The 71927-nt window shown below is 37.8% G+C and overlaps 5 protein-coding genes and 2 pseudogenes across 5 annotated transcripts; 2 read left to right on the forward strand and 5 right to left on the reverse strand.

Moving 5' to 3' along the window:
* Positions 1-5654: 5654 nt before the first annotated feature.
* On the forward strand, positions 5655-7844 carry LOC116144313 (F-box/kelch-repeat protein At5g15710). The gene has a single exon (XM_031429780.1). The coding sequence runs from the start codon at positions 6171-6173 to the stop codon at positions 7455-7457; it is 1287 nt and encodes a 428-aa protein (XP_031285640.1). The 5' UTR covers positions 5655-6170; the 3' UTR covers positions 7458-7844.
* A 704-nt stretch (positions 7845-8548) lies between these two features.
* LOC116144346 (GDSL esterase/lipase 7-like) lies at positions 8549-11328 on the reverse strand. The gene is made up of 5 exons (XM_031429801.1): positions 11073-11328; positions 10786-10913; positions 10324-10572; positions 9134-9386; positions 8549-8769 (listed from the first exon to the last, which is right to left on the reverse strand). Exons 1-5 carry the CDS (start codon positions 11326-11328, stop codon positions 8549-8551), a joined length of 1107 nt encoding a protein of 368 aa, XP_031285661.1.
* Positions 11329-20452: 9124 nt separating this feature from the next.
* LOC116144347 lies at positions 20453-34802 on the reverse strand (annotated as a pseudogene).
* Positions 34803-40684: 5882 nt separating this feature from the next.
* On the reverse strand, positions 40685-47688 carry LOC116144348 (annotated as a pseudogene).
* A 6312-nt stretch (positions 47689-54000) lies between these two features.
* On the reverse strand, positions 54001-56160 carry LOC116144350 (GDSL esterase/lipase 7-like). Its single transcript, XM_031429803.1, has 5 exons — positions 55910-56160; positions 55657-55778; positions 55011-55262; positions 54353-54605; positions 54001-54215 (listed from the first exon to the last, which is right to left on the reverse strand). Exons 1-5 carry the CDS (start codon positions 56148-56150, stop codon positions 54001-54003), a joined length of 1083 nt encoding a protein of 360 aa, XP_031285663.1. The 5' UTR covers positions 56151-56160.
* Positions 56161-57174: 1014 nt separating this feature from the next.
* Positions 57175-59602, reverse strand: LOC116144351 (GDSL esterase/lipase 7-like). The gene is made up of 5 exons (XM_031429804.1): positions 59350-59602; positions 59123-59244; positions 57829-58077; positions 57481-57733; positions 57175-57389 (listed from the first exon to the last, which is right to left on the reverse strand). Exons 1-5 carry the CDS (start codon positions 59600-59602, stop codon positions 57175-57177), a joined length of 1092 nt encoding a protein of 363 aa, XP_031285664.1.
* A 4970-nt stretch (positions 59603-64572) lies between these two features.
* LOC116144352 lies at positions 64573-65553 on the forward strand. Its single transcript, XM_031429805.1, has 3 exons — positions 64573-64812; positions 64866-65084; positions 65149-65553. Exons 1-3 carry the CDS (start codon positions 64573-64575, stop codon positions 65551-65553), a joined length of 864 nt encoding a protein of 287 aa, XP_031285665.1.
* The last annotated feature ends 6374 nt before the right edge of the window (positions 65554-71927 follow it).

The raw sequence follows: 71927 nt of genomic DNA on the forward strand, positions 1-71927 counted from the left end.
TTCTAGATTATAAAAAGATAATAATAATAATGAAATTATTCCCAAGTCAGTCTTGTGGGTAAGATTTTCAATGGCTTGTCGAAGATATTACACATTGATGGGAATTGAATTCTGTTTCTTTTACGCGGTCAATTAAGACTCTTGGGTATATTTATTACTCAAGAGGTTTTGAGTTTGATTCACCTTGATTGCTAGTAAGATAACCATTGGAGGCTTACTCGGTAGTTAACTTAGGACACCTCAACCAGAAAAAAAAAAAACGAATGAGCTAAGCCAGCCTGGCACCTTAACCATATAAAGACAAATTACAATAATAAGCTATTGTTTAGGGAGTAATACTACAGTTACCGAAAATAGTGCATCCAATTCATGCACTTAATGACGTAATACAATCCTGACCGTCGATTAATTATAAGTTAATATTAATCGACGGTCAAGATTTTGCCACGTTATTCTGTGCATGAATTCGGTACACTACTTTCAGTAACTGTATCATTTTCCATTGTTTAGGTAATTGGTAGTTAAATGTTCGTTCATTATTTAGACTTGAAGTCGTGGGTTGGTTTTTGTAACATTCATTCTTTGGCCGTCGCTGACAGCCAGATCTAGCTTTTTCCGACAAGATCCACTGTGGATCTTGCCGGAAAAAGCCAGATCGGTGACTTGTCGGCCTTTTTCGGTATGGGTGTGGGTTGTTGTAACAGATTTTGGCTATCACTGACGATGGTTGCCGGAATCTAGCAAGTATTGGTTTAGGGGGTGTTTTTGTTACTTTTTAAACTTTTTTCTGGGGGTATTTATGAAATTAATAAATTTAAGGGGTCTAAAAGTAATTAAAAAATACAATAATATTTCTCAAATAATGTTCCAAACAATATTTGGGGAATAGGATTGGGAATATGGATAATAATATGGAACCAAGCGCACCCCTGCATTTTTTGAAGAAACCGGAACCGACGGTTCCTTGAAACTTGGAACCAAAATCGGAATCGACTGTTCCGGTTCCTAGGTACTCAGAACTGGAACCTGTAACAACGATTCCGGTTCCAGCTCTGGGTACCCTATAAAATTACAATAACCCCCCAAAAGTTTTTAAAATGGCAAAAAAATCCTTAAAAACTTACAAATACCCCCCCACCTAGCATTTGTTAACAAAAATAAAATTACAAATTATAAATTCAAAATTATAAACTCCATTACTTTGTAAAGGTAGATTATCAAAAGTCAAACCAATTTACTTGAAATGTTATGAAATATAAATATAAATGTATTCATATTACTTTTTCTACAAAAGTTTTTATTAACACCCTTACTCTTTAATTTTATTTTGTATTAGTCTCGGTTCCCGGTTTCGGTTCTTAACTATAGGAATCGGAATCGGAATCGGAACCGCACAGTAATGGTTCAAAAAAATTTAGAACTGGAACCTAACCGTTGAAAGCCGATTCTGGGTAGGAACCGGAACCAAACCCCGAGTACCCTTCGATTCTGGTTTCAATCGGTTCTTTTGAACACCCCTAAATTATTTATGAAATCAAACTGTCTTGAATAGCATATAATTCCAAATCCACAGTCTTCTATTTCAATTATTTGGAATAGGTGTTGTAGTGGCCTCAATAAGCTCAATAGGCAGGTAGCCCTGTTTTGGTGAAATTCTTACGGGCCTTGGGTTGGGTAATCTCCATTAAGACTTTGATATGTGTTCTTGCTGAATGACCCTTTTTGAAACGTGGAAGCAAATTTGTGCGAACCTAAATCCCAAGTAGACAATATTTATTTAGTTGACGTAAGATTCTTCATGTGAGTTTAAACCCAAAATAGATAATATCCATTTGACATGATGAGGCATTCCACATCGCTTGGAAATGTTTAGTGAAGATTAGTTAAATATCATGTGAGCTTCTAAGTTGTCAAGACATTTTTGGTGAAAAACGTTTGCATGAAGCCTAAAAAACAAACTTGTGCGGGCTCACAAAAACCCAAAACGGACAATATTTTAATAGTAGATCAGGATGTTACTGATGGTATTAGTGCAAGGCCCAATTGGAAGCGTGTGGTTGGTCAAAAGTAGCTCAGGATGCTAGCAAGGATGTTGAAACCTAAGGGGGTAAATTGTGACATTTTACATCGTTTGTGAAGGTTAGGTAAAGATTAACTTAAAGTGAAGATTAGTTAAATATCGAGCGAGCTTCAAAGACGTTGCAATCCACAAGCGAGTTAAATCGTGAGATTCATTAAATATCTTTGTGACATTCCATGTCACTTGAGCTCCTAAACTATCAAGACGCTTGCTATGACTCAAAGCGAACAATATTTTGTTAATGGGTCGGGATGTTACATGTGAGGTCCATAAATCCCACCTCACGTTTTGTGTATATGACATGATATTACGTTACCATATGATATGCTATATAATAAACAAATTAAACCAGATACGATATAAATCAATTTTTTGGGTCCTTTTGTTAAAGTCAAAATTTAAAATTGATTTGTCACTACTGACCTGTTCGGGAATCTGCAGGGCCCCTGCCCCGACCCGCCCCGACCTGTTCAATTTTCAACAACCGCTACGCTTTCTGAATTAGTAGACCCCAATTATCATATACCAACGCCATTTAGTGGACCCCAATTATCTCTTTTTTTATTTTTGTTTCCTTCGTGGACACCCATACTCTGACTTCCCCTTCAATCCTCACCGTCTATTTCATCCAACGTTTAACGCTCCAAATTTTTTCGAATTAACTGAACAATAATGCATATATAATATACTATTAATTCATTTAAAATAAACTATTTAAGTAAAAAATAAAAAAATCATCAATTATTTTAAGATTAGATAAATCAAATAACTAATCAAAATGAAACATTGATTGACGCATTAACTAATTAGTTTTCAAAGTTTGGTAAGGTGTCGTGCATTGATTGGACAAGCAGCAACAATATGAGCAACTTTTGGTACATTTTTAGGGGCCAATAATGCAGGACACCCAAAATTTTACACTGAAAATGTATATCGGCCTACGTGTAACACGCATCTGTTTTATTTAATAATTTTTTTCTAGTGAACGGCCGTCCATCAAATTTGGACGATCGTTCACTCACATGGACGCCCGTCCATATACAAGGGACGGGCGTCCTCATTTAAAGGACGCCCGTCCATAAATAAAATATAAAAATAAAAAAAAAAACTTTGGAGACGACCGTCCATAAATTTTGGACGGCCGTTCTTTATGTTTGGACGGGCGTCCATTAGGAATGGACGCCCGTCCATACTTTAAAAAAAAAAAAAAATTCGTCTTCTTCGTTTTCATTCCCCAGCTCCTAGGTTCTTATGTAGTTCTTCGTTGAGCTTTTGTTGTACGAGAAATTTTGTTGTAAAACTAAGGTGAAAAGAAACATCCACTGTGGTTTTCCTTTCTTGTCTTTTGAAATCATATCAACACTTTGCAAATAGGACTGCTCCTAATATGTTGGGATTTCAGTCCTTGAAGGAAGATCATATAAGCTACAGTATCCTGGATTGGCGTAGTTAATCGCTGTCAAGCTGATACAACAAAAGTGTTGATATGATTGCTGCTCGACGTGGAGAGGGAGTACTTTGCAAACAGCCCATAATACAAGATCTTAGTAACAGGATGGGTTCTGAGTATCTTGGAAAGGTGCTTTCTAAGTATGAAATTTTGATGCAATTTATGTGGGTATGACTATTTTGTGGTTTCCTACGTTATAATGCTTGTGTTCTATGTGGTTAGTTTATATGATGGAAGTGTCTGAAATTGAATGCAATATTTTGATTAGTACTTTTGCCAACAGCAAGTGGGAAAAACCAGTGGAAGATACTTATATTCCGGAACATTTCCTTTTGTTCTATTTTTCGCTTGTCAATTTCAAAAGACAAGAAATGAAAACCACAGTGGGTGTGTTCTTTTCACCTTAGTTTTAAACAAAATTCTTGTACAACAAAATGCTCACGAAGAAGAACTAACATGAGAACCTAGGGCTGGGGAATGAAGATGAAGAAGACGATTTTTTTTTTTCAAAAGTATGGACGGGCGTCCATTCCTAATGGACACCGTCCAAATGTTTTTTTTTTTTTTTTTAGTATGGACGGCGTCCAAAATTTATGGACGGCCGCCCCAAAGTTTTTTTTTTTTAATTTTCATATTTTATTTATGGACGGGCGTCCTTTAAATGGGGACGCCCGTCCATATGAGTGAAGGCTGTCCAAATTTGATGGACGGCCGTTCACTAGAAAAAAAATTTTAACAAAACAGTGCGTGTTACACGTAGGCCGGTACACACTTTCGATGTCCCTAGACATTAGTTCTAGGGGCTATTAAGAGTTACAAGGCGCCTGACGCCCTGAGGTTTAGTGAACTAACCAAGAAAACCTATAAGTTCCGAAATGAAATATTTACACCCTTTAAATTGACAACCATTTTGTGAAAAAGTTAATCGAACACAAAACTCTTGATGCAATAAATAATATAGTTTTATTTTATCTTTTCTCCCAATGTTTTAATAACTGAACTGGGGTGAAACCCAGCAAAGTGGCTGGGTCCTAGGTTGATCGATTGAGCTGATTTGACTGATGGGTCAAACTGATGACGTCAACATGTTTAGAGCTTTGAAATCTAGCAAACAAGCCCTTGAAAAATTACGCATTAATCTTTATAGTTTTGAAATTCAGTAAACACACCTCAAATACAAATTGGTGGTCGATTGGTTGACGACGGCGACACACCAGATGCAAATCCCACTCATCCTTTGAGCTAGTCCCTAGCAAATCTGCCTAAGATCTGACCGAAATAGAACCATTTTGTGCAAAAAAAGCCATTGTCAGTGTCGACAACCTAGGCCAAATAGGGTCTGCTTCCGTCGTTGACAACACTCCCCATAACCCAAAACACTCCCTTCAGTCTCTTAACCAAAACTCATCTCACTCTCCTATTCGCCTTGCCAATTGTCGGCAACAATCTGCTATTGTGGCCTCGTGACTTTTTCCTTTTTCGGTCATTTCACTAACTGAAAATCACCTTCGTCACCACCTTTCAACTTTCCACCACTTCCTCCCCAAAACCGCCAATAGCCTCGCCATTCTACTAGCTGATTGCCGCCCTCCTCTTTACGGTTTGTTTATTTGGGTTGTGAACAGTTGAAATTGGTGACCCGCCCCAGGTCTCGGTTAGACCAGTTAAAGCAGCCAGGTTTTAAAACAGAGTTTCTCTCACAACAAAAAAAAACTAATATATGATATTTGTCACCTGACAAAAATATTAAATATATTAAATGATTTAAAAATATTAAACTTTGACAATTCAATAAGAGATTTGGGAAATAAAAAGCTTGTTTTTCTTTATTGTATAGTATATTTTACCCTTATGATAGTAACTTTTTACAAACACCGTTCAATTTCAAAGGTGTAAGTGTTCATTTCTGAAAATATAAGGGCGTAAGTGTTATATTCGAAAACATGTGGGTCTCCAGTTGCTTCGCTAAACCTCAGGGGCGTCTAGAGGTCCTCACATTTTAAAATACCTCGAATTTAATTTCTTTTATAATTATTTTACCAAATAAAGACAAAAAGAAAAAAAAAATTGTTAAGAGAAACAGTGTTGAGGTTAGGTTCTTCGCTAATTTCAAAGTTTCGTTTCTATATATATATATTTTTTTCTTTTTTTAACTTCTCTTGAGCCATGTAAAGCATTTGATCACTAAGGCCGAATTGAGGAAGAATATTGTGGAATGCGAAGGTAACCCACAATCTAAAATCATTAAAGCTTCAACCTTTTATTTTGTTGTCACATTGATTTCTGATTTTCTTTTTATCTGTTGACGGAATCGTTTTATATTTACAAGAGTATCATTTGGGGATCTGATGGGTATTTGGGGTGAAATTTAGTGCAATTTATGTTTGAGTTTTAGTATTTTGGTTTGTGGTTTTTGTTGTTTGGTGCATGGGATCACCATTTGAGGATGAAAGTTTGGATCTTTAGGTGAATATGACATGGTGATTGTAGGAGAGTTCTAATTGGATTATTTATTGAAATCAGCATTTGAGTTTGAAGGTTTAGACTTTTTGGTTTGTAACTTATGAGTTAAGATTGTAGAATTGGTGTTTAGTTAAGAACTAGTATTGGGTTAATTGAGGTTTTTGAGGACACTTTCGTATGGATGGTGTTGGGCAAGTTTCTGAATCTGGGTGTGGAGTACCTAGTTCACAAGAGAGGTGTCCTAAGCAAGGGTCACCTATTAGGGGTGGTGGGTCGAGGAATACGAGTCCTTTGGGTCGTGTAGGGTCCAGGAATACTAGCCCGTCGAGGCAGAAGGTGATTAAGACTAAACCTCGTGGTTTAGATGAGGAGACAGCTAATACATTTGGTAAAGTTGTTCAGCCAGATGTTCAAATGGAAGATAACATCTGGGCAATGCTACCAGAAGACTTGTTAAATGAGATTTTGGCTAGGGTTCCTCCGTTTATGATCTTTCGGCTTCGTTCTGTTTGTAAACGTTGGAATTCAATTCTTCAGGATTGTAGTTTTCTTAAATTCCATTCACAGGTGCCATCCCATGGGCCTTGTCTTCTTACATTTTGGAAGAACTCACAGACACCACAATGCTCTGTTTTTAGCTTGCCATTGAAAACGTGGTATAGGATTCCATTTACTTTTTTGCCTCAGTGGGCGTTCTGGTTGGTTGGTTCATCAGGTGGCCTTGTTTGTTTTTCTGGGCTTGATGGATTAACTTTCAGAACATTAATTTGTAATCCGCTCACCCAAACTTGGAGGACATTGCCAAATATGCATCATAATCAGCAAAGACAGTTAATTATGGTTGTTGATCGCGTGGACCGGTCGTTCAAAGTGATTGCCACTAGTGATATATATGGTGATAAGTCATTGCCTACAGAAGTGTATGATTCAAAACTTGACAGATGGTCAGTCCACCAGATAATGCCTGCAGTTAATCTTTGCTCCTCAAAGATGGCGTATTGTGACTCCCGGTTATACTTGGAAACTCTTTCACCACTGGGGTTGATGATGTATCGGCTAGACACAGGTTACTGGGAACACATTCCGGCTAAGTTCCCACGGTCTTTGCTGGATGGCTATTTGGTTGCTGGCACACAGAAACGTTTGTTTTTAGTTGGAAGGATTGGTCTTTATAGTACTCTCCAGAGTATGAGAATCTGGGAATTGGATCATGTGAAAATTATGTGGGTGGAAATAAGCAGGATGCCACCAAAGTACTTTCGAGCTTTACTGAGGCTATCAGCTGAGAGATTTGAGTGCTTTGGACAGGATAATTTGATCTGCTTTACATCTTGGAACCAGGGGAAGGGCCTTCTTTATGATGTGGAAAAGAAGGGTTGGTCTTGGATTGCTGGGTGTGCTCTGCAGTCATACAACAGCCAGGTCTGTTTTTATGAGCCAAGATTTGATGCTTCCACAGGCTGACAAGGAAATTTTAGCTTGACGGCTTCCATTTTGCATTCTACAGAGAGATTTATGGGGCGCATTATCTTCATTTCTTATCTCTTATTTCACTAAAGCCACCTTTGATCTGTGTACAAATTTTTATAAGGTGCTCTATGCTTATTAGCTGATTTATGATTCAAATTCAGCGGGTTTTGCACGCTGCAGCCCTTGGGAGCAGTTTTTGTTTATAGAAAAGATCGATATCATGTGTACTGTGGCTCTGTATATTGGGCACTGTTGTACTTGATAACTTGAATAGTGATGGGATTGAAAAAGGATGTACACCATGGCTGGTGATGTTTGGGGAACAATTGTGGAAAAAATAACATTTCTTAATTTTTGTACACTTTTTGCGAGTTGCATATATTGAACTATTATAACTTCCTTACCCATTAGTTATTCATCTTGGCACATTATATGATTGTGTGGCATTGATCCTTGTTTGTTTAGCTTGTCCAACTTTGTCGTTTGAGTTGTTGTAGTGCGTTTTCTCTTTCAAAAAAATCCATTATCGCGTGTATGAGTTTAGAACTTTTGCTCCTTTTCTAAAATTGTTAACCTGCACGGCAGTTTGTCTTGCACAAATTGCAATTCGCACTGTCAGCATTCCTATTGTTAGTAGTTAGAAGAAATAGTCTGTTGTGGACATGTTTGAATCACAGGCAGAGTATTTTGACTTAGCTTCTATTATAGTTTGTCTTGGAAATGGTACTTCAGATTGAATCAACCTTACTCTTTTTGATTGCAGTAGTTTCTCAACTAGCTTGGTAGCGTGTGCTCCACAACTAGGATGTCTTGTTGTGTCTCTTTTTGCTAATAAATGATGATATTGTCTTTTGATCATGCCATCTATTTCATAGTTAGACCAACCCCAAATATCTTACTTGGGCAAGATTCAAGAATTTGAGACGATATGCAGATTAGGTTTTGAGAAGCTTTTGACAAGACAAAATGGTTATGCCATATGAAATACCAGTTCTCAGTGGCATCATCCACATGAAAATTAGATTACCAATTGAATTGGAGGTTTCTACCACAATGGATTTTCTTCTTTTTTCTTTTTCCCCTCTCTATAGTTGTGCCAGGTGGTCTATGCTTATAGGATAACATTTGGTTGCAGACTTGCCGTAGCAGCTCTTAGCTACAATTGCATTGACAGCTTGGGTTGGATGGAAAGGATCCCAGAAGATGTATTGATTTCTGTTAGCACATGGTTGCTGCAGGGGAAGGCAGGTAAGATTCCCTCCATATCTCCCATTACCACAACAAGCTCTGTTTGGCACCACAAACCCTGAAAATCAGTTTTCACCAGAGTTTAGATAAAAAGTCTTGCATTTGGAGATCTAAAAGAGCTTGATTGGGTGCCTGGACAATCTAGGTGATAGCTGCTACCATAGTGTATAGTGTTTCTATGCGGCTGTTATAGTAAATACATCCGAATTAGTAATCAAGCCCCAAAAGATAACTAGAAGTTACAATGGCAATTCTATTTTTAATTTTGGAAGAGTTATGTTTTGATTGGATGGTTAATGCATTACTTCAAGATATGATGTTGTGATCGGTCTTATAACTATTCTAGTAATATATAGCCTGCTACTCTTATGACAAAAGATTCTTTCATTAAGGACTATTCTATAGAGGATTGTGGTGGTTACCGTATCTAGAAGGATTAGTGACCATGTCATAGATGAGATCATAGGTGTTTTGATAAATGAAGAAAGAGCCTGGGAGAGTGGCATTGAGAGTGTCGACAAGCTGAATGAGACGGCTGTTGAACATGGCAGCCAAGTTGTTGACCTGCTTGACGCAGCTGTTGTTGCCATTTGCTGTAGATAACTGATCGGGTATGCACCCGAGTGGTCCAACTCCAACTACAACCATTTTTCTCGCACCTAACCTGTACAATGTCTACAATAAAGAGGCACAACTTTTTTAGTGCTAAGATTTGAGCAGTGCTTTCTTTCTTTTTTAATTTTTTAATTTTTTTTTTATCAGGGCTCATGTTTATTTTCCGTTTGAACAGTTGAAAACCTTAATTGGAAATATAGTATTTTTCTTTAGTAACTTGTTAATTCTTCTTTGCTTTCTAGAGTTTTGTCATGGTCTATATGTTTGGCCACTGCGTTTCATTGTAATTTTGGACTAGGTTTTCTTACATTCCTAATCCTAGTTTTAGTGGTTGAGTCTTACACAGTATGAAGTGCTATGTTTTGGGTGGGTTTGCATTGGGCCTGAGCACAATTAACCTGATAAATAAATAAAATAAAAAAAAATAATAAAAAAACAGATGGAAGAGATGCTTGAGGATAATAAATTCATAGTTAACAAATGTGGATTTGTATGATTCGCTTCCCATCTCTTTCTTTCACTTGCAGGTTTTTGCCAAGATGTGTAATTGGTGATATGGGACGAGTAAATGCAGTTTAACTAGATGACAGTCACTTAATTAGTCAATTCAGGCCATTCCTTTCAATGAACTCTATCTAGATTACGTCTGAAGATTTATATATGCTTACTTCTGATGATTTCAGGTATGTTTTGGTTTGCTTTCCATCCATATTTTTCCTTCAGGGCTCTGTGATGTTTATTTACACAATAGTCTTGAGAAAGTGCATGTATTGGGATTTGGTGGATTTGAAGTCACATGCTGTTTTTTCAATAAGAGCATTGTTGTTCTCAAAATCAATGTAGATCCTAATTCTTTCATAAATTTGTGATTTGTTAAGTTATACTTTTTCCACTACCTTCTTAATTTAACTGACTTATATATAGAAATATGATATAAGAGAAAAAGCACATGCACATATGAACATACACACTATATGTTTATGGTACGATGACCTACCGATAATTGGATCGAGAGGGTATTGATTAGCAGATCTGCAAAACCTTCTTCACTATAGGTTTGGCTGCTGGGATACCTGTTTGGCTTGAGATAATTGTTGATATAGTCGTTGCTGCCTATACCAATGAAGAATACTGATTTGCAAATGTACTGGGTCAGCTCATTAGGATTTTGGAAAAATGATTGTAGGTCCAGGCTGATAGTGGCCCCAAATTGCAAAATCTGTCCATTAAGGGATGTCCTTGCTCCCTGAAAGAAGTTATATCCAAATTCGCAAAAGTATAAGAACTTAAGTGTTTTTTTTTACCCTTTTTTAAAAAAAAATTTCTCCTTATAAAATAAAAAATATTTGCTTTAAAAATCTGCTGGTTGTTTGATCTGAAAGTAGTAGAATATGGATATATTGTGCTATTCTCATAACTCAACTAGTCCTTTTCTATGAAGTGAATGTAAGAAACTTACATAAGTTTGCCCGGTCTCGTCTAGAATGCCAGCTGCAGCAGATGCATAGTTGAGTCCCCTCAAGATGTTTCTTCCTTTTGACAGTGGAGATAGATACGGTGGAATCAATGGCAAACCAAGGTATCGAGCTCCAAGTTTTGTAAAAAAAAGGAGAAGAATGTTATGAACAGTTGGTTAAAGAGCCAAAATCCTTTATGCTAACAGATCACTACTCAAATAACATAATATATGTAGATAACCCTAGTTCTCTTTCAAGATTAACAATGTAAATATACTTTTAGGAGTACCTATATAATCAGCAGCTGTAAGACCGTTGCAGAATCGGCCGGTTGGACGGCCAAAATCTATCCCATAAGGGAAATAGTTTGCTCGTGCAATTGTTGGCATGTAATTGTTGTTTCCAGAGTCTATCAAAGAGTCACCAAAGATGAACATAGCTGGTGTTAGAGGAGTAGTTCTTGATTGGCCATGAGCATGCCCAACAAGCTCTATAATCCCAATGCAAAGAATGAATATAGCAACACTCTCATTATGTTTCTCCATAACTTTGTTTTCTCTCCTTACCGAAGATAAGTTGGCCATGAACATATATTATAAATGTACAGCAAACTAGAATAGTTCATGGCCATACTGGGTTGTTACCTGTTACTCTCAGTTTTTAATCTGTATTTACTTTAGACTGTTAAAAAACTTGTGCTCTTGCCAGTTCAGTGTAGTTTTTTTTTTTTTTTTTCAAAAAAAAAAAAAAAAAACTTTTCCTATGCTTTCCTTTCAATCTCAATTGTAGTTTTCACAAGGTGTTACGTATGGGATTGTGTTCCAGAGTCTAGACAATAGTAAAGTTTAGGCTTCTGGTAAGGAGTTGGCATATTAATGGTGATGGCAAGTGACAATTGGGCTTGACTTCAAGGACTTGTACAGGTAACAGGATGGGTGAATGAGCAATGCGACATGGGCTAAAGCAAAGTTGGGCAAGTTAGGCTCCTTCAACTTACATTTTAACAGTCAAACAGTTGGCCAAATCTTCACAGTTTTCGTGACCGTTGGTCATTCTTCATTAAAGAGGAAGACTTTAATATAACAATGGCCGGATAATGCCTACAAGGCTATTTTTTTTTTTTTTTTTTTTTTTTTTTTTTAAGGTTCGTGAAATACCAATAATCTTAATCGTTAGTGAACTGTTTAATGAGCCATTATAACATATCAACAAAGCTACAGACATCGAAAATTTTGTACCGAAAATGTGTATCAGCCTACGTGTATCCCTGATTCACACCACGCTTGATTTTTCTATAATTATTTTTCTATTGAACGGCCGTCTATCAAATATGAACGGCCGTTCATTCACATGGACCCCCGTCCATATTATATGGATGGATATGGATGGGGGTCCATTTACTACGGACGGACGTCTCCATTTAAAGAACGCCAATCCATAAATAAAATATGAAAAAAAAAACTTTGGGGACGGCCGTCCATAAATTTTGGACGGGCGTCCATTAGGAATGGACACCCGTCCATACTTTAAAAAAAAAAAAAAGAACGTTTGGACGGGCGTCCATTCCATTATTTTGGTTTCTACAAATTAAAGAAAAACTTTGGATGGGACGGGCGTCCGTAAGGAATGGACGCTCGTCCATTACTAACGTTTTTAAAAATAAAAGAAAAAATTACAGTTTCACGCGAGACTGATGGGTTTGAGATCGCCAATGCAGTTAGGAAGTGTTCGTATCTCACTTTCAATCCAGTGTCTTTCATTCTTTTCTTGAGTATATGGATTCGCTTACTTGCATTATCAATTCGACGAGTATCAGTAAATGCAATATCAGCTACTGGATTGCAACAACGAGCAAGGAAGCCACGCTTTTGTGAACTCTTTCCAGTGATAGCAATCTCATGCAGTATCTCTTGCACATCATCAACCAACTTTTTGACGTCCTCCAGCCAGTCTAGTACGTTTGCATCCTGGTTGAAGTTCTGTAGCTTATCCTTATTGTCTTCATCGCTACTGACTTCCCCGAAAATCTTAAACTCTTGCCTCCATGGAATTACCTTTTTACAAAGGTCATTAGGATTTTTGAGGGATCTCAATCTGGAGAACAGCGTCTCCATTGCTCCAACTTGCTACGCAATTCTTGAACCATGATTAACTGCATGTCACACAAAGAGAAGGATGAAACTGAGACTGAACCAGAGCTTGATCGTATTCATGGTCATGGATGCTTTAAAATATTCAAAACTTCTCATTCTCTTACCTTAAATTAAAAATATAATTATAAACTTTTGTTTTTTATTGTGAGAGCCCCCTCATCTTGGACCATGGGCTATCCTAGTCTTGGCCTACTGCGGCCTCATGGGCTTTTCACATGCACCCCATCATCTTGAGCCCCACTCATAGGAATATCCCCACTCCTGCAAGTGGGTTTCTTTCGCCTTCCCCACCTCTCGAACACAAGACCTGCAGGCTAAGTACTTGTGACAGCTAGCCTCATGGTACTCACATCTCTTGTCACAAGTACTTAGCCTGCAGGTCTTGTGTTCGAGAGGTAGGGAAGGCGAAAGAAACTCACTTGTAGGGGTGGGGATATTCCTATGAGTGGGGCCCAAGATGATGGGGCGCATGTGGAAAGCCCATGAGACCGCAGTAGGCCAAGACTGGGGATAGCCCATGGTCCAAGATGAGGGGGCTCTCACAATAAAAAGGTGCTAAAAGCATGGAAGATGTAGGACTCTTATCTGCTTCATCTCATTGTCTTTTATAAATCATTTTATGTCTTTTTTCTTTGGGATAGTGACATTCTTATTTGATGGCATGTTTTAGGTTGATCTTGAAAGACTTTCAAGAGATACCCATGGTTATGTGGGAGCAGATCTTGCTGCTCTCTGTACTGAAGCGGCCCTTCAATGTATCCGGGAGAAAATGGATGTCATTGCTTAGAGGATGAGACAAGTGATGTGAGGTGTTGAATTCAATGGCTGTAACTAACGAACACTTCCTGACTGCATTGGCGATCACAAACCCATCAGCCTTGCGTGAAACTGTAAGTTTTTCTTTTATTTTTAAAAACGTAAGTAATGGACGTGCGTCCATTCCTTACAGACGCCAGTCCCATCCAAAGTTTTTCTTTAATTTGTAGAAACCAAAATAATGGACGGGTGTCCATTAGGAATGGACGCCCATCCAAACGTTCTTTTTTTTTTTTTCCAAATTTTTTTTATTTTATTTTCATATTTTATTTATGGACGGGCGTCCTTTAAATGGGGACGCTCGTCCATAGTAAATGGACCCCCGTCCATATAATATGGACAGGGGTTCATGTGAGTGAACGACCATCCATATTTGATGGACGGCCGTTCATTAGAAAAATAATTATAGAAAAATCAGGCATGGTCTGAATCAGGGGTACACGTAGGTCGGTACACATTTTCGGTGTAAAATTTTCGGTGTCCATAGCTTTGTTGTATAACATATACTATTAAGAGTTAACAAATATTTATCGAAGTACCCTCTCATCATTTAATTTAAGGTAGGCCGATTTTTGTTATTTCTAAATCTTAGAAAATTTTTATTATTTAATTAAACGTTATATATGGCATTAACTTTTATTATTATTATTATTATTAATGTGAGAGTTTGATATCAACACAGCCCTTCAGACGAGGGGTTTGGGAAGTTTGGCGTGGGTATAAATCGACACAGTTACCCTAGGTAAACTCGGGCCCTCCTTCTAGCGCCAGTTGTTGTTATGTCATCTCCAATAGGCATGACAATGTTCCCCGAGATTTCGGGGACCCGTCCCGCCCCGCCCTATATGGGGCAGGGAAGCCCCGATTTTTTTGGGGATAGGGGCGGGGGTGAGGGGTGTTTTAATCCCCGTCCTCGGGGATGGGGTGGGGGTGGGTGATGCCTTTCCTCTGACCCGCCCTGCCCCGTATATAATATATAAAATTAAAAAAATGTATATATATATTTACTTTTCACTAATATCCCTATATTTCACCTAATTACACAATTATCTTACCTATATAAACCCATATTTTCCTAATTTCCCTCACCCTAAACAATTGAACAAGAACAAACCCTGACCCATATTTATGTATAATTAATTATGTTTAAACGATTAATTTAAGTGTTTGTAATATAGAAAAGAATTAACTATTGTGTTTGGTAATGCTCAAATTAATTTATGTTTATATAAAATTAATGGGGCGGGGATGGGCCTCCAACATTCCCCTTTGGGGCGGGAAAGGGAAATTCCTGTCATCCCCATAACGAGGATGGGGTGGGGTTGGGGAATGATTTTGAGGGTGGGGATGGGTACGGTGAATGAGATCCCCACCCTATTGCCATGCCTAATCTCCAACCACATGATAGGCGGGTTTTTAGAGGTATTGTTTGTTTTGGGCCCATAAGCTGGGTTGTTGATAAGCCTGCACGGTTTTGTCTTAAAAAGACGCCTCTAGGTTTTTTAGGATATCCTTGTGTTATATAAACGATCAATACCCTCGTCTCATAGCCGATGTGGGAGTTTGACATTAACAATTATTATTGTTGTTGTTTCATTTAACAGCTAGATTGTGTTATAACAAATGAAGAATAATATTAAAAGGAAGAACAAATTTACTAAAACAGTCATTTAAATTTCATGGTGAATGGATATGATAATTTTGAAGAACTACATATTTATATAATTTACCAATTAAATTAAGATATAAACACAATTAAATCCTAAAGACCAAAGTTGATCATGTAAAAGGAATCTTTCTTGGGTTCTCCAATATTTGTTCTTGACAATAACACGTACACCCAATTGAGCATGATTAGTAAATTATAGTATATACTATATAGTATACATGTGACAATGTCCTTAAAGAGAGAACATATTTTCACTTCTTTTGCACATCAAACTCCACCAAGTCCCTTTTTAAGAGCACAAAAAGATTATTATAGAAATTAATCATCTTTTGTAATTAGTAGTGGATTAAGATTACTACTAGTAATTAATTAATACCATTGGAAAATCATTAATATTGAAGACATGACATTGGTAAATGGAGCCATACTACTGATGTCCATGTGTCGATATCTCGTTTGTGATGCTCTTCTTCCTGAAGAGCTTTATCTTGTAACAAAATGGCTCTCTAATTCCATGTATCTTTTTTATGCATTGAAGTGAGGAATGAATACTTTGAGATTTTATACTTCAATCAAGAAGATATTACTTTGTTTCATTCATTTTTGTCCATACAACTGGATTGATTCATATATATCTGCGAAACCTGAGTACCACAAAAGATATTAATTATTTACATAAAATAAAAGCAACAGTTGATACGTGCAAGATTTACATTTGAGAGTTGATACAAATATCCATTAAAAGTATTGAGTAAACGACTTTCTCACTCAAGGTTTGCCTTAATGACACTTTCCCACCAGAAAGTTTTAAGATACTACTTTTTTAGCCAAAATTTATATTTGGTGAATATCTTAAATACACTTTATTTTCTCAGCCATAGTTCGGTGAGTTACTAAAAGTTAGGATAAAAAGAGTTTTGTAGAGTGGAGGCCGATATATATAATAGTGGTGACCGATTGAATATTGGTCGCTAAAATCAATTAGAAATTAGCTAAGAATAGAAAACCCTAGATTTTTGGTGGTTAGTAATTAGCGAGAAATCAGGTGTCGGAGTGAGAGAAGTTTTGTAAAAAAAGACTGGAGGTTAAAAATACATTTCATTTTCTCAATCGTAGTTCGGTGAGTTACTATGAGCTAGGGTAAGAGCAGTTTAGTAGAGTGGAGGCCGGTAGATTGAATGATGGTGACCGATTGAATATTCGTCACCGGAATCAACTGGAAATTAGTTAAGAACATAAAACCCTAGTTTTACAGTGGTTGGCAATTGGCAAGAAATCAAATGTCGGAGTGAGAAAGGTTTTATAGAGAAGATACTGAAGGTTCAAATGGTGGTGACGAAGAGAATTTTCGTAGCTGAAATCGGCTTTAGGTATTAACGAAATATAAACTTTGAGTGAGAAAATTGTATTTTTTTTTTTTTTTTGGGTAGTTATTTAACTGAAGTTTGTATAAATGCAGGAATAGAGTTGACAAAGTTGTTATAAAAATATTTAATTATCATAAATGTTTGTTACTTTTTACGTTCATATTTGGTCAAAAATTACAACTCGATGTTAAAATAGTTATTACTGTAAATAAAAATGTTAAATTAATATAAAAATATTAATTAACCGACTAATTAATAAAGAGACGAAAAGAGAGCAGTAAGTTGGAGGACACGCCCTCGTGTTCTAAAATGCAAACACAAAAGTTTAGGTTATTAAATAGTTAATAAAGATGGTTTGATTTAGTAATTCTATGCGTAATCACTTGCTTCCCATGTTACATTTCTCTTAATTTCATGCTCATGCTCTTCTTTGGGAACTATGTTTTCCCATTTACCACCGCCGCCTCAATTTTTTTTTTTTTTTAATGAGAAGATATCCGAACTAGTTTACGTATACTTTAATATCATTGAGACCCTTAAACTACCAACCAAGTAATTAACTTTATTTTTTTTTTTATGATCAGAGGTGTCTGGAACAGTTTATGTATATCTAAACTAATTCTCTGGACCTTGGAACTACTAGCCGGGTAATTAACTTCATTTCATTAAACCAAACCACTCTCAGTGACAAACACAATACTATATATTCTCTTCGTGTCACAAGCATATCTGTTTCCTTTATCTTTTGTATTTTTTTTTTTAATTTGGGAAGAGTAAGTTTTCCCTTCTTAGCAACTTCAATTCTAAGATTAGAACACCCAATTTGGTGATCAGCAGAAAGATTCCACTGTGTAGCTAGTTCTTAATTTGTTCAGAAGAATTTTGCCTGAACACTAAAGGGAACCAGGAAATTACTGAATCCATATAGTTATATTAACATTCTTTTACTTATTATTTGTAAAATTTGAACTGAAAACCGAATCTCTGACTGAGACCTTTGCCAGGATTGACCAATTATATATCTAAATATCCCCACCTGCTGCTAAGCCACTGTTCAATTATATTATAACGAAATTAAGCCAGATTTTGTTCAATTAATAACAATAAGACTGAAAAGCATGAGTTTCATGAAAATTAGTTAGACTTGACTACATATAGGAACTAGCTATGAATTAATTAAGTTTAACTGAATATTAATTATTTTTTCAAATGCAAAAGAGCCAGCGATAGACATGCCAAGGCTACGCCAGTTGGTATAGAGCTTAAAAATTCATTAGAAAATTGAGAAATTCTCGAAAAGCGCTCCATTTGCAGAAGGGTTTTTGCTTTGTGGTCCTGCAATTGAAATTTCTTCATTTTATGATATATATGGATGCAGAAAACCCTAGATTAATGTTCAGTAATTAAATTAATGGGCTTGTTGTGTTAGTTGCATCATGCAGCATGGCAACTTATATATATAATTTTCATTCAATTCAAACACACCTCGAGAACTGTATATTTCTGGTCATTCAACTCATGAAACACATTCAAGTGGAGGAAGAACATATTTTTCATTGATTTTTTTATTAGATAATACATTTATTAAGTAATAAATATTGATATAGTTTCTGCTGCAGTCAGGAGCAGTAATATTTTATGTAGGTATCTAGGTGTCGGAACCCTAGCTTTGACTTGCTTTGAACTCTCCTATAAAACCCACTCTAGCGTTTTCAAGGTTCCTCTCTTTTATGTTGTTGAACAATAGACACACTCAAACAAAACAGAATCAAATTCAAATGATGCACTTCAGGTTTTAAGCTAATTCTAGGGCTTCTCCTTATGGCTTCTGTACTTGCTCATCAAGGTATGTCTGATTAGATTGCTTCACTAATTTTTTCATCAATGTTGTTGAATGAAGCTTATATTGTCTTTGTTTCTTCTCTTTTCGTAGATGACAAAGCTACTGGCGGGCTTCTGGGAGTAGTCAAGGGTATATTGTTCTTCTCGAGAGGTATAGGCTTGTTTACTGCTGATGTTATAACATCAATAGTTCGTCTTTTTTTTAATTTGGTGGTTGTGAAGGTCGTTTGATTGTCAAAGCACAAATGTTTACATGCAGGAACTTGTTCACGGTGTTGCTAGCATCAACATGAGGAAACTGAGGCTACAAGGAAGGAAAATGGCTGAAACACAAAGTGTCTGGGGAAAAGTTGAAAAGGATGATGATGCTCAGCAAAGGAAGAACCAGAGATTCAGGTGCTACAACTCGTTCTGATGAAAATGTGACTTTGAGGGAGGAGGAGATATTGTGTAGAACAAAAATTGAGGATACAGTAGTAGTACTGCTGGTTTGTTAGCTTTCAATTCTGATTATCATGGACCTAAACAACACCCTCCTAAACACAACTGAGATCGAAAAGCAAAGATCTTTATTGTCTGCCTTAGCCTTAGTATAGTTTATATATATAGCTAGCAGGTTAGGATATTATGCTGTATATCGTAGTTGTATATGATTCGTATTGTTTATAAAATGGATTTTATCGAATGCTTATACTTGGTGCAATGTTCTTATATACTTAATTACATCCTTTTCTTAGTTGATAATTGCCAAAAATTTGTGGGTTGTGGAAGAAGAGTACTTTGAATAGCAGTTCATTATAGATATTGTTCGTTTAATGCAGGGAAAAGCTGTGAAGCTTCAAAGAAGTCTGGAAAGATCTCCACCGAGCTGATGATCAGGTCTCTCTCTCTCTCTCTCTCTCTCTCGTGTTTCACAAACACCAAGAACGATTTGATAATTTAACTATAAAGGTTCAACATTTTAGGCATTTTTTGTTGTAAATGCACACATACTTGTATGTTCACAAAACAGAAACGAAGACATTAAACTCTGAGCCAGCTGCTGTTCTTCTCTCGAACTCTAAGCCAATCCAATCTCAAGATCCAAGACATTGCGAACTAAAGCCAGCGAAGGGCTCCGAGGTCTGACAATGAAGTCTCTCAAGAACTTGACGATACCGATGTCAGACAGTTGACACACAAAGACTTCTAGTGGCGACTAAAGAGATTGTTAACCTGATGAACAAGGATTATCGAGGAATGCCTCGTCGCAAGCCTCCAATTAACAATGATGAACCTCGGCACTGAGGAATTTTGCTCACAGTTTTGTCCCCTCATAGGATCGAAGTCCATGAAGAAGTCCTTAAATCTAAATAGGTAGCAACTTTGTTTTTGTTTTGTTTGTTTAATTTTGTTTGTTGGTCATAAAGGCATGCATGGAATTATGTTGTTTGTTTTTGTAACAAGACAGTTTAGGATTAGTAGAACCAAAATGTAAGGTTTGTACATCAAGTGTGCCTTAGCTTCATCAATATGCCTTTCTATATCTCAAAGTTATATTAGACTTTCCGCACTGATAACATATACATGTACTATTTAACATTTACATGACAATATGAATCTGTGTATGCATTGCAATGACTGTTCACAGATGATTAATCAAGCTGCTGATATATTCAATTGATATATAGAAGGCATTTCCTCACATATTAACGAGGTCCTTAAGGTAACAGGAATGCAAACCGATGCATTATTGATACAACCGGAGGCGATGAGTGAATGCACAGCTTCTGTAGGATGAAATCCGTCCCAAAAGTAGAATTTATCTGCCTTAGGACATGGCTCAGAAATGGAATGCACGCTGAATCCCCATTCCTCCAAGTAGTACAACAAGGATTATTGCATTCGTAAGCCTGAAAAAGATTTTGATCAGTAATAGCTAATTAATCAAATACATCAATCAAGGACAATATAAGGAGTTACAAATGCTATTGACTAATATAATGTTGACATGGATAATTACTTAACATGTCAAAGGTCCAAAGTTCGAATCCAATTGAACTAATATATGTTGAACTCCCACTTTTTTTTGTTTTGGTGAAAGCTCGGGTCTCCGTACCCAGGTAGAGACTAATCCAATCTGACTTGAGTAAGTACCCCTGGTTCGAACCCCTAATATTACAGGTAAAGTGGGCCACACCTCCACTTTAAAGCTTAAACAATGCTTTCGACCCTGAGTAAAGTCAACCCGATAACGAATGCCATTTCCTTTCCAAGAAAAAATGAACACTATGAAATGAAGACAAAAAATGCATAGTCAAATAATGGTAGCCAAGTAACCATATTATACTCAGAATACATCTACTAACATGTAAAACATGATATGCTCCAAACGAAGAATGTTAATATGATTAATAACTTAATTTGGTGGATGTTGAAAAGAAATTACCATATTAGAGGGTTTGTAGCTGCATCATAGCCTAGCCAATGAGCATGGCCAAGAACAAAGTTGGAACCTTAAGGGTGGTTGTCAAATTTCTTAGCATTGCAAGAAGGCCGTCGTTGAAATATGAGACAAGTGGTTCTTGTCTTACACATTTGATAACTTCCTCTTCATCGCCGGGAGGCAGCTACGCACCGATTTCGAACTCACTATTTCCTCGTCCCAAATTGTATAGCCTCTGCAGTGTGAGATATAAACATACATTATCATAAACTAACGATTCTAACTCAGTCAATTAATTTTCTGTTAGCTAGAAAGCAAGAAAACTGAACCGCCAGCTTCGGAGAGAGAGCATCAATGGGAGTTGAGCGAAAGGTTGTGGAGCATAAATTTGTGTATTGAAGAACTTGGGTTGGAAGATAATTACACATGTAGTCGTTACTGCCAGTGGAGATTATGAATATAGACTTTGTAAATAATCTGAAAATTTCTCGGAGCTATCAAAATATGTAGGCAGATTTGATTGATTTGTCGTTTCGAATAAATCAATCTGTTATCCAAATGTAAGCATTTTCCCTGAAATTATTTATAAAGAGAATAATCAGATGCCAAACGAGGGAGAATCAATTAACTTAATGTTGATTTCAATTAAATTCTTACTAATGTGCTTCCACTTTCAGGAAGGATGCCGCAGGAGGCAGATGCAAATTCAATCCCGTAACTGGGACAGACTCTATTAATCATACTCAGATATGGTGGAGAATATGGTAGCCCAAGAAATTCAGCTGCAAAAAAAAGTATATATGCAGTAGTTTAAATTTTTTGATGATGAGAATGACGTGAGTTCGATCATACCGGTAAAATCGCAATTGTTCTACCATTAGAGATCTTCCAGTGAATCCCTGGACAAAATTGGAGCCATGGTAAATAATAGCCTTGGCAATGGTTAACAAGTGATTGTTGTTGCCACTGTCAAGCACAGAATCCCAAAAACATAGAGTGCTGGTGCAAGCGTTTGCGTAGTAGATACTGATAAAAGGCAAAAAATATTGAAGGAAAATAAACAAGAAAATGAATGACACTGAGCTCATCGTTTATTAATAATGCTAATGGGTGTGAGGGCAGTATACAGAAAGAATATTGAACAATATAAGTAGTCTGGTAAGAAAAAAAACAAGGGATATTTTACAAGCGTAACGTAATGTTATTTCTTTATTTTTTGGGAACCAACTGTATATAAAATGAAGGTCTACTCACATGAAATGGAATGTCATAATAAAGTTAACGCATACACTGTTTTATACTGATAATGACAATGTTTGTTGAGCTTTATTCCAGTAATCAATTTAATCAAACTATGATACATAATTACACTATATTTTCAGGTCTATTATTTTTTATTTTGGGTAAGTAATTATGCATAGATAGAAAGAGAATGTACAAGGGGGCTAGAACAAAAACAGTTGTACTATCTTAGGACGAATCCTAGGTTATGACCAATAGAACCTGTTAATATGTGAAGCCGTTAAAACTGTGTCGTATTGGGCTTTATTGATGCTGTCGTTTCAGCTATCTGTCTTGCATTTCTGGCCTTTGATCTCCGCAATCCAACGGCTGAAGACTACATGTTGTCAACCATATAAAAGTGAAGTTTCCCAATTGTACAATCCCTTTCAATCGAATATTCAATCAGTAAACCTCTTGCCGTGGTTCTTTGTAGAACAATTTACTCTTGTAAATCAGTGTAGATCCACCAAAAGTGTGTTTCTTTGTGGGTAGAGAATCAGGGTTAAAATTCTCTTTAGGATTAAAGATTACGGGTATAGGAGTGGTGCTATCGTGATTCTTGTAAGTGAGGGTTTGACGGGAAGATTGAGTGTGTGATCTGTATTTTTGGTGACAGTATAATAGTGCAGCGAGTCTCCATATTCTAGAGCTCAACGTGGACGTAGCTTGTTCAATCCTGAAAAAGTGAACCACGGTAAAAGATCGTGTGTTGTTCTTTCTTGTTTTATCTTTGTTTCGTTGGTTAGAATCTTGATTTTGGTTAGGTAGACTCAATTTCATAACAGTGGGATCAGCTGAGGTTAGGGTTCATCGAATTTTACATTCTAGGGTTTTCTTGATTGGGAAATTTTCTAAGGTTTGAAAAAATTGGGGCTTTTTCAATTAAGTAGTTCCTAGAGTCCTAGGGTTCCAAATACAACAAGAATTCGCAAATTCAGTGAGTCAAGTCCATCATCCTAATCTTGATTCTTTAGGATTTGCTTATGAACCCAACACCATGATCATCCTGAGCATAGAAATCTCCCAATATGATGGGAAGATTGATTTTAACACTTGAAAAAAGAAGATGAAGACCCTCTTATCCCACAATAAGGTGGAATTGCTCTGGAAGGACCACCCAAATGGCCTGAAGAAAAGCTGAAGAAGAAGGCAAAAGTAGATGAAGAAGCGCATAATTTGATATCATGAACCTGCCCGACATCGTTTATGGAAGGTGGATGGCTTGGAATCTCCAATCACTCTCTGGGGTAAACTCGATCTTTATAGCTTTCAGTCAGCACCTAATTCAGCTTTCTAAAAAGTGCATTGTTTCATATAAAATGGACATAGCTAAATCTTTAGATGAAAACTTGGATGAATTTCTAAAGATGACCCTAACTCTAACAGGTACTGACAAGAACTAGGAGACTCAGTTTGCCATGTTTGTTAAACTCCTGCCAGAAGAGTATCTATTTGCACAAAATGCTATAGTATAGTGGCACAATCCCAGTGTGGATTTGATAGTTTCGGGTTAAAATCTAGGGAACTAGAACTGAAAATTTAGAAAAGAAATGGTAGTAATTTGTTTGTAAAAGTAGGTGTGATGTTGGATGTTTAATAAAGAAGCTAGAAAGAATTCTCAGAGTAACTTAGGCACTAAAACCAGAAAGAAAGGTAAAGGGAATGGGAAACCTAAGGGAGAATCTAGGAAATGCTTCTTTTGTAATAAACCAAGAATTTAAGAAAAATTGTTACGAATGGATTAAAAAGCACAACAAACCAGTACTGAAAGCAACCTAGCTAGCACAAGCAGTAACATTGAAATCTCTGAAGCACTTACTGTTTCCAATACTGTTAGGGTTAATAGTGGGTGTTAGATTCTGGTTGTATTTTCCATATGAGTCCAAACAGAAATTGGTTTCAAAGACTTAAAATTGGTGAACAAGACAGTGTTCATGGGAAACAACCATTCCTATGAGGTCCAAGGCATAGTTGATATAGCCATTAAACTAAATAATGGTAAGTAATACTACTAACTAGGGTTAGATAAATACCTGAGCTAAACAGAATATGTTTCACTAGGAATATGATGAATCTTGTTGTTCCTATAAAGCCCAAAATGGATGCCTAGAAGTGTACAAGAATGGGAATGTTTGCTTAAGGGTGTTAAAAGATGGATTGTATATTATGTGGATATCTACTATCCTGATGTTTTCAATACTGCTCTATGTCCCTAACATGTCTACTGCAGAGAAATGAATTTGAGATTGGGCCACATAGGCCAAAATGGCATGAATGCACTTAGACAGCAGGGCTATTTTGGTAATGTTATGTTTCTGATTTAAATTTTTGTGAGACCTGTGTTCTTGGTAAACAACATGATGAGTTTCCAAAAAGGAACTCATCTTGCTACAAATTGTTTGAACTATGTGCATGCAGACCTTTGGGGTCCAGAAAGTGTCAAGTCACATGGAGGGAACACATATTTCCTTCATTGTAGACGATATAGCAGGAAGATATGGGTATACCTTAAGACTAAGGATGAAGGCTTGACTAAGTTCAAAGGCTGGAAAATCTTGGTAGAAAACCAAATAGACCAAAAAGTCAAGGCCCTTAGGACTAGCCTAAATGTGTATTTTTGGATATCAAAGGGACCAAAGGGTATAGGTTGTGGGAAAAGATGCTCCAGGGTTCAAGATATTAATCAGCCGTGATGTAGTCTTTAATGAGATTATGTTTCCTGCAAGCTTTTAATAACAATGCAGGTAAGTCAGGAGGGATTCGAGAGTCTGATCAAGTGAGAAATCTTAGTGAGGTGGAGCCAGCAAGTTGGCTGAGCACCCTGAACAACCAGAAGCTGTTGAACCAGAAAATATATTGCCTAATAATGAGGACCAAGAGTGAGAGGGGAACTGTCTGAAAACAATTGAAGAAGCCAAAATGACAACTTGGTAGAATATCAGCTAGCAAGAGTAAAAGTTAGGAGGGAGATAGGCCCCCTACTAGGTTCAGTTATGCTGACCTAATCTACCTAGCCTTGGTTGCTGGTGTAGAGATCCAAAAGGTGAGCCTGAAACCTATGAAGAAGCCATGAGTTACAGAGATAAAGATAAAGGATTTCAACCATGAAGGAAGAAATGAAGTCTTTAAAGCTGAATAAGACATGGTCCTTGGTCTCAAACCAACTGACCAGAAACTGGTAGAGTGCAAATGGCTTTACAAGTTAAAGGAAGGCATAACAAGCTTAGACCCGCCAAGATACAAAGCCAGACTTGTGGCTAAGGGCTTCATACGAGAGCAAGTATTGACTTTACTGAAATCTTTTCATCTGTAGTTAAGTTTAAAACTATTAGGCTAGTATGCTTCAATTGGGCTCATTATGATTTAGAATTGGAACAATTGGATGTTAAAACAACATTTTTGCATGGTGAATTGGAAGAAAAGATATTTATGAGTCAACCTATTGGGTTTAGGGATGGAACCGCTGAACATGTTTGCCTATTGCATAAGTCTCTTTATGGCCTTAAACAATCCCCTAGGTAGTGCTACAAGAGATTTGACTCATTCAAGTCGAAGTTGGGGTTACTAGAAGTATATTTGTAACTGTTTTTATTTTGCTTACATAAATAACATGCTATATACTGCTATTGTACGTAGATGATATGCTATTAATATGCAAATCTAAGTCACACATAGATGAACTAAAAGCAAAACTAAGTGCTGAGTTTGACATGAAAGATTTAAGTCTGTAAAAAGGATTTGGGGATGTAATTGTTAGAAAAAAACTAAATAGGCTAAAGCTTCACCAACTGCCTACCTACAAAAACTAACTTCTAGGTTTGGAATGGCTGAATCTAACCTGTAAACATACCTTTAGCTGGTCATTTACCTGAGTAAATTGCAGTGCCCAAAATAGAGCTGAAGTGTTAAAAATAGAAAATATTCCCTACTCAAGTGCCATAGATCTGTGATGTATGCCATGATAATTGATAAGTACCAGACCTGATTTGTCATTTGCCATATCATTATTAAGTGGCTTATGTCAACACCAAGAATAGAACATTAGGTTGCATTAAAATGGCTACTTAGATACATTAATAGTACAATGCATATTGGATAGATTTTTGCAAGAGAAGCAATACACTTGATCTGTTGGGTATGTACTCTGATTTGCAGGTGATCGAAACTCAAGGAAGTCCACTACAGCCTACTACTTCACCTTAGGAGGCAACGCTTAGTTGGGAATCACAATTGCACCATAGTTGCACTGTCCACAATAGAAGCTGAGTATGTGGCAGTGGCTGATGCTTTAAGGAGGCCATATGGTTGCAAGGGATCTTGAAAGAAGCAAGTTTGATGGATGGACTGTGACTGTGCATTCTGACAGTCAAAGTGCCATTCACATAAGCAAGAACCCCATATATCATTAGAGGATGAAAACAGGATGTGAAGTATCATTTTGTGCGAGACCAAATCTCAAAAGGGAAGTTGAACCTGCTGAAAATACCAACTGAAGAAAATCCAACTGATATGGGGACAAAAGTGGTGACTCTTGCAAAGTTCAAGACATTGCTTGAACTATTGCACATCAACTGATCCAAATGGAGTTGAGAAGGAGTATGTGAAAACTTGCTGCACTGATGGTTGTTGTTTGGAGTAACGGTTTCAAGGTGGAGATTGTTAATATGTGAAGCCATAAAACTATGTCATATTGGGCTTTTTGATATGCTGCCGTTTCAGCTAATGTCTTGATTTCTGACCTTTGATCTCCAAGCAATCCAATGGTTGAAGACTCACATGCTGGGTCAACCATATAAAAGTTGAAGCTTTCCCAAATGTATAGTCCTTTCAATCGAATATTCAATCTGTAAACTTCGCTATGGTTCTTGTAGACAGTTTACTCTTGTGTAAATCAGTCATAGATCCACCAAAAAGTGTGTTTCTTTGTAGGTGAGAATCAGGGTTAGAATTCTCTTAGGTTATAGATTTATAGGTATAAGAGTGGTGCTACCGGTGTTCTTGTAGTGAGGGTTTGAGGAAGATTGAGTGTGTGTCTGTAATTGGTGACAGTAATAATGTACAACGAGCCTCCATATTTGGAGTTCAACGTGACGTAGCTTGTTTAATCCTGAACAAGTGAACCACAGTAAAAGATCATGTGTTGTTCTTCTTGTTTTTGATCTTTGTTTGGTTGGTTAGAATTGATTTTGGTTAGGTAGACTTGGTTTTACAACAGAATCAATTAGCCTACACAAGACTAAAGGAGGCAAAAAACAAGAGAAGACAAATGCTTTCCTCTTCCTACCTCAGGACACTCCCTAGGTTAGAAACAAAAATCAATAAGCCATAGGATTGAAAGAAACAAATAAAAGACCTATTCCTACCTTAGGACATGCCCCCAGTTGGAACAAAAAAAAACAAAAACAATAAAAATGGGAAACTCCGCCTCTTTTTGCCTATCTCATAATCAAACAGATAGGAGAAAAGGAAATGCTCATGAAACTCGGAATCCGCTCTGAACAGAACTCAGACCGAAGGGAAAACTTCTCTACTTTCCTTTTTTTGTTCTTTTTGTTTTCGTGGGTACTGTTGCCCAGAGAGAGCACGTGCTAGCCCATGAAACTAGCCCTATTTCATAATTTTTTTTTTTTTTTTTTTAAGAGCTGTATGTAAAGTATTAATTTATATAGTCAATTCACAACATCCAAATGGTATTTTTCAGAAGTATGATCGATATAAAATGCCCAAAAATGCAGTATCTTAAGCATATCCTATCTGTACATAAGAATTCTCCCTACTCATCAAGTTAGCTAAAATATGATTTAACAATTTCTTTCATAAATTGAATAATATAAAGTCAAATCAATTTATTAATTAGTATACATGAGATAGTACAATACCATGATGATGAACTTGAACATATGAGGCGATATTTGGTTTAGAAATTAACAAGGTCCTTTAAATTGATAGGAATGCAGACTGATTCATCGTTGAGCAACGGGAAGCTACTAAATGAATACATAGCTTCTGTAAGATGATAACCATCCCAAAAACAGTGTCATCTACATTTGGGCATGGCTTCGACTTGGAATGCACAATGTTGTCCCATTCAACCATGCTGAGCAACATGGATTCCTCGCATCGTTATGCCTGCAAAGGTTAATTTCATGAATAATATAATATCCCAACGTTTAAGAGTTTCCCTATAACAAATGATCTATTCAGTGCCCATGTATATACATACTCCAATGAAAACTTTATCTATATTGAGTAAAAAAATTACCATATCGAAGGGTTTATTGCTGCATCATAGACTAACCAATAAGAGTGGCCAAGAACAAAGTTCGAGCCCTTGAGGTGGTGGTCAATTCTTAAGCATCGCAGGAAGCCTGTTGTTGAAATTTGAACAAGCTGGTTCTTTTCTTCAACACAGTCCATTTTGTTTATGATTCCTTGTGATCCAAGGGATGCAGCGAGTGGACCGAATCGAACGTGATTGCCCTTTCTGACTCCAATGTGTATAGCCTCTGCAGATACAAAATGAGCATCATAAACCTCCAGATTACGAGCAGCTGCAGCTGCTAATTAATAATTAATCTATAATTACTTATAATCAATCAACTGTCGTTTATTTCAATTCAAACCTTATCATATTTTTTGCGGGTAAAAAGAGGAATCCAGCATATACTAATTTATCTTAACTTACCTTCTAAGTGTCATATATGCACATGTAGTATTAAGATCGCAAACCAATATATCCCTCTTTAAAGAAATAAATAACATGGTTTTAAGGCAATTTATGGTATAATATTAATTTTTTTGGCAGGGTGACACATATGAACAACTCATAAACCTATTTAATACGACCAAGTAATCAAAACTAGTTAATTTAGAGTGTTTTACACAGAGAGTGAACCTCAAGCTGCCGGGAGAGTGAATCTACGAGGAGTTGAGCGAATGGTTCGGGGCCAAAACGTTTGCTTGTAAGGACAACTCGGTGTCAAAATAATTACTTAAGTAGTAGTCGTTACTGCCTGTTAGTTAGAGTGCAGAAAATAGAGAAAAACAGGGGACTAAGAGAGAGTAGAAGATCTATAAGTGATATTGATCCTTTTGACTTACAACTGAAGTACTCAATATGCCTTTAAATAGGCAGTACATAATAACAAACTAACTTAAAAGTAGAGATTATTGGCATTATCATTGACATGATCTAAGGAACAGAAAAAGAAAATCAAGGAGCCATGAAGTATCTGCACATGACTCGGTCAAAGAGTTGATATCACAGCTGTCAAATTTGAATCATTCTCCAACACTCCCCTTTGATTCAAAATGCAAACACCAAGTTGAAGCCTGAAATAGACATGCTTGTCTCGAGGAAGGGATTTTGTTAGATATCAGCAACCTGTTCTTTAGTATTACAGTACTCTAAAATGATTGACTCATTGATACAAGATCTCGAATAAAATGAACCCGAATGTAATATGCTTTGTCTTCCATGGTAGGCTGGATTCTTAGTCATCGCGATTGTCGCTTTATTGTCGCAATAAATTTCAGTTGCTCTTTTGTTCTTGACTGATGTCTGCAAGAATTCGCCTTAACCAAACTGCTTGACATGTGCTGAGTTGCTGTGCCTATTCCGCTTCAGATGAAGACAAGTGCTGCTGCTTGCTTCTTTGAACTCCAGCATATGGCACCTGAACCAAGATTAAAAACATACGGAAGTGCTCTTCCATCCTCCAAACATCCGGCCCAATCGCTGTCAGTGAACCAACAATTTATTCTGAACACAACCATACCACAACCCAAAATCAATTGTTTCCAGCTATATCGCAACACTCTTTTTGCAGCTCCAAGATGGTTTGAAGGGCAGTGCATAAATCTGGAAATGACTCCAACTGAGAAAGCAATATCTGGCGCGTATGAGTCAATAGATAAACCCCACCAAACTTCTAAAATGTCTTGCATTTGCTTGTTCAGTACCATCATCAATCTGTAACTTTTCATTCAAATCATAGGTGTAGCTGCAATCTTGCAATTCAACATGGTAAACCTTTTAAGTAAAAGTAGCATATTTTCTGTGGACACAAAGATTCCATCTTTAACTTGCTTCACTTCTAGCCCAAGAAAAAAGTGCAGCATGCCCAGGTCTGTCATTTCAAACTTTTCTTCATGCAAACTTTGAATTCATTAATGAGAGAAGAGAAGAACCCAATAAATCATATCATCCACATAAAGGCAAATAATGAGAAGATCATTTTTACCTGTCTTTTCAAAAAGATTGGGTATTTTACTTCTTTCAAAGCCATTATCAAGAAAGTAGGAGTCATTTTGCTGTACCATGCCCGTGGCGCTGCTTCAACACCGTAAAGTGCTTTTCGCAGCTTGTACACTTCTCTTCTTTCCCTTCAACTATGAATCCTTGGGTTGAGTAACATATACTCCTCATGCAACTCGCGTTTAAAAATGCTGATTTAACATCAAATTGATATACTGGCCATCGCAATTGTGCAGCCAACGCCAAGATGGTTCTCACCGTTTCAAACGAGCAACAGGAGAAAATGTTTCTTCGAAGTCGATACCTTGCTTTGTGAGTAACCCTTTGCCACCGTCGGCCTTACGCTTTTGTATGCTTCCATCTGCATGATACTTAGTTTTGAACACCACTTAGGCCAATCATTTACCATCAGGCAAATCCATCAACGCCCAAGTTTCATTTCTTTGAATTGCTGCAATTCTCTTCATGGCACTACGCCATTCTTCTTTCTGCTGCTTCTTAAAATTGTTGGATCAGCTACAAACAAGGCTTGTGTATTCTCATAAATCTCCTTACCAATCTGAATTTTCTTGGGATGTTTCCTTGAAGATGAACTTGAAGAACACAGTTTGATGAAGTCGAAGGACTTGAAAAAGAGGGTGTTGTACTTCAGTTGTGGAGCACTATTTTCAGTTGAAATTTCAAATTGAACACCATCTGAATTTCATGCCAAGTCCAACTTGTCTCTTCATTGAAAACTACATTCCTGCTAATAATACTTTTCCACACAAGGATTATACAGCTATAGCTTTAGATTGAGAGCAATAACCAACAAAAATACATTTTGTTGATTATAATCAGTTTGCTCGATTATATGAAGCAATCAAAGCTAGGCAACAGAACCAAAAACCTTTAAATGACTTACCCAAGGTTTCTACCAGTCCAAGCCTCATATGGTGGTCGGTTTGGAACAGCTTTGTTGGTGATATATTCAAAAAAGTAGACAGCAGTAGAGACGCTTCTGCCCATAAATTATTTGGTAGTCCCTGCCTTTAACATGCTTCTCGCCACTCGACAACGGTTCGATTCTTTCGTTCAGCGATGCGTTTGCTCTGGTGTGCTCGGAACAGTCAAATCCCTATGTAAATCTGCTCTTCACAAAACTGAATAAATTCATGAGACAAAAATTCACTCCTCTGCAGTACGAAGCACCTTAATGCATTTGCCACTTTGCTTTTCAACATGTGCTTTGAACTTCTTGAAGTTCTCAAATGTTTTGCCTGAATTGTAGAAAATAAACCCAGCTCATGCGAATATAGTCATCTGTAAAAATAGAAAATATCTGCTCCACAAATGATTTTGTTTGCATAGGACCACACAAAGTCAGCGTGTACAATCTCAGACAACTAGATGCCCTTCTAGACTTCCGTAGGAAAGGTCTTTTACATTGTTTCCCATATATGCACCCTTCACAATGATCTAATGACTCAATTGGGCAACCCCCAACAACCATTTCCTTTGACTCAACAATTTCAAACCTTTTACATTCAATGCCCATACCGTAAAGCACAAACTAGACTCTCTATTTCTTGACAACAGTGATGACTTCAACACTAGAAAATTCAAGTGGGAATAACTTATTTGGTGTCATACGAACATCAACTATTATCGATCTGACTTTTTATCTCTAATCACACAAGAGACATCATTAAACAAAAGGATACCCACTAGCCATAAGTTGCCCAACACTCAACAAGTTTGAGATAAATGTGGAATAAAAAGACACTATAAAGGACTTTACATTACATGACCATTATTGTTGCCACAGTCCTTGCCTTCTACTTGCATTTGTTTGTCATCTCGAGCCTCACCTTTAACTTGTAAGACTCATCAAGCTCCGTAAACAATGACTTATTCCTGTCATGTGATTAGAGCATCCGCGTCCAGAAACCAAATGTTGTTGGAAGTTGTGTGTGTCTGCATGAAGCCATGAATAGCTAACCTCCTCTTCCTCTTGTTCTGCATAGCTTGCATGCTTTCCCTCAATTTCCAACATTCAGCTTTACATGTCCAAACCGTTTGCAGTAGTAACACTGGACACCACTCTTACCTCTTTGTGCTGCGTTCATCATTTTGCTCATTACCATGTCCTTTCCATGACCACCTCTTCCGCGGAATCTCCTCTACCACGACCCCTACTAGCTACCTCCTTTTCCTCTTTGATTGGACACCTCCCTCTCACCTGAAAGCTTTCTTCATTCTCATCTACCCTAGTCAATCTTGCCTCATGGGATTGCAAAGATTCCATCATTCATTAAATGAGTATGTGCTAGGTCTTTGGACTCCTAATAGCTGCAACTACATGATCAATTTTGGAGTCAAACTCCACAATACTTTGCAACTATAGTCTGATCAGAAACTTCTGCCGCATAGTCCGCATTTGATTAACATTGCATCTACTCTGGATAGATAACGTGCACTGATTCTCCATTTTCATTGCAAGGTTTCAAATCACGACGAAGGGATTGAATTTCACGTGATTACTTTCGAGGAGCCTTGTACACCGTTGCAAAGTCATCCAAGCATCGTTGGCTGTATTTGCTGTTGCTATTTTTGAAAAAATTGACTCATGAACATGCTTGTTGAATGAAGAACAGGGCTTTAGGTCCCTTTTTGTGTTAATCTTTGCTCTTCATCGGAACCGCTCCGTCTACAGTGATCCCTGCTCAACCACATCCATAGCTCTTGAGATTGAACAAGGTTTTCATTTGATGCTCCAATACTCAACTTTTCACCGTTCCAACAGGTAAAACGGGCTGTGTGGTTACTGAACTCCCATTTCCTCGACATTTGGATACACTCACCTGCCCTTTTTTTTTTTTGTGCGCCCAGTCAAAGACCGAAGCCTTGCTCTGATACACAATGTTAGTTAGAGTGCGAACATAGAGAGAAAACAGGGGACGAGAGGAGAGTAGAAGATCTATAAGCTGAATATTGTCCTTATTGACTTACAACTGAAGTAATCCATGCTTAAATAGGCGGTACATAATTAACAAACTAACTTAAAAGTAGAGATTATTGGCCTTATCTTGACATGATCTAAGGAACAGAAAATAGAAAATCAAGGAGCCATGAAGTATCTGCACATGACTCGGCAAAGAGTTGATATCACAGCTTCAAATTTGAATCATCATCAAACATGCCAATGGAGATTACGACTATTGACTTTGATAGATAATCTGAAAGCTTCTCTGGGTTGGAGTTGAAATGGCTTGGCAGCTTTGACTTCACTGTCTTTTCGAATAAACCAAACTGTTCTTCCAAACTCAGGCACTTCCCCTGCAAATTAGAAATTACTATTGAAGAATTTAACTGTACAACTATAAAAGATTCTTGACTGTGAGACACATGATCGATCCTGAATCGAAGGAGTCTTGTATTTTATTATTTTCTTTTTAACAAAGAATTAAGTGTTATAGTATCATATTTCTTGTAGCAAATAATTGATCTCGATCTTCCATAATCTCTCCCTCTGCTTATAATTGTAATTTTCTCTTAAGCAAAGGATCAGCACAGATCATGTCAACCTGGAAATATTTATATAATAAAATTACAGAAAAAATATAATCCAGTCTAACTATAAAGAGCTAATTAAGACAAATAATGCAATTAATACACTGCCAAAATAATAAGAGAGAAAGGAAAATATTGTTTAGTTTAATCAAAATCTTACTAATTGACGTCCAGTTTCTGGGAGGATGCCGCATCCACCAGATGCATAATTCAACCCCGTAAGTGGTACAGAGTTATTCACACTCAGACATGGCGGAGAATATGGTAGGCCAAGGAATTCAGCTGGAAAAAGAAGTTGATATAAGAGAATTAAGCATCCATGCAGTTCAACTATTATAAGATAGATCGATATGATAATATGAAGAAATGAAATATATATTGAAGTTTAATGAGTATGATGGTTCTATATATACCCACAAAATCCGCGAGTGTTTTGCCATTAGTGAATCTCCCTGTATGTCCCCGGGGGAAGTTGGCTCCGTATGGGAGATAATTTACTTTAGCAATGGTTGGCAAAATATTGTTATTGCCACTGTCAAGCAAGGAGTCTCCAAACACATACAGTGCTGGTGCAAGCGGCGGCTGCGGGGATGTGCTACTTGTCGCAGAGAAAAGACATTGAAAGAAAATGAACAAGAAAGCGAAGGGCGCCATTATAGATAATTTTCTGCTCATCTTTGAATTGGGTATTTTTTAACACAAATGTTTAAGTAGTGATTATAGAGAGAAGAAAAGTAGATACATGTGTGTGTGTATATATATATATATAAGTAAGGTAAACGTGTCTTAAATGAAGGGGTATTCACATGGAAGAATAATGGCGCATATATTATTTAATGATAATAAAATTTATTATATTGATAAGGCTTGGCTAGACTAGCTTTAATTTTGACTTGGTATTTACAAGTTATTCGAATGATTAGTCAAATGATCACGAACAACTCGTTTTGTTAATCGAATGACCATTCTGTGTTCGTTCGAGTTCGAACACGATTTCAAATAACCCTTTATGTTTATCGAACGATTTTCGAATGAGGGTGTTTGTTCATGTTCAGTTCGTTTGCAGCCTTAGTGTTCGGACTATCTTACGTGTACCTCAACTAATCCTTTGGAACCCTGGAACCATTGACCAGGTAAGAGCTCCAATGGTTACCTTTATTAGCAACTGAGGAGGAATTCAGACTCAGAACCTCTTGAATAATACACCCAAGAGTCTTTATAAAACCACTCGACCACCCAAAGATAGTTTTTTTTTTTTTTTCTTAAGTAATGTGTTATCTTAAGTTATGTTTTGTCTTATGTATAGTTAACATATCATTGACCATCTCAACTTTTTATTTACACATCAAAACCATTTAAGACATCATAATACTTGAGATGAGAATTTGAGATATCATTTAGGAAAGTGTAGTATTACTCATTACAATTGGGGCTTTTTCAATTATAGTTCCTAGAGTCCTAGGGTTCCAAATACAACAGAATTCGCAAAATCTCAGTGAGTCAAGTCCATCATCATAATCTTGATTCTTTAGGATTTGCTTATGAACCCAAACCATGATCATCATGAGCATAGAAATCTCCAAATATGATGGGAAGATTGATTTTAACACTTGAAAAAAGAAGATGAAGACCCTCTTATCCCACAATAAGGTGGAATTGCTCTGGAAAAGGACACCACCAAATGGCAGAAAGCTGAAGAAGAAGGCAAAAGTAGATGAAGAAGCGCATATTTGATTATCATGAACCTGCCCGACATCGTGCTATGGAAGGTGGATGGCTTGGAATCTCCAATCACTCTCTTGGTAAACCTCGAATCTTTATATGCTCTTCAGTCAGCACCTAATTCAGCTTTCTTAAAAAGTGCATTGTTCTCATATAAATGACATAGCTAAATCTTTAGATGAAAACTTGATAATTTCTAAAGATACCCTAACTCTAACAGGTACTGACCAAAACTAGGAGACTCTAGTCTTGCCATGATTCTGTTAAACTCCCTGCCAGAAGAGTATCTATTTGCACAAAATGCCTTATAGTATAGTGGCACAATCCCTAGTGTGGATTTGATAGTTTCCGGGTTAAAATCTAGGGAACTAAACTGAAAATTTAGAAAAGAAATGGTAGTAATTTGTTTGTTAAAAGTAGGTGTGATGTTGATAGTTTAATAAAGAAGCTAGAAAGAATTCTCAGAGTAACTTAGGCACTAAAACCAGAAAGAAAGGTAAAGGGAATGGGAAACCTAAGGAATCTAGGAAATGCTTCTTTTGTAATAAACCAAGACATCTTAAGAAAAATTGTTACGAATGTGTTAAAAAGCACAAACAAACCAGTACTGAAAGCAACCTAGCTAGCACAAGCAGTAACATTGAAATCTCTGAAGCACTTACGTCCAATACTGTTAGGGTTAATAAGTGGTGTTAGATTCTGGTTGTATTTTCCATATGAGTCCAAACGAAATTGGTTTCAAAGACTTAAAAGTGTGAACAAGAAAACAGTGTTCATGGGAAACAACCATTCCTATGAGGTCCAAGGCATAGTTATATAGCCATTAAACTAAATAATGGTAAGTAATACTACTAACTAGGGTTAGATAAATACCTGAGCTTAACAGAATATGATTTCACTAGGAATATTAGATGAATCTTGTTGTTCCTTAAAGCCCAAAAGGATGCCTAGAAGTGTCAAGAATGGTATGTTTTGCTTAAGGGTGTTAAAAAGATGGTGTATATCTTATGTGGATACTACTATCCTGATGTTTTCATACTGCTCTATTGTCCACTAACATGTCTACTGCAGAGAAATGATATTTGAGATTGGGCCATAGGCCAAAATGGCATGAATGCACTTAGACAGCAGGGCATTTTGGTAATGATTATGTTTTCTGATTTAAATTTTTGTGAGACCTGTGTTCTTGGTAAACAGCACATGATGAGTTTCCAAAAAGAACTCATCTTGCTACAAATTGTTGAACTATGTGCATGCAGACCTTTGGGGTCCAGAAAGTGTCAAGTCACTGGAGGGAACACATATTTCCTCTCCATTGTAGACGATTATAGCAGGAAGATATGGTATACCTTCTTAAGACTAAGGATGAAGGCTTGACTAAGTTCAAAGGCTGGAAATCTTGGTAGAAAACCAAATAGACAAAAAAGTCAAGGCCCTTAGGACCTAGGTCCCTAATGTGTATTTTTAGGATATCAAAGGGACCAAAGGGTATAGGTTGTGGAAAAAGATGCTCCAGGGTTCAAGATATTAATCAGCCGTGATGTAGCTTTAATGAGATTATGTTTCCTGCAAGCTTTCTAATAACAATGCAGGTAAGTCAAGGAGTGATTCTGAGAGTTCTGATCAAGCTGAGAAATCTTAGTTTGAGGTGGGCCAGCAAGCTGGCTGAGCACCCTGAACAACCAGAAGCTGTTGAACCAGAAAATTATTCATTGCCTAATAATGAGGACCAAAGAAGGGGAACTGTCTGAAAACATTGAAGAAGCCCAAATGACACCTTGGTAGAATATCACTAGCAAGAGATAAAGTTAGGAGGGAGATAAGGCCCCCTACTAGGTTCAGTTATGCTGACCTAATCTACCTGCCTTGGTTGCTGGTGTAGAGATCCAAAAGGTTGAGCCTGAAACCTATGAAGAAGCCATGAGTTACAGAGATAAAGATAAATGGATTTCAACCATGAAGGAAGAAATGAAGTCTTTAAAGCTGAATAAGACATGGTCCTTGGTCTCAAAACCAACTGACCAGAAACTGGTAGATGCAAATGGCTTTACAAGTTAAAGGAAGGCATAACAAGCTTAGACCCGCCAAGATACAAAGCCAGACTTGTGCTAAGGGCTTCATACAGAGAGCAAGTATTGACTTTACTGAAATCTTTTCATCTGTAGTTAAGTTTAAAACTATTAGGCTAGTATGCTATCAATTGTGGCTCATTGATTTAGAATTGGAACAATTGGATGTTAAAACACATTTTTGCATGGTGAATTGGAAGAAAGATATTTATGAGTCAACCTATTGGGTTTAGGGATAGGAACCCTGCTTGAACTGTTTGCCTATTGCTAAGTCTCTTTATGGCCTTAAACAATCCCCAGGTAGTGCTACAAGAGATTGACTCATTCATAGTCGAAGTTGGGGTTACTAGAATATATTTGATAACTGTTTTTATTTTGCTTACTAAATAACATGCCTTATAACCTGCTATTGTACTAGATGATATGCTATTAATATGCAAATCTAAGTCACACATAGATGAACTAAAAGCAAAACTAAGTGCTGAGTTTGCAGAAAGATTTAAGTTCTGTAAAAAGGATTTTGGGGATGATATTGTTAGAAACATGAAACTAAATAGGCTAAAGCTCACCAACTGCCATACCTACAAAAACTAACTCTAGGTTTGGAATGGCTGAATCTAACCTGTAAACATACCTTTAGCTGGTCACTTTACCTTGAGTAAATTGCAGTGCCCAAAAATAGACGCTGAAGTGTTAAAAATAGAAAAATATTCCCTACTCAAGTGCCATAGGTCTGTGATGTATGCCATGATAATTGATAAGTACCAGACCTGATTTGTCATTTGCCATACATTATTAAGTAGGCTTATGTCAACACCAAGATAGAACATTAGGTTGCATTAAAATGGCTACTTAGATACATTAATAGTACAATGCATATTGGATTGATTTTTGCAAGAGAGCAATACACTTGATCTTGTTGGGTATGTACTCTGATTTTGCAGGTGCTGAAACTCAAGGAAGTCCACTACAGCCTACTACTTCACCTTAGGAGGCAACTATTAGTTGGGAATCACATTGCAACCATTAGTTGCACTGTCCACAATAGAAGCTGAGTATGTGGCAGTGGCTGATGCTTTTAAGGAGGCCATATGGTTGCAAGGGATCTTGAAAGAAGCAAGTTTGATGGATGGACTTGTGACTGTGCATTCTGACAGTCAAAGTGCATTCACATCAAGAAACCCCATATATCATTAGAGGATGAAACACGTGGATGTGAAGTATCATTTTGTGCGAGACCAAATCTCAAAAGGGAAGTTGACCTGCTGAATACCAACTGAAGAAAATCCAACTGATATGGGGACAAAGTGGTGACTCTTCAAAGTTCAAGCATTGCTTGAACTTATTGCACATCAACTGATCCAAATGGAGTTGAGAAGGAGTATGTGAGAAACTGCTGCACTGATGGTTTGTTGTTTGGAGTAGGTTTCAAGGTGGAGATTGTTAATATGTGAAGCCATTAAAACTATGTCATATTGGGCTTTATTGATATGCTGCCGTTTCAGCTAATCTGTCTTGCATTCTGACCTTTGTCTCCAAGCATCCAATGGTTGAAGACTCACATGCTGGTCAACCATATAAAGTTGAAGCTTTCCCAAATTGTATAGTCCCTTTCAATCGAATATCTCAATCTGTAAACTCTCTGCTATGGTTCTTTGTAGAACAGTTTACTCTTGTGTAAATCAGTCATAGATCCACCCAAAAAGTTGTGTTTCTTTGTAGGTAGAGAATCAGGGTTAGAATCTCTTTAGGATTATAGATTTATAGGTATAAGAGTGGTGCTACCTTGATTCTTGTAAGTGAGGGTTTGAAGGGAAGATTGAGTGTGTGATCTGTAATCTTTGGTGACAGTAATAATGTACAACGAGCCTCCATATTTGGAGTTCAACGTAGACGTACTTGTTTATCCTGAACAAGTGAACCACAGTAAAAGATCATGTGTTGTTCTTTCTGTTTTTGATCTTTGTTTGGTTGGTTAAACTTGATTTTGGTTGGTAGACTTGGTTTTACAACAGAATCAATTAGCCTACACAAGACTAAAGGAGGCAAAAAACAAGAGAAGACAAATGCTTTCCTCTTCCTACCTCGGACACTCCCTAGGTTAGGAAACAAAAATCAATAAGCCTATATGTTTGAAAGAAAACAAAAAAAGACCTATTCCTACCTTAGGACATGCCCCCAGTTAGGAACAAAACAAAACAAAAACAATAAAAATGGGAAACACCCCTCTTTTTTGCCTATCTCATCATATCAAACAGATAGGAGAAAAGAGAAATGCTCATAAACCGGAATCCGCTCTGAACAGAACTCGACGAGGGAAAACTTCTCTACTTTCCTTTTTTTGTTTCTTTTTTGTTTTCGTGGGTACTGTTGCCCAGAGAGAGCACGTGCTAGTCCCATGAAACTAGCCCTATTTCAATAATTTTTTTTTTTTTTTTTTTTTAAGAGCTGTATGTAAAGTATCTAATTTATATAGTCAATTCACACATCCAATGGTATTTTTCAGAAGTATTGATCGATAAAAATGCCCAAATGCAGTATCTTAAGCATATCCTATCTGTACATAAGAATTCTCCCTACCCTCATCAAGTTAGCTAAAATATGATTAACAATTTCTTTCATAAATTGATAATAATAATAAGTCAAATTCAATTTTATTAATTAGTATACATGAGATAGTACAATACCATGATGATGAACTTGACATCTATGAGGCGATATTTGGTTTAGAAATTAACAAGTCCTTTAAATTGATAGGAATGCGACTGATTCATCGTTGATGCAACGGGAAGCTACTAATGAATACATAGCTTCTGTAAGATGATAACCATCCCAAAAACAGTGTTTCATCTACATTTGGGCATGGCTTCGACTTTGGAATGCACAATGTTGTCCCATTCAACCATGCTGAGCAACATGGATTCCTCGCATCTGTTATGCCTGCAAAGGTTAATTTCATGAATAATATAATATCCAACGTTTAGTTTTCCCTATAACTAAATGATCTATTCAGTGCCATGGATATATACAATACTCCAATGAAAACTTTTATCCTATATTGAGTAAAAAAATTACCATATTCAGAAGGTTTATTGCTGCATCATAGACTAACCCAATAAGAGTGGCCAAGAACAAAGTTCGAGCCCTTGAGGGTTGTGGTCAATTCTTAAGCATCGCAGAAGCCTGTTGTTAAATATTGAACAAGCTGGTTCTTTTCTTCAACACATGTTCCATTTTGTTTATGATTCCTTGTGATCCAAGGGATGCAGCCGAGTGACCGATATCGAACGTGATTGCCTTTCTGACTCCAATGTTGTATAGCCTCTGCAGATACAAAATGAGCATCATAAACTCCAGATTACGAGCAGTGCAGCTGCTAATTATTAATTAATCATAATTACTTAATAATCAATCAACTGTCTGTTTTATTCAATTCAAACCTTACATATTTTTTGCGGGTAAAAGAAGGAATTCCAGCTATACTAATTTATCTTAACTTCCTTCTAAGTGTCATATATGCACTGTAGTATTAAGATCAGCAAACCAAATATATTCCATCCTTTAAAGTAATTAAATAACTGGTTTATAGTGCAATTATGGTATAATATTAATTTTTTTGGCAGTGTGACACATATTGAACACTCATAAACCTATTTTAATACGACCAAGTAATCAAAACTAGTTAATTTAGAGTGTTTTACACAGAGAGTGAACCTCAAGCTGCGGGAGAGTGAATCTACGAGGAGTTGACGAATGGTTCGGGGCCAAAACGTTTGCTTGTATAGGACAACTCGGTGTCAAAATAATTACTTAAGTAGTCGTTACTGCCTGTTAGTTAGAGTGCAGAAACATAGAGAAAAACAGGGACTAAGAGAAGAGTAGAAGTCTTAAGCTGAATATTGACCTTATTGACTTACAACGAAGTACTCAATATGCCTTTAAATAGGCAGTACATAATAACAAACTAACTTAAAAGTAGAGATTATTGGCATTCATTGACATGATCTAAGGAACAGAAATAGAAAATCAAGGAGCCATGAAGTATCTGCAACATGACTCGGTCAAAGAGTTGATATCACAGCTGTCAAATTTGAATCATTCTCCAACACCCCCTTTGATTCAAAATTGCAAACACCAAGTTGAAGCCTGAAATAGCCATGCTTGTCTCGAGGAAGAGTTTTGTTAGAATATCAGCAACCTGTTCTTTAGTATTACAGTACTCTAAAATGATTGACTCATTGATACAAGATCTCGATAAAATGAACCCGAATGTCAATATGCTTTGTTCTTCCATGGTAGGCTGGATTCTTAGTCATCGCGATTGTCGCTTTATTCGCAATAATTTTCAGTTGCTTCCTTTTGTTCTTGACTGATGTCTGCAAGAATTCGCCTTAACCAACTGCTTGACATGCTGCTGAAGTTGCTGCTGCATATTCCGCTTCAGATGAAGACAAGGCTGCTGTTGCTTGCTTCTTTGAACCCAGCATATGGCACCTGAACCAAGATTAAAAACATAACCGGAAGTGCTCCTTCTATCCTCAAACATCCGGCCCAATCGCTGTCAGTGTAACCAAACAATTTAAATTCTGAAACACAACCATACCACAACCCAAATCAATTGTTCCAGCAATATATCGCAACACCTTTTTGCAGCTCCAAGATATGTTTTGAAGGGCAGTGCATAATCTGGAAATGACTCCAACTGAGAAAGCAATATCTGGCCGCGTATGAGTCAAATAGATTAAACCCCCAACCAAACTTCTAAAATGTCTTGCATTGCTTGTTCAGTACCATCATCAATCTGTAACTTTTCATTCAAATTCATAGGTGTAGCTGCAATCTTGCAATTCAACATGTTAAACCTTTTAGTAAATCAGTAGCATATTTTCTTTGTGACACAAAGATTCCATCTTTAACTTGCTTCACTCTAGCCCAAGAAAAAAGTGCAGCATGCCCAGTCTGTCATTTCAAACTTTTTCTTCATGCAAACTTGAATTCATTAATGAGAAAGAAGAGAACCCTATAAATCATATCATCCACATAAAGGCAAATAATGAGAAGATCATTTTTACCTTGTCTTTTCAAATAAGATTGGGCTCATTCTTACTTCTTTCAAAGCCATTATCAAGAAAGTAGGAGTCAATTTTGCTGTACCATGCCCGTGAGCCTGCTTCAACCCGTAAAGTGCTTTCGCAGCTTGTACACTTTTCTTCTTTCCCTTCAACTATGAATCCTTCGGGTTGAGTAACATATACCTCCTCATGCAACTCGCCGTTTAAATGCTGATTTAACATCAAATTGATATACTGGCCATCGCAATTGTGCACCAACCAAGATGGTTTCTCACGTTTCAAATCGAGCAACAGGAGAAAATGTTTCTTCGAAGTCGATACCTTGCTTTGTGAGTAACCCTTTGCCACCAGTCGAGCCTTACGCTTTGTATAGCTTCCATCTGCATGATACTTAGTTTTTGAACACCCACTTTAGGCCAATTACATTTTTACCATCGGCAAATCCATCAACGCCCAAGTTTCATTTCTTTGAATTGCTGCAATTTCTTCTTTCTGGCACTACGCCATTCTTCTTTTTCTGCTGCTTCTTCAAATGTTGTTGGATCAGCTACAACAAGGCTTGTGTATTCTCATAAATCTCCCTACCAATCTGAATTTTCTTGGAGATGTTTCCTCTGAAGATGAACTTGAAAGAGACAAGTTTTGAATGTCGAAGGACTTGAAAAAGATGGTTGTGTACTTCAGTTCGTGGAGCACTATTTTCAGTTGAAATTTCAAATTGAACACCATCTGAATTCTCATGCCAAGTCCAACTGTCTCTTCATTGAAAACTACATTCCTGCTAATAATCCTTTTCCACACACAGGATTATACGCCTATATGCTTTGATTAGAGCAATAACCAACAAAAATACATTTTGTTGATTTATAATCAAGTTTGCTTCGATATATGAAGCAATCAAAGCATAGGCAACAGAACCAAAAACCTTTAAATGACTTACCCAAGGTTCCTACCAGTCCAAGCCTCATATGGTGTTCGGTTTGGAACAGCCTTTGTTGGTGATATATTCAACAAGTAGACAGCAGTAGAGACCCTTCTGCCCATAAATATTTTGTAGTCCCTTGGCCTTTAACATGCTTCTCGCCATCTCGACACAGGTTCGATTTCTTTCGTTCAGCGATGCCGTTTTGCTCTGGTGTGCTCGGAACAGTCAATCCCTATGTAAATCTTGCTCTTCACAAAACTGAATAAATTCATGAGACAAAAATTCACCTCCTCTGTCAGTACGAAGCCTTAATGCTTTGCCACTTGCTTTTCAACATGTGCTTTGAACTTCTTGAAGTTCTCAAATGTTTCTGACTTGAATTGTAGAAAATAAACCCAGCTCATGCGACTATAGTCATCTGTAACAATAGAAAATATCTGCTCCCACCAAATGATTTTGTTTGCATAGGACCACACAAGTCAGCTTGTACAATCTCAAGACAACTAGATGCCCTTCTAGACTTCCCCGTAGGAAATGGTCTTTTACATTGTTTCCCATATATGCACCCTTCCACACTGATCTAATGACTCAATTTTGGGCAACCCAAACCACATTTCCTTTTGACTCACAATTTCAAACCTTTTACATTCAAATGCCCATACCGTAATGCCACAACTATACTCTCTATTTTCTTTGACAACAGTGCATGACTTTCAACACTAGAAACTTCAAGTGGGAATAACTTATTTGGTGTCATACGAACATCAACTATTATCTGATCTGACTTTTTATCTCTAATCACACAAGAGACATCATTAAACAAAATGGAATACCCACTAGCCATAAGTTGCCCACACTCAACAAGTTTTGAGATAAATGTGGAATAAAATAGACACTATAAAGGAGCTTTACATTACCAGGACCATTATTGATTGCCACAGTACCTTTGCCTTCTACTTGCATTTGTTTGTCATCTCCGAGCCTCACCTTTAACTTGTAAGACTCATCAAGCTCCGTAAACAATGACTTTATTCCTGTCATGTGATTAGAGCATCCGCTGTCCAGAAACCAATGTTGTTGGAAGTTGTTGTGTCTGCATGATAGGCCATGAATAGCTTAACCTCCTCTTCCTCTTGTTCTGCATAGCTTGCATGCTTTTCCCTCAATTTCCAACATTCAGCTTTTACATGTCCAAACCGTTTGCAGTAGTAACATGGACACCACTCTATACCTCTTAGCTGCTGCTGTTTCATCTTTTGCTCATTACCATGTCCTCTTCCATGACCCCCTCTTCCGCGAATCCTCCTCTACCACGACCTACTAGCTACCTCCTTTTCCTCATTTTGATTGGACACCTCCCCTCTCACCTGAAAAGCTTTTTCTTCATTCTTCTCATCTACCCTAGTCAATCTTGCCTCATGGATTGCAAAGATCCCATCATCCATTAAATGTATGTACTAGGTCTTTGGACTCCCAATAGCTGCAACTACATGATCAAATTTTGGAGTCAAACTCCACAATACTTTTGCACTATAGTCTGATCAGAAACTTCTGCCGCATAGTCCGCATTTGATTAACAATTGCATCTACTCTGGATAGATCTCGTGCACTTGTTCTCCATTTTTCATATGCAAGGTTTCAAAATCACGACGAAGGATTGAAGTTTCACCGTGATTACTTTCGAGGAGCCTTGTACACCGTTTGCAAAGTCATCCAAGCACTCGTTGGCTTTATTTGCTGTTGCTATTTTTGAAAAAATTGACTCATGAACTGCTTGTTGAATGAAGAACACGGCTTTAGAGTCCCTTTTTTTGTTTAATCTTTGCTCTTCATCGGAACCCGCTCCGTCTACAGTGATCCCTTGCTCAACCACATCCCATAGCTCTTGAGATTTGAACAAGGTTTTCATTTTGGCTCCAATACTCATACTTCTCACCGTCAAAAACAGGTAAAAGCGGCTGTGGTGTATGAACTCCCTTTCCTCATTGCCTTGCATTTGGATACACTCACTGCCCCTTTTTTTTTTTTTTTGTTCGCCCAGTCAAAGACCGAAGCTTGCTCTGATACCACATTGTTAGTTTAGAGTGCAGAACATAGAGAAAAACAGGGGACTAAGAGAAGAGTAGAAGATCTATAAGCTGAATGATCCTTATTGACTTACAACTGAAGACTCAATATGCCTTTAAATAGCATACATAATAACAAACTAACTTAAAGTAGAGATTTTGGCATTATCATTGACATGATCTAGGAACAGAAAATAGAAATCAAGGAGCCATGAAGTATCTGCACATGACTCGGTCAAAGAGTTGATATCACAGCTGTCAAATTTGAATCTTCTCCACCATTACAGGTAAAGTTGGGCCACACCTCCACTTTAAAGCTTATTAACAATGCTTTCGACCCTAGAGTAAAGTCAACACGATAACGAATGCCATTTCCTTTCCAAGAAAAAATGAACACTATGAAATGAAGACAAAAAATGCATAGTCAAATAATGGTAGCCAAGTAACCATATTATACTCAGAATACATCTACATACATTGTTAAAACATTGATATGCTCCAAACGAAGAATGTTAATATTGATTAATAACTTTAATTTGGTGGATGTTGAAAAGAAATTACCATATTTAGAAGGGTTTGTAGCTGCATCATAGCCTAGCCAATGAGCATGGCCAAGAACAAAGTTGGAACCCTTAAGGGTGGTTGTCAAATTTCTTAGCATTGCAAGAAGGCCGTCGTTGAAATATGAGACAAGCTGGTTCTTGTCTTCAACACATTTGATACCTTCCCTCTTCATCGCCGGGATGCAGCCTACCGCACCGATTTCGAACATCACTATCTTCCTCGCTCCCAAATTGTATAGCCTCTGCAGTGCAGATATATAAACATACATTATCATAAACTAACGAATTCTAACTCAGTCAATTAATTTTCTGTTAGCTAGAAAGCAAGAACACTGAACCTCCAGCTTCGGAGAGAGAGCATCAATGAGGAGTTGAGCGAAAGGTTGTGGAGCATAAATTTTGCTTGTATTGAAGAACTTGGGTTGAAGATAATTACACATGTAGTCGTTACTGCCAGTGGAGATTATGAATATAGACTTTGATAAATAATCTGAAAATTTCTCGGAGCTATCAAAATATGTAGGCAGCTTTGATTTGATTGTGTCTTCGAATAAATCAATCTGTTCATCCAAATGTAAGCATTTTCCCTGTAAATTATTTATAAAGAGAATAATCAGATGCCAAACGAGGGAGAATCAAATTAACTTAATGTTGATTTTCAATTAAATTCTTACTAATGTGCTTCCACTTTCAGGAAGGATGCCGCAGGAGGCAGATGCAAAATTCAATCCCGTAACTGGGACAGACCCTCTATTAATCATACTCAGATATGGTGGAGAATATGGTAGCCCAAGAAATTCAGCTGCAAAATAAAAGTATATATGCAGTAGTTTAAATTTTTTATGATGATGAGAATGACAGTGAGTTCGATCATACCGGTAAAATCTGCAATTGTTCTACCATTAGAGAATCTTCCAGTGAATCCCTGGACAAAATTGGAGCCATATGGTAAATAATTAGCCTTGGCAATGGTTAACAAGTGATTGTTGTTGCCACTGTCAAGCACAGAATCCCCAAAAACATAGAGTGCTGGTGCAAGCGTTTGCGTAGTAGTAGTACTGATAAAAGGCAAAAAATATTGAAGGAAAATAAACAAGAAAATGAATAATGACACTGAGCTCATCGTTTATTAATTAATGCTAATGGTGTGTGAGGGCATGTATACAGAAAGAATCATTGAACAATATAAAGTAGTCTGGTAAGAAAAAAATCAAGGAGATATTTTACAAGCGTAACGTAATGTTATTTTCTTTATTTTTTGGGAACCAACTGTATATAAAATGAAGGTCTACTCACATGAAATGGAATGTCATAATAAATGTAACGCATACACTGTTTTTATACTGATAATGACAATGTTTGTTGAGCTTTTATCTCCAGTAATCAATTTAATCAAACTATGATACATAATTACACATATATTTTCAGGTCTATTATTTTTTATTTTGGGTAAGTAATTATGCATAGATAGAAAGAGAATGTACAAGGGGGCTAGAACAAAAACAGTTGTACTATCTTAGGACGAATCCTAGGTTATGACCAATAGAACCTGTTAATATGTGAAGCCGTTAAAACTGTGTCGTATTGGGCTTTATTGATATGCTGTCGTTTCAGCTAATCTGTCTTGCATTTCTGGCCTTTGATCTCCAAGCAATCCAACGGCTGAAGACTCACATGTTGTCAACCATATAAAAGCTGAAGCTTTCCCAAATTGTACAATCCCTTTCAATCGAATATCTCAATCAGTAAACTCTCTGCCGTGGTTCTTTGTAGAACAATTTACTCTTGTGTAAATCAGTCGTAGATCCACCCAAAAGTAGTGTTTCTTTGTGGGTAGAGAATCAGGGTTAAAATTCTCTTTAGGATTATAGATTTACGGGTATAGGAGTGGTGCTATCGTGATTCTTGTAAGTGAGGGTTTGACGGGAAGATTGAGTGTGTGATCTGTAATTTTTGGTGACAGTAATAATAGTGCAGCGAGTCTCCATATTCTAGAGCTCAACGTGGACGTAGCTTGTTCAATCCTGAACAAGTGAACCACGGTAAAAGATCGTGTGTTGTTCTTTCTTGTTTTTTATCTTTGTTTCGTTGGTTAGAATCTTGATTTTGGTTAGGTAGACTCAATTTCATAACAGTGGTATCAGAGCTGAGTTTAGGGTTCATCGAATTTTACATTCTAGGGTTTTCTTGATTTGGGAAATTTTCTAAGGTTTGAAAAAATTGGGGCTTTTTCAATTAAGTAGTTCCTAGAGTCCTAGGGTTCCAAATACAACAAGAATTCGCAAAATCTCAGTGAGTCAAGTCCATCATCATAATCTTGATTCTTTAGGATTTGCTTATGAACCCAAACCATGATCATCATGAGCATAGAAATCTCCAAATATGATGGGAAGATTGATTTTAACACTTGAAAAAAGAAGATGAAGACCCTCTTATCCCACAATAAGGTGGGAATTGCTCTGGAAAAGGACACCACCAAATGGCCTGAAGAAAAGCTGAAGAAGAAGGCAAAAGTAGATGAAGAAGCGCATAATTTGATTATCATGAACCTGCCCGACATCGTGCTATGGAAGGTGGATGGCTTGGAATCTCCAATCACTCTCTGGGGTAAACTCGAATCTTTATATGCTCTTCAGTCAGCACCTAATTCAGCTTTCTTAAAAAGTGCATTGTTCTCATATAAAATGGACATAGCTAAATCTTTAGATGAAAACTTGGATGAATTTCTAAAGATGACCCTAACTCTAACAGGTACTGACCAAGAACTAGGAGACTCTAGTCTTGCCATGATTCTGTTAAACTCCCTGCCAGAAGAGTATCTATTTGCACAAAATGCCTTATAGTATAGTGGCACAATCCCTAGTGTGGATTTGATAGTTTCCGGGTTAAAATCTAGGGAACTAGAACTGAAAATTTAGAAAAGAAATGGTAGTAATTTGTTTGTTAAAAGTAGGTGTGATGTTGGATAGTTTAATAAAGAAGCTAGAAAGAATTCTCAGAGTAACTTAGGCACTAAAACCAGAAAGAAAGGTAAAGGGAATGGGAAACCTAAGGGAGAATCTAGGAAATGCTTCTTTTGTAATAAACCAAGACATCTTAAGAAAAATTGTTACGAATGGATTAAAAAGCACAAACAAACCAGTACTGAAAGCAACCTAGCTAGCACAAGCAGTAACATTGAAATCTCTGAAGCACTTACTGTTTCCAATACTGTTAGGGTTAATAAGTGGGTGTTAGATTCTGGTTGTATTTTCCATATGAGTCCAAACAGAAATTGGTTTCAAAGACTTAAAATTGGTGAACAAGAAACAGTGTTCATGGGAAACAACCATTCCTATGAGGTCCAAGGCATAGTTGATATAGCCATTAAACTAAATAATGGTAAGTAATACTACTAACTAGGGTTAGATAAATACCTGAGCTTAAACAGAATATGATTTCACTAGGAATATTAGATGAATCTTGTTGTTCCTATAAAGCCCAAAATGGATGCCTAGAAGTGTACAAGAATGGTAATGTTTTGCTTAAGGGTGTTAAAAAGAATGGATTGTATATCTTATGTGGATACTACTATCCTGATGTTTTCAATACTGCTCTATTGTCCACTAACATGTCTACTGCAGAGAAATGATATTTGAGATTGGGCCACATAGGCCAAAATGGCATGAATGCACTTAGACAGCAGGGCTATTTTGGTAATGATTATGTTTCTGATTTAAATTTTTGTGAGACCTGTGTTCTTGGTAAACAGCACATGATGAGTTTCCAAAAAGGAACTCATCTTGCTACAAATTGTTTGAACTATGTGCATGCAGACCTTTGGGGTCCAGAAAGTGTCAAGTCACATGGAGGGAACACATATTTCCTCTCCATTGTAGACGATTATAGCAGGAAGATATGGGTATACCTTCTTAAGACTAAGGATGAAGGCTTGACTAAGTTCAAAGGCTGGAAAATCTTGGTAGAAAACCAAATAGACAAAAAAGTCAAGGCCCTTAGGACCTAGGTCCCTAAATGTGTATTTTTAGGATATCAAAGGGACCAAAGGGTATAGGTTGTGGGAAAAAGATGCTCCAGGGTTCAAGATATTAATCAGCCGTGATGTAGTCTTTAATGAGATTATGTTTCCTTGCAAGCTTTCTAATAACAATGCAGGTAAGTCAAGGAGTGATTCTGAGAGTTCTGATCAAGCTGAGAAATCTTAGTTTGAGGTGGAGCCAGCAAGCTTGGCTGAGCACCCTGAACAACCAGAAGCTGTTGAACCAGAAAATTATTCATTGCCTAATAATGAGGACCAAGATGAAGAAGGGGAACTGTCTGAAAACATTGAAGAAGCCCAAAATGACAACTTGGTAGAATATCAGCTAGCAAGAGATAAAGTTAGGAGGGAGATAAGGCCCCCTACTAGGTTCAGTTATGCTGACCTAATCTACCTAGCCTTGGTTGCTGGTGTAGAGATCCAAAAGGTTGAGCCTGAAACCTATGAAGAAGCCATGAGTTACAGAGATAAAGATAAATGGATTTCAACCATGAAGGAAGAAATGAAGTCTTTAAAGCTGAATAAGACATGGTCCTTGGTCTCAAAACCAACTGACCAGAAACTGGTAGAGTGCAAATGGCTTTACAAGTTAAAGGAAGGCATAACAAGCTTAGACCCGCCAAGATACAAAGCCAGACTTGTGGCTAAGGGCTTCATACAGAGAGCAAGTATTGACTTTACTGAAATCTTTTCATCTGTAGTTAAGTTTAAAACTATTAGGCTAGTATGCTATCAATTGTGGCTCATTATGATTTAGAATTGGAACAATTGGATGTTAAAACAACATTTTTGCATGGTGAATTGGAAGAAAAGATATTTATGAGTCAACCTATTGGGTTTAGGGATAGGAACCTGCTTGAACATGTTTGCCTATTGCATAAGTCTCTTTATGGCCTTAAACAATCCCCTAGGTAGTGCTACAAGAGATTTGACTCATTCATAGTCGAAGTTGGGGTTACTAGAAGTATATTTGATAACTGTTTTTATTTTGCTTACATAAATAACATGCCTATATACCTGCTATTGTACGTAGATGATATGCTATTAATATGCAAATCTAAGTCACACATAGATGAACTAAAAGCAAAACTAAGTGCTGAGTTTGACATGAAAGATTTAAGTTCTGTAAAAAGGATTTTGGGGATGATAATTGTTAGAAACATGAAACTAAATAGGCTAAAGCTTCACCAACTGCCATACCTACAAAAACTAACTTCTAGGTTTGGAATGGCTGAATCTAACCTGTAAACATACCTTTAGCTGGTCACTTTACCTTGAGTAAATTGCAGTGCCCAAAAATAGACGCTGAAGTGTTAAAAATAGAAAATATTCCCTACTCAAGTGCCATAGGATCTGTGATGTATGCCATGATAATTGATAAGTACCAGACCTGATTTGTCATTTGCCATATCATTATTAAGTAGGCTTATGTCAACACCAAGAATAGAACATTAGGTTGCATTAAAATGGCTACTTAGATACATTAATAGTACAATGCATATTGGATTAGATTTTTGCAAGAGAAGCAATACACTTGATCTTGTTGGGTATGTACTCTGATTTTGCAGGTGATCGAAACTCAAGGAAGTCCACTACAGCCTACTACTTCACCTTAGGAGGCAACTGCATTAGTTGGGAATCACAATTGCAACCATTAGTTGCACTGTCCACAATAGAAGCTGAGTATGTGGCAGTGGCTGATGCTTTTAAGGAGGCCATATGGTTGCAAGGGATCTTGAAAGAAGCAAGTTTGATGGATGGACTTGTGACTGTGCATTCTGACAGTCAAAGTGCCATTCACATAAGCAAGAACCCCATATATCATTAGAGGATGAAACACGTGGATGTGAAGTATCATTTTGTGCGAGACCAAATCTCAAAAGGGAAGTTGAACCTGCTGAAAATACCAACTGAAGAAAATCCAACTGATATGGGGACAAAAGTGGTGACTCTTGCAAAGTTCAAGCATTGCTTGAACTTATTGCACATCAACTGATCCAAATGGAGTTGAGAAGGAGTATGTGAGAAACTTGCTGCACTGATGGTTTGTTGTTTGGAGTAACGGTTTCAAGGTGGAGATTGTTAATATGTGAAGCCATTAAAACTATGTCATATTGGGCTTTATTGATATGCTGCCGTTTCAGCTAATCTGTCTTGCATTTCTGACCTTTGATCTCCAAGCAATCCAATGGTTGAAGACTCACATGCTGGTCAACCATATAAAAGTTGAAGCTTTCCCAAATTGTATAGTCCCTTTCAATCGAATATCTCAATCTGTAAACTCTCTGCTATGGTTCTTTGTAGAACAGTTTACTCTTGTGTAAATCAGTCATAGATCCACCCAAAAAGTTGTGTTTCTTTGTAGGTAGAGAATCAGGGTTAGAATTCTCTTTAGGATTATAGATTTATAGGTATAAGAGTGGTGCTACCGTGATTCTTGTAAGTGAGGGTTTGAAGGGAAGATTGAGTGTGTGATCTGTAATCTTTGGTGACAGTAATAATGTACAACGAGCCTCCATATTTTGGAGTTCAACGTAGACGTAGCTTGTTTAATCCTGAACAAGTGAACCACAGTAAAAGATCATGTGTTGTTCTTTCTTGTTTTTGATCTTTGTTTGGTTGGTTAGAATCTTGATTTTGGTTAGGTAGACTTGGTTTTACAACAGAATCAATTAGCCTACACAAGACTAAAGGAGGCAAAAAACAAGAGAAGACAAATGCTTTCCTCTTCCTACCTCAGGACACTCCCTAGGTTAGGAAACAAAAATCAATAAGCCTATATGGATTGAAAGAAAACAATAAAAAGACCTATTCCTACCTTAGGACATGCCCCCAGTTAGGAACAAAACAAAACAAAAACAATAAAAATGGGAAACTCCGCCTCTTTTTTGCCTATCTCATCATATCAAACAAGATAGGAGAAAAGAGAAATGCTCATGAAACCTCGGAATCCGCTCTGAACAAGAACTCAGACCGAAGGGAAAACTTCTCTACTTTCCTTTTTTTGTTCTTTTTTGTTTTCGTGGGTACTGTTGCCCAGAGAGAGCACGTGCTAGTCCCATGAAACTAGCCCTATTTCAATAATTTTTTTTTTTTTTTTTTTTTAAGAGCTGTATGTAAAGTATTCTAATTTATATAGTCAATTCACAACATCCAAATGGTATTTTTCAGAAGTATTGATCGATATAAAATGCCCAAAAATGCAGTATCTTAAGCATATCCTATCTGTACATAAGAATTCTCCCTACCCTCATCAAGTTAGCTAAAATATGATTTAACAATTTCTTTCATAAATTGATAATAATAATAAAGTCAAATTCAATTTTATTAATTAGTATACATGAGATAGTACAATACCATGATGATGAACTTGACATCTATGAGGCGATATTTGGTTTAGAAATTAACAAGGTCCTTTAAATTGATAGGAATGCAGACTGATTCATCGTTGATGCAACGGGAAGCTACTAATGAATACATAGCTTCTGTAAGATGATAACCATCCCAAAAACAGTGTTCATCTACATTTGGGCATGGCTTCGACTTTGGAATGCACAATGTTGTCCCATTCAACCATGCTGAGCAACATGGATTCCTCGCATCTGTTATGCCTGCAAAGGTTAATTTCATGAATAATATAATATCCAACGTTTAAGAGTTTTCCCTATAACTAAATGATCTATTCAGTGCCATGGATATATACATACTCCAATGAAAACTTTTATCCTATATTGAGTAAAAAAATTACCATATTCAGAAGGGTTTATTGCTGCATCATAGACTAACCAATAAGAGTGGCCAAGAACAAAGTTCGAGCCCTTGAGGGTTGTGGTCAAATTCTTAAGCATCGCAGGAAGCCTGTTGTTGAAATATTGAACAAGCTGGTTCTTTTCTTCAACACATGTTCCATTTTGTTTATGATTCCTTGTGATCCAAGGGATGCAGCCGAGTGGACCGATATCGAACGTGATTGCCTTTCTGACTCCAATGTTGTATAGCCTCTGCAGATACAAAATGAGCATCATAAACCTCCAGATTACGAGCAGCTGCAGCTGCTAATTAATTAATTAATCTATAATTACTTAATAATCAATCAACTGTCTGTTTTATTCAATTCAAACCTTATCATATTTTTTGCGGGTAAAAGAAGGAATTCCAGCTATATACTAATTTATCTTAAACTTACCTTCTAAGTGTCATATATGCACATGTAGTATTAAGATCAGCAAACCAAATATATTCACATCCTTTAAAGTAAATTAAATAACATGGTTTATAGTGCAATTTATGGTATAATATTAATTTTTTTGGCAGTGTGACACATATTGAACAACTCATAAACCTATTTTAATACGACCAAGTAATCAAAACTAGTTAATTTAGAGTGTTTTACACAGAGAGTGAACCTCAAGCTGCCGGGAGAGTGAATCTACGAGGAGTTGAGCGAATGGTTCGGGGCCAAAACGTTTGCTTGTATCGGACAACTCGGTGTCAAAATAATTACTTAAGTAGTCGTTACTGCCAATGGAGATTACGACTATTGACTTTGATAGATAATCTGAAAGCTTCTCTGGGTTGGAGTTGAAATGGCTTGGCAGCTTTGACTTCACTGTCTTTTCGAATAAACCAAACTGTTCTTCCAAACTCAGGCACTTCCCCTGCAAATTAGAAATTACTATTGAAGAATTTAACTGTACAACTATAAAAGATTCTTGACTGTGAGACACATGATCGATCCTGAATCGAAGGAGTCTTGTATTTTATTATTTTCTTTTTAACAAAGAATTAAGTGTTATAGTATCATATTTCTTGTAGCAAATAATTGATCTCGATCTTCCATAATCTCTCCCTCTGCTTATAATTGTAATTTTCTCTTAAGCAAAGGATCAGCACAGATCATGTCAACCTGGCAATATTTATATAATAAAATTACAGAAAAAATATAATCCAGTCTAACTATAAAGAGCTAATTAAGACAAATAATGCAATTAATACACTGCCAAAATAATAAGAGAGAAAGGAAAATATTGTTTAGTTTAATCAAAATCTTACTAATTGACGTCCAGTTTCTGGGAGGATGCCGCATCCACCAGATGCATAATTCAACCCCGTAAGTGGTACAGAGTTATTCACACTCAGACATGGCGGAGAATATGGTAGGCCAAGGAATTCAGCTGGAAAAAGAAGTTGATATAAGAGAATTAAGCATCCATGCAGTTCAACTATTATAAGATAGATCGATATGATAATATGAAGAAATGAAATATATATTGAAGTTTAATGAGTATGATGGTTCTATATATACCCACAAAATCCGCGAGTGTTTTGCCATTAGTGAATCTCCCTGTATGTCCCCGGGGGAAGTTGGCTCCGTATGGGAGATAATTTACTTTAGCAATGGTTGGCAAAATATTGTTATTGCCACTGTCAAGCAAGGAGTCTCCAAACACATACAGTGCTGGTGCAAGCGGTGGCTGCGGGGATGTGCTACTTGTCGCAGGGAAAAGACATTGAAAGAAAATGAACAAGAAAGCGAAGGGCGCCATTATAGATAATTTTCTGCTCATCTTTGAATTGGGTATTTTTTAACACAAATGTTTAAGTAGTGATTATAGAGAGAAGAAAAGTAGATACATGTGTGTGTGTATATATATATATATAAGTAAGGTAAACGTGTCTTAAATGAAGGGGTATTCACATGGAAGAATAATGGCGCATATATTATTTAATGATAATAAAATTTATTATATTGATAAGGCTTGGCTAGACTAGCTTTAATTTTGACTTGGTATTTACAAGTTATTCGAATGATTAGTCAAATGATCACGAACAACTCGTTTTGTTAATCGAATGACCATTCTGTGTTCGTTCGAGTTCGAACACGATTTCAAATAACCCTTTATGTTTATCGAACGATTTTCGAATGAGGGTGTTTGTTCATGTTCAGTTCGTTTGCAGCCTTAGTGTTCGGACTATCTTACGTGTACCTCAACTAATCCTTTGGAACCCTGGAACCATTGACCAGGTAAGAGCTCCAATGGTTACCTTTATTAGCAACTGAGGAGGAATTCAGACTCAGAACCTCTTGAATAATACACCCAAGAGTCTTTATAAAACCACTCGACCACCCAAAGATAGTTTTTTTTTTTTTTTTCTTAAGTAATGTGTTATCTTAAGTTATGTTTTGTCTTATGTATAGTTAACATATCATTGACCATCTCAACTTTTTATTTACACATCAAAACCATTTAAGACATCATAATACTTGAGATGAGAATTTGAGATATCATTTAGGAAAGTGTAGTATTACTCATTATATAATTCACAACATCAAAATGGAAATATTTCATAAATATCGATAGATATAGAATGTCCAAAAAAGTTATCTTAACACCTTCTCTATAGAGCAATATTATTATTTTTCATTTTTTGTCAATTCAAAAACTAGCGGCTTAGGAAAAAAAAAAAAAAATCCTAATTTCAATCAATTTAGTTGTAGTTATTAATATTCGTATACAGATAGTATAATATCATGACGGTGAACAATCGACATATTTGAGAGAAATTTCTTCAAACATCAACCAGGTCTTTTAAGTTGAGAGGAATGCAAACTGATTTGTCGTTGATACAACGGGCAGCTATGAGAGAATACATAGCTTCTGTGAGGTGATAACCATCCCAAAAATAGTGTTTATCGACGTTTGGGCATGGCTTCAACAATGGAATGCACCCTGATGTCCCATTAAACCATGCTGTGCAACAAGGATTCGTTGCATCCGCCATGCCTGCATGCAAAAACATTTCATGAATAATATTTAAGAGTAGTTTTTGTTATAACTCTATTCAGTTTCATGGTTACTTCAATGAAAAATTTACCGTATTTTGAAGGGTTTATTGCTGCATCATAGCCTAACCAATGAACATGGCCAAGAACAAAGTTGGAGCCCTTGAGTGTTGTTGTCAAATTCGTAAGTATGGCAAGAAGCCTGTTGTTGAAATATGTAACAATCTGGTTCTTGTCTTCGACACATTGTCCATTGTGTTTATATTTCCTAGTGATGGAAGGGATGCAGCCGATTGGACCGATCTCGAACACTATTACCTTTCTGGCTCCAATATTGTATAGCCTCTGCAAGTATAAAATGAGCATCATAAACCTCCAGAAGACGACCAAATGATAATCAAATCTGCTTAATTTTGTATGTTCAGAGAGCTAGAATGAACCTCAAGCTGCCGAGAGAGTGAATCTACGAGGAGTTGAGCGAATGGTTCGGGAGAAAAACGTTGGCTTGTATTGAACAACGTGGTTTCAAGATAATTATTTATGTAGTCGTTACTGCCAATGGCGACTGCCACTATAGACTTTGATAAATAATCTTCAAGTTTTTCTGGGTTGTTGAAATGGCTTGGCAGCTCTGAATTCACAGTCTTTTCGAACAAATCAAACTGTTCTTCCAGATGCAAGCATTTTCCCTGCAAATTAGAAATTAACATCGAAGAATTTAATTGTAAAACTACATATTATACAGTCACTAATAGCGAGACACTAATAAGGGCTGTTATTAGGGTTTTTATTCGACCAACAGTTCTAAGGCTCTAAAAGGAAAGGTACAGACAAGTTAGTCTGAACACTCCGATGATAAAAAAAATAATAAATAAAAAATTCAATTTGAAGTGATACTTCTAGTTAAACTACTAAACTAGGGAAGTTAATTAGTTTCATTTATTGGCTTAGCCAAATGGATAGCTGGACCGGAACAATTGGGAAAAACCCTGGTGACTGAAATGATAATTACAAAAATACCAGAAATATATACAAATTAAATGATGGTATAGCCACTCAAAACAAATTATTATACATATACATTAGGAGGAAATAAATCTAGAGTAGATTAAACCTACATTATAAATAATTTATAAATGTAATGAAATATAAATATTACTGAATCCTCGATAAATTTCAAGGTTATGTTGATCATATTAAAAAAGAAATTACAATATCTTAAATTATTTACATATTAATCACATAATTTTGGCACATATAAATGGAAAAAAAAATGTTTGGTTCATTTTTTAAGTACACAATAAAATTACAGAAAAAATATAATCCATGTTAAGGAGAATGATCATTTTTTTTTTTTTTTTTAATGATGAGGGTGCATACCTCAATAAATCCCTCGAGGTCTTAAAACTACTATACAGGTAAGAGCTCTCATGAGTATTCCTATTATCAAACCGAGAAGTAGTTTTTTTTTTTTTTTTTTTTTTTTATAACTAGGGGTATTCGGGCGCACCTTAATTAATTAATCCTCTGAGATATTGGTAAGAGCTCTTACCCTTATTAACAACCTATAAGAGATTTGAACTCAAGACCTTTTAAGTAATATATCTAAGAATCCTTATCGAACCACTCGGTCACCTAAGTTAATTTAAAGAGCTAACTCGGCCAAGAGAAATAATGCCAAATTAATTAATAAAGAGGAAAATATATGTTCAATTTATTTAATCAAATTCTTACATATGGACGTCCAGTTTCTGGGAGGATGCCGCATCCGCCAGATGCATAATTCAACCCCGTAAGTGGTATAGAGCTTTTGACACTCAGATATGGTGGAGAATATGGTAGCCCAAGAAATTCAGCTGAAAAAACACAAATTATCATAACACAATTAAGCATGCATGCAATTCAACTATTATAATTAGAAAAAAAGATCTAATATAATGAGTATAAATTCATATATATACCTACAAAATCCGCGAGTGTCTTGCCATTAGTGAATCTCCCTGTATTCCCCGTGGGAAAATTGGCACCATATGGCGAATAATTTGCTCTAGCAATGGTTGGCAAAAGATTGTTATTGCCACTGTCAAGCAGAGAATCTCCAAATACATAGAGCGCTGGTGCAAGAGGTGGCTGCACGGCCGCCGCCGCCGCCGTGCTACTGATCAAAGGGAAAAAACATTGAAAGAAAACGAACAAGAAAATGAAGGGCGCCATTACAGATAACAATAATAATTTTCTGCTCAAACTTTCAATAGGGGAATTATGAACACATGTTTTAAGTAGCAATTATATTTATATGGTGAGATAGATATAAACACAACAGAAAAGTAACGTAAATGTGTGCTAGTTTGTTTGTTTTTGCGAAAGAAAGTGACATAAATGAAGGGGGGAATTCACATGGAATATCATAGGGCATGGATCAGGCAATTCGAGAAGGTGGAAGAGTAATGGGCGCATGTATTATCTACTGCTATCACAAAATTCATTACTTTGATAAGGTTTGTTAAGCAATTTTGACCTGAAAACAGTTCGACAAGTATTTATTTTAATTTGTTTAATCTAAGCAACAGCTAGCCTTCATATTTATATAATATATTAATGATTTCTCCATTCATGATTCATCTAATAATAATCTTTTTCTTATGACAAAATCAGCATTTGAGCACGATTTATCAGTTTCAAAGGAGATCGAGTTCACACATATATACTGAGCACGTATGCATTTACTTTATGACACTTAGTCATGTTCTGTATTGTTCATTTAAGAAAATCCAGCAGTAGAGTCAGCATTAGTAATCAAATTATGGAGGTTGAAAGAAAGGATGAAATATAACCTAAAAAACAATGGGATTTTGGCATGTTTTTAACATATTGCACAGCTTTTTGCAGCAATATACGGAAGGTATTGCCTCAGCAAACTAGAAATTTTGGATTGTGCGGAATTATGGCTTGTAATATAATATTTCCAGGAATGTGTTGGTTTCGTGTAGAGTGAAGGCAACCAAGCGGCTGATCTTGGAATGCAAGTGGATACATGATTTAGAAATCCATCGACAGCCATGAAAATTTGTAATGAAAACGTAATGTCCCATATTTATATTAAGTTTACTCAAGTTCCAACTCTAACAAATTAAGAGCCGGTTGGGCTTGTCTAGGGTGTCTGGATCAGTTTGTATGCACCTTAATTATTTTTTAGGATCCTGAAATTACTGATCGGATAAGAACTCTAGTATCTATCACGATGACTCGAACTCGGGAGAGATTATGTAGACTTAGATTATCCTCTACTCTTTTACTATTAGGTAATCCAATGGTATTTGGTTGGGTCTGTCTTCCCTTCCCTTCAAAAGATTGTCCACCAAATCAATTAACATGCATTTTCATGGACCTAAAAATGCAAATATGGAAAGAAAAATACTTCTTGGCAACATTAAAACATGAGAGTTTCTTTCATTAAATTAAAGAGTCTCGCAAGGGTCCATTGTAATATTCGGTTTTAATATATTAGGAAACTTCTATATGTATTATCACACCTTTAACTAATTGGGTAAGGATGAGAATTAATTCATAGATATGGATAAAAACATAATGATCTTCATCCAATAGAATCAAACCTTTACGTTTTCCCGGAATTTTCATTAATTTCTCTTGGGATTTAATTAATATAAACAATTACTCTCATTTAATTTTGGTTTCACTTCTAAACGCATGCGATGAAGGTAAAAGGTTAATCTGTGACGATCAACTTCCATGAAAAAGTTTTAAGGGATGTTTTCAAATGCATATATAGGTCAAATTATAGTATCTTAATTATTTGACTTCATTTAAGACACTGATTTATAGCAATTGATAAATCACAATCTAAGAGACATCTTCCAATGACTCTTTATATGACTTAAACTCTTTATTACGAAGAGTTTTTTATTCTTTAAATATAAATTAAAGAGTGAGTTTGACTTTCTAGATCTAGAGAGTCAAATTTCACTCTCTATCATAATTTTAATTAATAAATTACAAGTTTTTATAAATTTTATTTATTAATTCTCTCTTCTATTAGAGCATCTTCAATTGTGCTCTTTATTTTAAAGAGCATCTTTCATGTAAATAAAAAGCATCTTCATTGATTTTTAATATAAAAAACAAAATTTTTATTCAAATCCAATAAACTCTTTAAATTTTAGGAGAGAGTACATGGTTTTTCAAGAAAGAAATTTAATATGAGAGATAAATCATAAATAAAATACATAAAAACTTATAATTTATTATTTAAAATTAGGATAGAGAGTAAAATTTGACTCTATACATGTGCAGAGTCAAACTCACTTTTTAGTTTATATTTAAAGAATAAAAAGTCCATTGGACTCTTATTTTTATGGATAAACTCTTTATAATAAAGAGTTTGGATCATATAAAGAGTTATTTGAGATGCTGTTAACTCTCTTTCTTGAAAATAAGGAGCATCTTTATTAAATTTAAAGAGTCTATTGGATTTGAATAAAAAATTTGTTCTTTATATTTAAAAAATAATGAAAATACTCTTTATTTATATAAAATATGCTCTTTAAAATAAAGAGTACCATTGAAGATGCTCTAACAGTGGAAAAGATGATACTTTATATATATATAATGATGATTTGCAAACCTTGGTGAGATCAAGTTTGTAACCTAAATCTTAAAGAGGAGGTTAATAAAATTTACCTGCTTTTAAGGAAAGGTACAAGATTTTCTATTAGCTGTTTTACTTAGTTTCACATTTGAAAATTGCAACTTCCATTTTTCTTTTAATCGAAGTATCCGGACTAATTTGTACGCACTTCAACTAATTACTGGGGTCTATTCAAAAAAAAAAAAAAAACTTTTTGCAACCAATTTTTTTGCAACTAGGCAAAAATAGTTGCATATGCCTTACATTTAGTAACTAATTCCAATCAGTCGGCCAAAGGGGAATAAAATTCTAAGGCCCATTTATTCTCGCCTTTGGCGTCTAAAATTAATATTCTGCGACTAATTTGATTTGTTGCCCAAAATATCACATTAGCGACTAATTTATTTGATTGCTAATTCTTGCGCGAACACAATTGGCAACTACAATAAGAGATTTCGCAACTAAAATTATGGTTACAGATAACAATTATTTTCAACTATTGAATAGTTACTAAATTAGATACAAATATTAATTAATTAATTTGTAACTATTTTTATTAGTTACAAATAATACAATTACCGAAATATCCAAACTTCTGACAATAATTACAAAGGGCCCATGGTGCATTTGGCAACTAATTATTTTGTACATATTACAAATAGTTGCAAAAACTCATGTACAACAACTAAAATGTATTTAGTCGCTGTATGCTTATATGTACTCTTTATTGATTGTATGTTTAAATATAGTTAATGACCTAATTTCGTGAGATTAATTTGATAGAGTGACTTAAATCTTTCCTGCTATTTTTTCTCTTATATTGATGTTTGCAGATTCCAAAGATGGCCCTTGGTATAAGAAGGACTGTAGCTAGACGTGCAAATGCTATTCGGACGAATTAAAGTGCTGAAACGACTCCTAAAACTGCTGCAAACACTGGTAAAGTTATAATATTAGTCAACTTAAGTATACTGAAATATATACTTGGATTTTAGATATTGTCTCCAATGTTTACTTAAAATTTAAGAATCCATTTTACTTTACCAATATGCAAACAGTCCTTATGATAACATATTATTTACTAATGATGCATTATTTTGATTTTGTAGGCAATATTGTGGCAAAGAATGTGAGAGGAAAGACTAGAGGTCGGATGTGAAAGACTCATACAAATAGCCAAGTCGAAGTTGCATGTAGACTTCGAAAAAGAAGATAGAGTACCTACGGGAGTAAATGCATCAAAGTTGAGTACTAAGATAGAAATAGTAGCAAGGAACTATGCCCTCGTTAGAGTGCTTACTTGGAAGAAAGTTCACAACGATGTGGAAAAACAAATGATTGCTCGTAGCACGGTAATATGCTTCTGCTTTGTGTTATATGTTTTGATGAGAGGAATTTATGTTAGTATGAAAAGAAGCATGGAAATTGTAGTATATTGCATATCTGCCTTTCATGTTTGAATTTTGAGTTATTTATAAATATAATCCATATTCTATGTTTTGAATACCCCATTTCCTTCATTTTGGATGTAACGCTTTGAAATGAGTTAACAAGTTCTATTATCCTGCTCATTTACTTTTTAATCCTTTTTAGTTTATTCTCTTGAAATTACACCACTAAAATTATCACAACGTAAACATTAATTCAGACATACTGCACATCACTTTGGCATACCAAACACTTAAAAACTTGGAGAATCTTTTACGAGGAGATTGGAAAAACTAGAACGATTGTATGTAACCAATCAAGCTCTCTAGAGACTTATATGCAAAACCTCCTGTTAGAGAAAGATCCACTTTGTTGATGCGTGATTTTGACACCAACTAATAGACACGTGCGCAACGCTGGTTGGCCATGAGATACACGTGAGTATGGATAAAGTGTATAGTAAATATAGTAGTGAGAGTTTTTTAAAGTGGTTCGGATGCTAACGTAGCAAGTCCTACGTCCACCGATAGTTGTATTAATATTGTGGGTCAGGTCGCAACAGTGGACTGACTTACAAATGATTAGTGAAAAGTAAATGCAAAAATACAAGAGAGAGAGGGATAGCTAATTCAGAGTGTAAAATGGCCGAATCCCTTCAATGAAGGGGTCTTCTCCTTTTTATAGTGAGATGAGTACAAGTAATTATCATTAAATCTGTGGGTTGGTGTGAATGTCAGGACAAAATCCGGCTTTATGTCACATTGCCCACCTTCCAAACTGATTTCACGCGATTTGGAGCAGGGAATGGACACGTGGGATCTCCACAGCGTCTGGCAGGTCTGGCGTGCGCTTACCGTTCTGACGAGAGCAGGTCACACTCCATCACGTGATTTCTCACGTCAGCCCTTGATTTCCCAGGCATAACTTACGGTTCTCCCCGAAGAAAGTCGGGACGCGAAGAAGCTCGTGACGACTGCAAACTTGCAGAAGTACAGTTTTTTCAGCAATAACGCGTCTTTAGAGTCCCCAGAGTGTAAGTTGGGCTGACTGATTCCCTTCTGGTTGTAGAATAATTTTTGTCTAGTTACTAACGTACTTGCATGCAGCGACCATGCCTCAAAAAGAGTCTGAGCAGCCCCGGCGAGCGCCATTTAACTTCTCTCGATTGAGAAGGGTCAAGGCGGTCGAAGCTGCTCGCCCCATAGCGGCACAACCGGTGCGAACTGCCGCGCCTTCCCAGCGCCATCCTGAGGAAGAAATGACCAGGTCAGAACAGGTTGCTCAGCCATCGCCTGGTCGCCCGAGGCAGAAGACAATGGCTCAGCGGTCGAAGAAGAGGAAGCAGATTCAGGTCGACGAGTCAGAAACTGAATCTAAGGGTGATCAACCCTGAGGTCGCGGCAGGACACTGGAAGGAGGTCGGGCAAGGAACTTGCGGATGAGGCGGTTGCTGCCGACAAGGCGAAGGACACACCAGTGCTGGAGACGCTGGGGAACCTGCCCGAATACCTGCAGCCGATAGCCTACTCTCTACTTGAGTGTGGATTATCGGATTCATACGATGAGTTCACCGATACGGGTGATGTTGACCTGATGACCATGTCGGTTCAGCATCTAAGCAAGGTGAACGAACTGTTCTTGAAGAGTTTGTCCGCCATTTTCATTCTAACTCATTTCTTGTTCGCAGGCTCTGCTCGCCATGAGAATGTCCCTGGAAAAGGCTCGGCTGGGAGCTGCGAAAGGGGAAAATGATCTGAAAGAGGAGATCGCGAAGCTCAAACAGAGCTTGGAGGACGTCGAAGTGGAAAGAGCGTTGTCCACTGAGGCAGCGAATAGATACTTGAAACAAAAGACGGCCGCTATGCGCACAGTGGACTTTCAAAAGATGGAGCCTGAGCGACGCGCGGAGGAAGTAAAAGAGCTTCAGAGGACAACCGCTAGACTCTCCAAGGAGGTCGGAGAGAAAGACCAGGAGCTCCAGACGACCTTAATGTGGGCTCAGCGAGTAGAACAAGAAATGGAGGCCTCCGAAAAGAAAAGGCTAGCTTTGAGGCCGAGCTCTAGGAGAGTCGGGGAAAGGTTGCTTCCCTGACTGAAGAAATGCAGAGCCAGTCAGAAGAGGTTGAGGATAAGGCTATCGATTGGGCGATCGGGTCCATTTATTCCCTGCAACCAAAGAACCCAAATCTGGATATGTCCGATCTCCCAGGGGAGTGGCAGGAAGCCTTGCAGACCTTGGCAATGGAAGATGATAAAGCAGCGGCCGCTCGAGGATCCGACCAGGCAGAGGGTTCGGGTTTTGCTTCGAAGAAACCCCCCACCGACTAGGCCTAGTGCGATGAGGCCGACCCAATAGGAGTCAATAGGGTCAACAGTTTTTGTTGTACATAAATGAAATACATTTTGTTTTCAATTGCTGTTTGCTTAATCATACATGAGTGCAATTTACAATTCAGTTTATTTACATAGGCAATATTACATGCGAACTGTTACAAGCGAACAGAATAATATTTTACAAGGAAAAAGGAAACTTTAACAAAATCAAAAGCTAATTTACAATGAGAGCTAAGTTCGGGATTGCTGATAGTATGGCCGGAGGTGTTTGGCATTCCAAGCTCGGGATACTTTAGAACCGTTCAGCCTTTTGAGATGGTAAGTCCCCGGTCTGATCACCTTGTCGACCCGATACAGACCTTCCCAGTTCGGTCTTAGTACTTCCGCACTTGGCTCCCTGGTTCCGAGGAGAATTTCTTTTAGCACAAGGTCATCGACCTGGAAGTCTCTTCGCTTGACCTTTGAATCAAAGAACCTTTTTGCACGTTACTGGTAGGCTGCTATCCTTAGCGAAGCCTTGCTGCGGTGTTCTTCAATAAGATCCAGACTCGCTCTCATAAGTGCTTCGTTTTCAACCTCATCGTACAAGTCCCTCCGAAGAGATCCAGTTCCTACCTCTATAGGAATCATTGCTTCGCAGCCATAGGTTTCTGAGGTGGAAGTTCTCGGAGTTGTCCTGTATGCCCATAGGACTTCAGAGAGATCGTCGGCCCAATTTCCCTTGGCTGCCCCAAGTTTGGCCTTTAGAGTGTGCTTGATGGTCTTGTTGACAGCTTCAACTTGGCCATTTGCTTATGGTCTTGCGACTGGGGCAAATTTTTTATGGATGCCCAACTTGTCGCAGAACTGCTTGAACTCCTCGTTGTCGAATTGCTTTTCATTATCCGAGATAAGGGTGTGAGGAATTCCGTAGCGGCACACTATATTCTTGAAAACGAAGTCTTTCAGCTTTCTGGTCGTGATCGTGGCCAGCGATTCAGCTTCCACCCATTTTGTGAAATAGTCTATCGCGACCACGGCATACTTAACTCCCCCTTTTCCGACTGGCATGGGACTGATAAGGTCGATCCCCCACATGAAAAATGGTCAGGGGCTAGTCATCTTTATCAGCTCGTGAGAGGGGGCTTGCGGAATGTTCGCGAATCGCGGATACTTGTCACACCTCTTAACAAAATTGCAGGTATTTTCTTGGACCCGAGGCCAATAATACGCGAGAGATCGTGCGGTAGTGTGATTACCGCAAATCCTTTCATGAATTTCCCTCATGATATAATCTACCTCTTCACTAGTCACACATCGGAGGAGAGGGGCACTGAATCCTCGCCTGTATAGCTGGTCTTCGACGAGAGAATAACGAGCAGATCTTGTTCACAGGACCCGTGCCTCGACCTTGTCGTCGGGCAAGATCCCATCCTTGAGATACCAGTAAATGGGCGTCATCCAGGAATCTGATTGTGTTACATTCACGACCTGTTCGATCGGGCTAATGCTCGGGGCCTCGATGAACCGAACAAGAATGCTATCAGGTGCCTCTAAGTCCAACGATGAGGCTATCTTTGCCAAGGCGTCCACCATAGAGTTGCTATCTCTAGGGATCTGAGTGATTGCGAAGTGCTTGAATGGCTCGAGCGTGGCCTTAGCTTCTTTCAGATAACGGATCATGTTTTCTTCCTTAGCTTGGTATTCTCCTAGGATTTGGTTGACGACCAGCATAAAGTCGCTGTGAACGCTGATCGCAGTTGCGCCCATTTCTCTAGCCAACCGTAATCCAACAAGCAGAGCTTCATACTCAGCTTCGTTGTTGGTCGCCTTGAATCCGAACCGCAGGATGCCGTGAATGTGAGCCCCTTCGGGACTCAAGAGGAAGAGACCTGCTCCTGCCCTTTTCCTAGTCGATGACGTCGACATAGAGGCTCCAGGTCAATAGGTTCTGAATGGTCTCTTGGATGGCTTCGCTGGGCTGTTGCTCTGACTCATTCGGGAGATAAGAGAATTCTGAAATGAAGTCAGCAACAGCTTGCCCTTTGATGGTCGACCTAGGCTTGTACTTCAGGTCGAACTGGCTTAACTCCATGGCCCATTGAGCAGTTTACCCGAGGCTTCTAGCTTCTGGAGGACCTACCTGAGGGGGTAATTAGTCATTACGTGGATCGTATGAGCGTGAAAGTAAGGTCGCAGCTTTCTGGAAGCGATCAGCAGGGCATAGGCTAATCGTTCTATTTCCGGATACCACATCTCAGCATTCGACAGACGCTTGCTCGCGTAGCAAACAGGCCATTGAACTTTTTCCACTTCTCGAACTAGGGCTGCACTGACCGCGAACTGAGAGACTGACAGGTACAGGGCAAGACCTCTTGCGGAAGAGGCTTGGAGAGGAGAGGTGACTTCTCGAGGTGTTCTTTTATACTTTGGAACGCCTGTTCGCATTCGGGAGTCCATTCGAATTTCTTATTGGCCTTCAGAACATTGAAAAACGGCAAGCTGCGATCTGTTAACCTCGATATGAAACGACTAAGTGCCGCTATTCGCCCGTTAAGACTCGTGACCTGTTTTTTGCTAGTCGGGCTTTCTATATCGAGGAGAGCTTGAATTTTTTCAGGGTTGATTTCTATTCCCCGCTGGTTAACCATGTACCCTAGGAACTTACCCAAGGATACCCCGAACGAACACTTGAGCGGGTTCAGTTTCATTCTGTACAGTTGGAGGATATCAAAGACCTCTGCGAGATGTGCTACGTGATCTAAAGCGACATGGGATTTGACCAGCATGTCATCTACGTAGACCTCCATTGACTTGCCGATCTGGTCGGAGAACATTCGGTTAACCAGCCACTGGTAGGTCGCGCCAGCGTTCTTGAGGCCGAAGGGCATGACCTTATAGCAATACAGTCCCCGATCTGTAATGAAAGATGTGTGCTCTTCATCTGGCGCATACATCAGAATCTGATTATATCCCGAGTATGCGTCCATGAAACTTAGTAGCTTGTGCCCCAAGGTGGCATCCACGAGCTGGTCAATTCTTGATAGGGGGAAGCTGTCTTTAAGGCAAGCTTTGTTAAGGTCGCTAAATTCGACGCAGGTTCGCCACTGGCCATTGGGTTTCTTTACCAGAACCGGGTTGACGACCCAGATCGGGTATAGTGCCTCCCGGATGGATCCGTTATTGAGGAGGTTGTCCACCTCTAGCTTTAGGGCAAAGTATCACTCTGGATCCATCGCTCTTCGTTTCTGGCGAACTGGTTTGGCTTCACTATCGATATTTAATGCATGACAAATTACATCTGGGCTGATCCCGACCACATTTGCGTGAGACCATGCAAACACATCGATGTTTTCCTTGAGGAAGCCTGTCAGTTCGGTAGCGAGTTGGGGATTGAGATTTTTACCGACTCTTAAAACCCTGCTCGGCTCTTTCTGGTCGACCAGCACTTCAGTCAAGTCCTCAACCGGCCCACTGGAAGGGCAGTCTTGAATGCGAGGGTCTAGGTTGTCCTCGGCCGGACTAGGTCGTGGATCGATCCTACTAATCTCCATGGCCTGCCTGTGATTGTCGTGCGTGGTGCCCTTTCTTTTGTACGCCATCTGGACCGCTTTTACATAGCAATCGCGCAATGCGCGCTGAGACCCGCTGACTTCCCTGATCCCCGTCGGGGTGGGAAACTTCATCTTCAAATGGTAAATTGAAGTGACCGCCTTGAACTGTCTTAGCAGAGGTCGCCCAAGGATCTCATTGAAGGCTGATGGGCAGTCCCACTAAGAACTCAATTACTTTGGTCACTTCGTCAAAATCGTCCAGCGTGATTGGGAATGAGATTGTTCCCTTGGGGAGTAGATGGTCTCCCGTAAATCCGTATAGCGAGAACGAGGCAGGCTTCAGGTCGGCCTCGTCCAGATTCATTCTTTCAAAAGTGGATGCGAACAGGATGTTCACAGCACTTCCGTTATCCACTAACATTCTCTGGGTGTTATAGCGCCCTATCAGGGGAGTGATTACAAGGGCGTCGTCGTGGGGATGATGCAACCTGGCCGCATCTTGTTTGGAGAAGGAGATTTCCACCTCCCTGCGAACCTTTCGTGGTCGATGTTCTACACTCATCACTCTAATGGGGTCATGATGTGCTTCGCGAACATAACTTTCTTGAGCACCTCGCGAATTTCCAATGAAGTACGGTCCCCCGAAAATCAAATTGAGACTGAATACCCTTTCTGATCGCGGCGCTTCTTACTTGACTCCCCTCGATCTTTTTCTTTCGAGAGAGCAGAGTCATCGATGTATTCCTTGAAATGCCTCTTCTTGATAAGCTCTTCAATTGCTTATTTCAGAGCTAGACACTCATCAGTATGGTGCCCATTGTCCCAATGATAGCGACAGTACTTTTTATTATTTCTGGCTATCATGGGGGTTTTCATGGGCTTGGGCTCTCCGAGCAGACTGGCTTCTTCAGATTTATCAAGAATGGCAGATACAGAGGCGTTCAGTGGAGTATATTGGTGCCTGTCGTGATCGCGATGAGGAACGTGTGCATAGGACTTTCTGGGCTCGTAGCGAAGTTTCTTCCCTTTTTGCTGATCGTCGGCGGCTCCTCCGCGATCAGCCCTTCGGCTTTCCCCCCTACTAGACATACTGCCAGAAGCACCGGAGTCGCGACGGCGAAGTGCCACCAGCGAATTTTCTATCAGGAGATATTTCTTCGCAAGGTTATAGAATCTGGTGAGGGAAACATCGTCCTCAGCCTGTAACTCTTTTCACAGGTCGGTTTGCGGGCGAACTCCAGTTATTATGAGTGTTCGGATGGACTCTTCAGGAGCATGAGCCACCTTGTTGAGTTCCCTGTGGAAACGGTCAATGTAGGATTGTAGGGATTCATCCCTTTCTTGCCTTATGTTGCTGAGATAGCTCAAAGGCATCAAAAACTTTCGATTTGCTTAGAAATGCCGTAGGAACGTCGTGCTCATCTAAGGCCACGAACTGATCGATCCAGCTGGGAGCAACCTTAACCACCATTTGGCATGAGAAGTTAAAGTCACGGCCAAACAACGGCATTTTGCAAGATCTAAAACCTGATGAAGCTCCATCAGGTCGTTGAACTCATACAAATGATCCTGCGAGTCATGGTTCCCACCAAACAGCTGCATGTCGGGCATCCTGGACCCCGGTAGGAGTGGAGCAGCTAACACTTTGGGAGAGAAGGGGGATGCAGAGGCAACCTGGGCCTGCTCGTTTTGCTGCTCTCTCAGTCTGTCCAGAGCTCGCTGCAGCTCCTCAATTTGTGGTAACGGAGCCAGTTGGGGATTGCTTTCACCCATGCGAGTCCAGCCCTTGTGATTACAGTTCAGGAAAGTCCGGAGGTCGGACTCCTCTTCGCCTTGGCCGGCACTTCTGGCCACTCTCGATACATGCTGGCTAGACGCGTGTGAAGGCGATGGATGGTGCGGGGTATTTTCACAACCCTCGCGGTGGTACGAACCGCCCCACGAGTTGTGGGGACCACCCGTATAATAGCGATCAGGATCGTTCTGCTAGCGGTGATAAGAATCGCCCCACCCAGAACTTTTGCTTAGGTTCACCTGCAACGTGGCATGGGACAGCTCGGGATTTACTTTTTTGCTGAGTCTTAGCTTTGTCGGCACCCTGCTTGGGGCACGGTTTGTGTTCGCTAGCCCTTTAGAGCCCGTAGGCTTGTTTTTTGCCACTTGCTTACCCTTACATCTACGCGCTGCAGTACTCGCGGCACGGGCTATTTCCCTTTGCCACGCTTTCGCGCGACCTGCAGGCATTTTTGGCAGTTGTACCGCCCCAGCTGTTCTAGATGGCACGCCTTGGTCCAAACGGTCCAACCTTTGGTTAACCGTCTGGAGAGTACTGTCGAACCTCTCCAGGTAGCTTCTGATGGCGGGGTCAAGCTGCGAAGTTGCTGGGATATCCATCGCAGCATTTTGTGGAACTGGAAGTATCCTGGAAGAGGTATCCCCCCTGGGTTAGGGGAACTCCCTCAGCGCGCTGGTTGGCTTGCTCGGGCTCAGATTGGCGGGCCATTTGTTGCTGTAGGACCAGTAGGTTAGAGATTCTCCTGATGAAGGATGAACACTAAATCAGGCCCTCCTTCTAGCGCCAAACTGTTGATGCATGATT

The sequence above is a fragment of the Pistacia vera genome, unplaced genomic scaffold (genome assembly GCF_008641045.1).
Source record: "Pistacia vera cultivar Batoury unplaced genomic scaffold, PisVer_v2 Contig441, whole genome shotgun sequence".
Classification (NCBI taxonomy): Eukaryota; Viridiplantae; Streptophyta; class Magnoliopsida; order Sapindales; family Anacardiaceae; genus Pistacia; species Pistacia vera.

Bases quoted from the DNA above. Each gene is read 5' to 3' on its own strand.
- LOC116144346 (XM_031429801.1), bottom strand. From the start codon at position 11,328: ATGGAGAAACATAATGAGAGTGTTGCTATATTCATTCTTTGCATTGGG. The intron at 10,573-10,785 runs GTAAGTTTCTTA...AACTTCTTTCAG, and splicing joins ACGAGACCGGGCAAACTTAT to GGAGCAAGGACATCCCTTAA. The intron at 9,387-10,323 runs GTAGGTCATCGT...TCTTTATTGTAG, and splicing joins CCCTCTCGATCCAATTATCG to ACATTGTACAGGTTAGGTGC.
- LOC116144350 (XM_031429803.1), bottom strand. From the start codon at position 56,150: ATGGCGCCCTTCGCTTTCTTGTTCATTTTCTTTCAATGTCTTTTCCCT. The intron at 55,263-55,656 runs GTAAGATTTTGA...TCTAATTTGCAG, and splicing joins CAGAAACTGGACGTCAATTA to GGGAAGTGCCTGAGTTTGGA. The intron at 54,606-55,010 runs GTTCACTCTCTG...TTGTATCTGCAG, and splicing joins CACTCTCCCGGCAGCTTGAG to AGGCTATACAACATTGGAGT.
- LOC116144351 (XM_031429804.1), bottom strand. From the start codon at position 59,602: ATGGCGCCCTTCATTTTCTTGTTCGTTTTCTTTCAATGTTTTTTCCCT. The intron at 59,245-59,349 runs GTATATATATGA...GTGTTTTTTCAG, and splicing joins GACACTCGCGGATTTTGTAG to CTGAATTTCTTGGGCTACCA. The intron at 58,078-59,122 runs GTAAGAATTTGA...TCTAATTTGCAG, and splicing joins CAGAAACTGGACGTCCATAT to GGAAAATGCTTGCATCTGGA.
- LOC116144313 (XM_031429780.1), top strand. From the start codon at position 6,171: ATGGATGGTGTTGGGCAAGTTTCTGAATCTGGGTGTGGAGTACCTAGT.
- LOC116144352 (XM_031429805.1), top strand. From the start codon at position 64,573: ATGCCTCAAAAAGAGTCTGAGCAGCCCCGGCGAGCGCCATTTAACTTC. The intron at 64,813-64,865 runs GTCGACGAGTCA...AGGTCGCGGCAG, and splicing joins AGAAGAGGAAGCAGATTCAG to GACACTGGAAGGAGGTCGGG. The intron at 65,085-65,148 runs GTGAACGAACTG...TCTTGTTCGCAG, and splicing joins CGGTTCAGCATCTAAGCAAG to GCTCTGCTCGCCATGAGAAT.